The sequence below is a fragment of the Saccostrea echinata genome, unplaced genomic scaffold (assembly GCF_033153115.1).
Source record: "Saccostrea echinata isolate AGI-Se365-2 ecotype Australia unplaced genomic scaffold, CSIRO_AGI_Sech_v1 ptg000060l, whole genome shotgun sequence".
NCBI classification, from domain to species: Eukaryota; Metazoa; Mollusca; class Bivalvia; order Ostreida; family Ostreidae; genus Saccostrea; species Saccostrea echinata.
The window spans coordinates 5,200,863-5,272,951 of NW_026889809.1; the positions used below are offsets into that span (position 1 = coordinate 5,200,863).

Here is a 72,089-nt window from a genome sequence, read left to right on the forward strand (position 1 = left end):
AATCGAACGAAAAGTATTAATTTCGATGTGGCCACACCCCTCGAACAAAATAAAAATGTACTTTATTTATTCATATTTTAATCCTCTTTTCAATGGTATAAATTTTATTTTGTTCGAAGGGTGTGGCCACAGCAAAAATTTGAACCAAAGACGAAAAAAATGCTTTATTTTGATAAAAACTATCAAAGTGCACGTGTTTAGACGTTTTCTGTACAAATATGACGTCATCAAATAAAAAAGTTGGCATAAACTATAAAAATTTGATACCCAAGGATAATATTTCTATTGTTAATTTTCTTCTTCCCCTTAGTTTAATTAAAGGGCTCGACAAATCATTTCGCAATGAATAGATTGAGAAGTCCTCTCTCAAGTAGCCGAAAACATTTGGTGAAGGTTCTGTTCCTCTACGGTTTACAGTTTCGAAGGAGTATCGATGACAAGGTCTTCCGTACAAGGGGCAATAACTATGAAAAGGTCATAGGCTAAATAGTTGGTCACATATTTTTCGAAATAGTTTAAGTAGTCGAGTATCATGAACTATAAAGTTTCTCGATTAGTCTTTCGGTCAAAAAGTCGTAGCGGAAGAATAATAATAATCACGTGGTCTTTTTACAGAAAGTTGGAAAGACCTAATAAAATAAAATAAAATTTTAAAAAATAAAAGTATTTAAAAAGTACTTTCACAAATAAGCGTCCAAGAAAAGGGCAAGACTTTGAGAGCTTTGAAAGAGTGAAAAATTTCATTTCAAACTGCACTAATTTTAACGATTTGCGCTTCACCCTTACTCTCTCGCATTTTGGGGAGTACCTATTGCAAACCCTTTTTATTATCTTATAAATTAATAATTATCTGATAAGAAATAAAAATAAAATGAAACATAATGACAAGAATAAAGAGTAAGTTCAAAGCAAGTGTTTAAAAAGATTTTATTTGTAATTTTATAAATGTTATCATTATCGAATTATTTTACCGAAATATTGTCTCATATCCCCATGTGCACTTTCCAACACAACCATAAATAGATCAGCATCTTCTCGATAATTACTTAATTTTTACCATTTCTTCTATGAATTAGCACTTGTAGGAAGCTACCTATGTACTGTTTTTACCTCATCATGTATATGGCACATACCTGTTTGATAATTCGAGTAGAAAATAATTTTGCAACGCATTAAAAAGGCAACAAAGGAATTCTCGAATGAAACTATGCTGCAATTAGAACATGAATACAAAGAGGTTGTTCTCCCAAGTTTTGTGATTCTTTTCGTTCAATTAAAATCCAAAGATAAACGAAATTTCATATTATACATGACATGAATGAATCTGATTTTCCGCTAAAAGTATTTCTTTTAAAGCGTAAATTTTCAATTCGAGTCAGATGTCGTAATGGTTTATGTTTAACGGACGAAGATCAAAGTAATGATATGTGTAGAAGTGCAGCAAGAATTTCAGTATTATTGGATACATCATATATTTTAATTGCACAGAGGGTAATTAAGTATCTCATTTTTTTTCATAATGCCATGGAGTTTCAATCATTCTTAATTCTTTAGCATTTTTACAATAGAAAAAAAGGTTCATTATATCCTTCTGTTGATATTACACATGCCATTCTCAACTGCATGTTCGAACAACAGAAAAAGAAATAAATAAGAATAAAACATGCGTCATTTTTGAATGTAAATATACATATATTTACTGTAATCAATCAATAAGAACTTTTTCTCAAACTCAGTATTACCTAAGATATTATAAGAAAAAACTCTTCAGAAGCTGATGAGATTTATTTTATGTTTGGCATATCTGGTCGCGGTGTCATAATTTTAATAAAAACAAGCAATCATTGTAAAAGATACTAAATACAGGAAGCCCCGATCTTTCAATTTTAGACAGAACTTTATTTCCATCATGAATTCTGTCGAAGATTATGCCAAACGTTGGGCTTAATATGAAAAGGAAGACCTGAACACTTTGTTAGAATGGATTTAGTGTTTTACAAATAATTTAAAGATTCGTATTAGAAAATTAAAAGGCAAAATGAGAACCATCTACCCTTTCGTTTTTACTAAACCGGAAGTGATGAAAGAGCGACTACACGAAAAATATGTTATTGTTCCAGCAGACACGGCTGGTAACAACATCGTCTTTGTTTGTAAGGCTCATTACTATAACTGTACTTTGGAAGAACTTGGTTTTAATTCTACGTCTGGATACCCTACATATATTCACACTTCACTTTCCAGAAAAGAAATTCTTCAAATCATATTTCAGTGTCTAATACTTTTAATATACCAGTCAACCAAGGTGAGTTTGATCTACCCTACCTGTAGTAGATTCCTAAGCTACTAAAAATCCTTACAAACAAAGATACATTGCTGGGTCCAGCAAATGCTCTACCAAGCCCTTATCTTTACTCCTTACAAATTTATTAACTACTCTAAATGAGAAACTTCCGTCGTACTATGCTACAGCTTATTTTAAAAGTGGTGTAAATCAGATGTGGATCCTCAAATACTCGAAAGAACTTTTAAAAACTTTAAAATCACCAGATTTTTCAAAAGTCTATAACACCAAAACTTAAGACTTTTCTACACTTTATAGAACGATTCTTCACGATAAATTAAAATCTAGACGTTGATATCATAGACAATTGCTTCTTAAATAAAAACGGAGCTCGGAAATTTCTTGTGATCTTGTGATTGGTCATCAGCAAAATTTCTTCGTTAAAAACCACTCTGATTGACACACAAGTACTCTGAAGTTGATATTGAAAGGATGCTGTGGTTCCTCATTGACAACATTTATGTTGTCAATATCTTCGGAGACAAAGTTTTCCAATAAAATCTGTTGAAATCCGTGGGCACTAATTGTGTTCCTTTATTAGCTGACCTTTACTTTTATATTCTTATGAAGCAGAATTTATTCAAAAACATCTAAGAAGAGGAAGAGGAAAAGACTAGCTGTTGCCTTCGATTCGACATTCAGATATATCAATGATGTTTTAATTAACAATAGTTATTTTCATTCGTATGTCGACTCGATATATCCCAGTAAGCTTGAAATAAAAGACACCACAGAGTCTGACACATCTATTTATTAATATTTAGTTGTTTTTCTGACAATAGACGAAAAGCCAACTAACTACTAAATTTTATGACAAACGGGATGATTTTAGCTTTTCCTCGTTAACTTTCCTTGTTTATGATGTAATATTCAGCTATCACCTGCGTATGGTGTTTATATCTCCCAAATAATTCACTTCTCAAGAGTTTGCTCTGATTACGGTCAATTTTTAAAGCGAGGCAGGCTACTCACTGATAAGTTGATGTTAAAAGGATATCAACAGCCCCGTTTAAAGTGAGCATTTCGTAAATTTTATGGTCGTCATAATCCCTTGTAAGCAAATATAACCTACCATTGGGTCGCATCTTCGCTGTCTTAATTGTTTCATACCGATTGTTAGGCCTTTGTTTTTGTACTTAGATGACTACAGATAGTTCTGTCCACCTGATCAATACATAGGGTTCACGGCAGATGTGAGCGGTCAAGCGGGGATGTTCACTCCTCCTAAGCATCTGATCCAGCCTCTGGAATTTCCAAGGGTCTGTTGTCTGCCTTCTTCACATATTTGTATTGTTTATGGATTTTTTTAGATCGATCACTTTTAGTTATCTTTACCTTTTACATTATGACAAGTTTGGAAGTGGCCGCCGGGTCCTCTCCCCAACAATCAACAACAAAAGTGTCGAACTTGTGGTCTAAATTGTGCACTTGGTAAAGTTCACGATTGCACAACGCCACGCAATACAGGTAAAATGGGCCAATATCCCATTAGGAACGTTATCAATGTCAAATGAATGGGTCAATATCACAACAACAATGTTTTCAATGTCAAATCAATACAATGTGGTTCAATGGGCCATTGGTATCCCATAAACAATGTTAGCAGTATCAAATATAATATTGTTCAATGGGCCAATATTCCATTAACAATGTTTTCAATATCAGTAAGATATTGTTCAATGGGCCAATATCCTATCAACATATCCAGGGAATTTTAATGTTTGAATTCGATTTATGAATGTTTAAAATGAAATGAAATGCGCCAATAGCACCACAAGAATTATACGAGTTACCAACAGCACTCGTTCATATGAGGTGGGGTTGACGATTACGCCACATGCACGCAAGGGCATCTGCCACCAATGACTGTACCACATATTGGTGATGGCGTCACTACCCACCTCAGTCACCACTGACCAGCACCTTGTAGAATTAATCTGAATTATTACATTAACCACTTAGGTAGCTACATAGTCACGAGGAATGCTATCCTTTCAAAACTTACCTTGATTACTTTCCCTATCTATGAATTAACATAGCATTAATTCTTGCAAGCCAAAATGCTTATAATTATTGATATTGACCAAACATATTTGCTGCTGAATCTAGGCATACAGTGTTATTACTTCACATGACAGCCTTGATACCATGAAAGCATTTTGGATATTTCTCAAGATATTACATTGTATATTTCCACTGGAAAATTGTTGATATTTTACAAATCGAAAGACAATTGGACATACATGTACACCTACAATTTTCTTAACTGTTACTGCATCACCTCCATATGATTTGTACAAGCTGTAGATTTTTGCCCAAGAATTCACAGTAGGGGTAGCGTTAAGAATGTATATTAACTGAAATGAGTCACACCTTCTCAATTAAAAAAAAACAGGATTTTATATGGACAGCTTTTACTACCCCAAACATAATAAAAACCAAGTTCCGCATGATTTAAACACTTCGGATTACAGTAAATGCATATATTTAAAATAATGGATATTAAGTACATATGACCAATTGTTTCCAAAATAATACTGAATTTTGTAGCACAAAAAAGGGAAGCAATACTGCAAGTGTTAGAAATTCAACCCAGGCATGACAGTACAATGCTCTAAACAGGTGTGGCATCTACACTTTAAATTATCTGACTACTTGTCATGTATGTTTTACTAATATGTTTATATATAGTTCAATTCTTACAATCTTGCCAACTAAGAGAGTACTTGTATTATGCAATTACAATCGTAACTTTAGTTAGTCTAAGCATGCGGGTTCCATGGGCCATGAGCCAATGTGGTATGACTTCTAGCGAGAACCCTCTGTTGGGCCCAAAAACGTTACTGCCTAGTTGTAAAAGATGAAATTCATAATGCTTACTCTCTATAAACTAGAGCGTTTCAATGAACGCATGTGAAACTTCATTAAAGATGTAAATAAATATAAATGTAGTAAGCTATTATTTACTACTAGCATGATAGTTCATGCAGAAAAAAGCATCCACGCATAGTATAAGGCTGCGATAGAATCTGACAATCAAAGCAAATATGATTCCCAACCCTAAAATGAATAATTTAAATTGATTTTATTATAAATAATCATTTATCATTTTATGTATTAATACGTGTTTCAAAATCTTTACTTCAACTGCCAGCCTGCACGATCCATTACCGATCCCGATGTATTTTTTTAGTATTTAAATATCAGTTTGTGTGGTAACCGAATATCATACATGTACAGTTTCAAAAGTACAGTATTATGGGCTTATAAACATGTATAAATGCTAATTATCAACACCCCGCCTCTCAAAATTCAAAAGACTTAAATTAAACTATCTGGGGTATTATTTGCAAAGTAGGTCAAAGGTCAAGTGAATTATAACGCTGGTATTTTATTTTCATGATGTTTTATGACAATCAGTGCACTTACCCTTTAAATGTCAAAAATATGCTGTATATTGGAACTATTCACTGTTTTGTAAAGTAGGTCAAAGGTCACGGTCAAGGGTCGCGAGGTCGGTAACCATGACAAAAGCCATAGTGCATATCAATTAGGGATGGCCACGAATATTCGAATATTCGAATATTCATTCGATGAGTTGATATTCGAATATGAATTTAAGATTCGAATATTGGGTGTTTTTCAGATTTCATAAAAAGAAGTACTGTGATTATTAAATTTGATTAGAGCAGTGCTGGAATTATCCCTCTTTAATTTACTAGCGATCAATTTCGATCGCCTGATTTCTTTCACTTCTTTCTTATCTTATAGAATTACTAAATTACATGGATTTTGTTTTGAGTAAGGTGTTAAAGAATTGTACAATAATGTTTTATGTATAATACAAAACGTACTTTCCTAGTTTTTATTTCTTCAATGCGATTGGGTCTAGAATCGAAGACAACAAAATGAAAACCCTCTTAGAATGTCTAAAGGACGTGAAGGGTATACTTTAGTTATCAAAACAAATTTAATTGATCATTCAAATGAATGTCCACTGTAATTAATTTTGTAAAGGACTCAATTTCAGATTAAATGATTATATCTTTGGTTGTATATAATCCTGAATTTTATATTCATTATCGGGAAATTCATTAATTACCTAGGAAAATTGTCTATGGAAATATTTGTTTATATTTTAAAAACATTGTATCAAAGATTATTGTCATAGCTCTTATTAGGCAGATAATTGTAATTTATTACACGTATTGAAATCTGAACAGTATACCGTTACTACTATATCTTGCCTTTGGCAAGACGACTGATTCCTTAGTTGGAGCTACTATAAATACATATGTTTCATTTGATAAAAATATAAAATTTTATATCAAATGGAATTTCTTATTGTACAACTACAAAACTCTTCATACAATTTACTTCCAATATAAGTATACCTACGCTAAACCTTTCGTGAGAGTAGGATGATGCATGTTTAAAATAAAACAGATTTTATTTATTTTATCGAATATTCGAATATATTCGAATACTTTCATTGAATATTCGAATATGAATTATTGACAAAATTGACATGCCTAATATCAATATATGTGCAAAATATCAAGTTCATATCTCTTACAGTTCTTGAGATACAAGGTGTGACAGACGGACAGACAGACAGACGCCGGGTTAAGTGATCCCTTAGTGCCGCTCTGCTCTGCAGGCGACACAAATATGAAAAATGCTTTGTGTGTTGAATTTACTTGAAAATAGTATTTATGTAATTATCGATATTTATATATTGTTATAGATAGGGCATCTATTTAATGGTCAATGCATTGAAATTGGTATTTCCCAACCAATTAGGTTTTGAGTACCTAGTAAAACAGTTGGACTTGATAAAAAAACCAACTTTTAAATGAATCTTAAACAGGATGTGCTCTACTTGAATGATGTTTAAGTGAGCTATCCTTCAATAGGGATAGTTTCTTGAGTCCAAACAAGGTTGAATAATTGAGTCAGTTATCCTTATGAGGCCAGCTGTAACAAGATGCCAGTTGTCTTAAAATGTACTCTTTGATGTAATGTGTAGGATGTGATAGACGCATAAATATAGCTACCATAACAGCTTACTTTTTTCTTACCTCTATTATAAAGAATTAACTAGCTATCATATGGTCTCTTAAGTACCTTGTAACCTTCATACTTAAAGTCGGTCATAGATATAGGCCATCGGTGTGTGTTGCTTGGATTGAGGCACTTTATAATTGCTCTAAGAATACTGATCTGCTCATTCAGTGTTGGCTACAATAAGTTCATTTTTGGTCTTAACGAATTTCAAACCATTATACAAAATCATGACTACATACACCTCTCTATTAAAACTGTAAAAGTGCATTATAGGAAGAAGCTGGAATTACCTCATTATAGAGACATAACTTTCTGAGATGATGAAGAATGTTTATTTATAACCAGAGTTTAGTTATCAATATGCAAGATTCATTTTTGTTCTGTAGTGTTTCTGTCAAAACAGTGAAAGCCAGGATAATTGGTATTGATTGGCATTTATTCTAAAAATGTAATGTTTAGAAGAATTGGTGTTCCTACCCAACATTTTGGCCAATGAAGATGGGCCTACTGTCCCTTGAAATAGGAGTCGAATCCTAATGAATTAGCCCCGAACTGTCGGTGAAAACTGTATAGTTTCTTGAGGACTCCATTCATTATCTGGGAAATATATACCCCATTGAAGTTAGTTAGAAATTCCAGCCACATCTGTATGTCTGGTTTCATAACTTTAGTAATGTTGACATGGTTATCCGGTTTAAAATTGCTTAGATAGCATGATAGAAACGTCTGTTAAATACACGGCTATGCGGAATGGCCTTCATAAAGAAATTTAGCTAATCTACTAAACTCTGGAGGACTGTTATAGTAATTGTTCTTTTTGGATATGATGCTTTACGGTTTGAGAGATTTCTACAACTTTTGTGGCTGAGATTCGAATTTGCATTTTTATAGTGTCTATTTCTAAACCCAAGAATACTAAGCATGTGGTGGGCCCCTGGGTTTTATCAGGGTTTATGGGCATACCCATTTCAGTACACAGACTTTGAATTGTGTCCAAGATTTTGCATTGACTAGTGCCTTCCTTTCCTGCAAAAATAAAGTTGCCCAAATAGTAATGTGCTGTAGTTAAACCTGCTTGTTGACTATCCCACCATTCCATAAATGTAGAGAATATTTCAAAACTTTTGCATAATATGGAACAGCCAAATGGCAACATTTTGTCTATGAAGCAATTTCCCCTAAAAAGTCCTAGTAGCTCATAGTCCCCTGATTATACTGGTTTCAGCCTACATGCACTTTTAATGTCTGCTTTCGCCAAGAGGGTCCCCCTTCCCAACTTGTTTACACAAGTGGTATCCACAACTGTGTCAAGAGATGTGTAGCTAACTGTTGTGTCCCTGGGTCTATGTATGCGTTTATACTAGGTAGCGGTGGGTAGGACGTGTGTTTGATCATTCGCCAAACGTTTTAGAGTACCACCCCGATTGGGGATATATGAAGATCAGGCGTTGGTGGGTCTAAGAATGGCCCCAATGCTACTCTCATCTACCTCTTTCGTTATTTTAGCCTGCAAAAAATTTGAAAAAAAAAGTTCTTGGCCTACATAAAGCAACCTAAAAGTCTGTTTAAATCATTGTCCAATACTCTACCTGATTGTTCGTCTGTGTAGTCTTGAAATTACTATGAAACTACCTGAATTATAATTGGTGTGCTTCCCAGGAACCAAAGGTGTTTATTAGGAAATTGAATTGGCTGATGTTCAATTTCGTGCAGTGCTGTTGTGGTTATGCAAGTGTAAGATGGATGTATGTTATTACATTTCCTGCACCTGTGAGCATATGGGCAATTTATCCTGTAACATAAGCCTTTGTAATTAAATGATATATATGGAGATAACGAACAGTATTCAAGCTCAAAAGTCCATTAAACAGTACAAAATAGGAGCAGAGCAAACACGGACCTCCAAAACATCAGAGGTGGGATCAGGTGCCATGGAGGAGTGAGCATCCCCTGCCGACCGGTCACACCCGCCGTGTGCTCCTTGTCATGATCGAGAAACAAAACCCGGAAAGATCCGTCGACAATTCAGTGTGTAAATAATGACCTAACAATTATTATGAAAAACGTCAGTCAGCATTTGACTCAATGATAAATTGTATTTGCTGACAAGGTCATTGTATCGACCATAGAACTTACGAAATGATGAATTTAAACGAGACTGCTGATATTATTGTTTCATCAACTTATTTGTCAATAATTTACCTCGTTTTAGAAATTGTACATACGTAGAGCATGCTCTTGCGTATCGAATCAACTGAGAGATATAAACCCCGTACGTATGCAGGTGATATATAAACCCCGTATGCAGGTGATGTAAGTATATTGCTGCATAAGTAAGGGAAGTTGACGATTGAAAAGTTAAAGTCATCACGTTTATCATAAAGCTTGGCTGTTAGATTACCATTAACGTCCTTTTCAAGTAAAATATCCAAATATGAAACAGATATGTCAGACTCTGTGGTATCTTTTATCTCAAGCTCACCAGGATATATCGTATCGATATAAGAATGAAAATAACAATTGTTAATTGACAATACGTCGTCGATATATCTAAATGTCGTGTTGAAGGCCACAGCAAGTGTTTTCTTCTTTTCACGTATAAGATTTTGGACAAATTCTGCTTCATATGAATACAAAACAAAGGTCTGCTTATAAAGGGCGCAATTGGTACCCATGGGAATTCCAATAGATTGTTGGAAGACCTGATCTCCAAAAACCACACAGATATTGTCAATCAGAAACTCAAGCATCTTTTTAATGTCAACTTCAGAGAACTTGTGTTTACAATCAGACTGTTTTTTAACAAAATAATTTTGCAAATGACCAATGATAAGGTAAGTAAATTTACGAGTTTCATTTTTATTCAAAAAGCAGCTGTCAATGATTTCAAAAAGCCTCTACTTTAATTTATCGTGGGGAATGGTTGTGTATAAAGTTGAGAAGTCGTAAGTTTTTAAGCTGTTGATTTTGGTAAAATCTTGTGATTTCAAATTTTCCAAAAGTTCCTTGGAATTTTTAAGTATCCACATCTGATTTACACCACTTCTCGAATATATTGCTGCACAGTACTCTTAAAGCTTCTCCTTCACTACTGTTAATATCTTAGTGAGGAGTAAAGAAAGAGGCTTGGTTGAACATTTACTGGAACCTGCAATGTATCTCTGTTTCTAAGGATTTTTATGAAATTTCGGAATCCAATATAGAAATGGTAATTCTAATTCATTTTGGTTGTTTGGAATATTAAAAATGTTCAAAACTGATATATAATTTTGAAGAAAGGAAAATATGAGTATATTTTGGATTACCACTTGTAGAATTAAATCCAAGTTCCTCTAAAATACATTTAATAAAATGAGCCTTACAAACGAAGACAATGTTGTTACCTGCTTTGTCAGCAGGACTTTTAAAATCAGGACTTTTTTTTGGAAGGCAACTTATCCATGACCACCCTTCCTGACTTCGACTACAGGTTTGGCATTGTGCCCGATATTTGCATGCAAGTGTCACAAATTTTAATTAAAAATTATGTTTCAATTTATTTGTCGCTTTATATATCCAGTTTAACATCACAAAGCAAATATAAATGTAAATATGGCGAACGGCGTCAATTAAAATTAAAAAAAAAAATGCCAGTAAACATTTATTCCGTTGAAAATATGCGCAATTGAAATGAATGTTTAACTAAAAATAGCCAAACATGCACTGTATGAGAAGACACTGCCAGGATCAAAAACAATTTTTTTAAAAAATAACACAAAATTGAAAATGTTCTATCTCATGAACCAACCTACAAGTGTGTTCGTCTGCTAGATTAAAAGGAGGAAATCGTTTTGGACCATGGTATATATAGTCACTGTCATACACCATACAGTGTTAATTCTCCGGGACTACTTTCCATACGAGTGATGATATGGAGTTGTAGCATAGCGTAATACTGAGCTGTCTGGAGCTTGAGTCACTGTAACATATCTAATAAAGGAATCTGGTTTGTACAATTTGAATTATTCCGCGAGGCACATACGCAATATTAAAAATGGCTATGTACATGTATCACCGGATTAAATACCGTATTCCTAGATTTATATCTTTTAATTATAAAACTGTGACAACGGTTTCAAACATTGAAGATGAGGGCCCGGACTCATAAATACTCTAAGATATTTTTAAAAAGTTGTATATAAACTTAAAAATCCCCGATCCAAATATTTTCTCTCTTGTGATTTGAGTTCGACACGTGCTATACCTTACAACTGAGCATATTCGCTAGCCAAAGGTTTCTGATCCGCCACTCTCCTCATAAACTCTTGGTCTATTGTGCTGTCAACAAGTCGGGATTGTTCACGTCATGTGATCCCGAACAAAGATTTCATCATCAACAGAAATAAAAAAGAATATTAACAAAAAAAGGAATAAACAAGCAGATATAAGTATAGGTGTAGGATGCATATTTTTACTCGTAATAAAGATTCCTGGTGATAATTTTGCATATATGATTAAAGTTGGATGACGCCATAGCTATTCATAGAATGGCATGTTATCATACGGATCGTGGTTTACTTAGATATATTTACAAATTAGTCGAACAATATCAATTAACTTCAATCAAAACTCCAGAAAAAAATCCCGACTTTTGATAGTACCATAGGCCATAATAGAGTATTGTATTAAAAACCCTTGGCTAGCGAAGATAACAAAATAATATAAGTGTATTTATGTATATAAATGCATTTATGTGATCTAAATGCCTACAGGATTGTGGTATTTTTGTTTATTACTAATGTTGTATGACTGCATTGGTGTTGAGAGGCTTTTTCGGGTTATAGTTTCTAAGCGCCCTCTAGTTACTGCTATTAGCATCATCCCTATCAAATAACTTTTGGCTCCAAAAGATGTGGTTTAAAAGTTTTACCCGCCTCCACCCCCTCAAAGCTCCATACCCATTGTTTTATTGTTAGAAATTACTAGTTTTCTTTTGTTTAAGGTGTGGAATATTTTTTGGGCTGCACCTACTGCTGCATTTCAAATTTTTTAAAAACTGTTATTTCATTTTGCATTTGTAATAGATGCTCTACACACAAACATGAATAGCGGCAGAACAGAGCTGCAAATGTGCTTTAGATACACGTGAACCGAATTATTTATTATTGTCTGTATTTATGAGCACATAGATTTTAATAAAACAACTGTCTTTAAAATGATAAAAATCTCAAATTTAATAATAGTTACTGGGTAGTTGTAAGAGATTTTTTAAGGATCATGTTCAAGTTTTATGCCCTATTATGCCTCCAAAAAATTAATTGACTCCGTTTGAAACTGAATCGTCTGATTATAATTCTGCATCCTAATATTTGTTTCAACAATTGTTTCTTCCCTTAATATTCCTCTTAACACTGCCTTTTTATTTTGATAAAGAAAACTTAGTCTTTCTTATCTACTCAAGACTAACGGAAGCTTAGTATTTCTTATTTACTTAAAATTATGAAAACACTATTTTTTTTTAATCTACGTTAGACTAACGAAAAAAAATAGTATTTCTTATCTGCTTGAAACTATAGAAAACTTAATATTTCTTATCTATATAAAACTAAGGAAAACTTATTATTTATTATATACTTAAGACAAACGAAAACTTAGGATTTCTTATTTATTTGAGTCAATATTAAAGCACTACTAGTTTAGGTGCTATTTTTGACAGATTGTAGATAAAGGTAAAATTTGAAATAAAAGGAAAATTTCGAGCAATAACATTCCACAAAAAGGTTTCTAATATATCTATTTATTTTCAGATATTATTTTTTATATTATTTATAATAATATAATTATATATTATTTATTTATTTTAATATTTCAATTTACATTTTTCAAAGTTCCTGCAGCTTTGTGAGATATACAGTCTCAGATCGTAATAGATGACTTAGTAGTAGTCTTCGATAGAGCACACAGATGGGGCTTATCGACTTCATAGGCGTTTTGCAAAAGCTACACAAAGTTATAATTTCACCAATAAATATTAAGTTCCTCCAATGACGATCCACTGTCCATTTCTTTCGCCTTTACACCATGTTATGCGTGTATTTCTGTGGCATCAATAGACAACCATCTTCTTTTTTGTACCATTTTTTACATTCAATGTTAAAATAATTTTCTATTCCCAGTTTTAGAACAAAAAGTATAATCTTTTGCTTCATTCATAGGATTTGTAAATTCATCAAAAGTCTTCATCCTGTTGCTTATCACCAGTCTTGAAAGTTGGACTTCGTTGCGCATGGTGTCCTTATCCAAACCTGATGTGTTCTCTATAAATAGCACCATTTAAAAACACAGCCATTTGTGTATTGGATGACAGTGACGAATACTTATGTCCAATGACATGCACCTTTTGCTCTGTTCATTAAAATATTTTCTTCAGATGTAATTTGTTATTTAATTCGTTCATTTACAATATAATTTCACTTAAAGAAATTATATTAATAAAAATAGGAAAATATTAAATTGAATTATATTAAATCTTAATTCTTCTGATGATAAACACTTATTCAATGATAAAATTTCCGATTGTGCATGATTAAATATCTCTTATTGAATAATTGATAATTCAACTGAGACAAGCTGTTGACAAATAAGTCACAAATATTTCTAAAACCTCTCTGGAAGCTATCGTTGGGTGAAATTTTGATTGATATTTCCAGAGCATGCAACAATATGTGTAAGGTTAGTCAATTTATAGTAATTTTGACTACGGATCACTTCGTTTACCTAATCAAAACAGAGTGCTCACGGGGAGAGTGAATGACCAATCAGATGCTTATTCTTCCAAAGAACTGATCGTACCTCATGTTGTCCCCGGCGTCGGATCGGTGTTTTTACCCTAATTTACCCTAATCACGTTTTGTACTTTTCACGTTATCAATGAGACAGTTCGTTATCTTAATCTTTTACATCCTAACAATGTGCCGATACTTTAGAGAATACAGGAAACAGAAAAAAAAATTGAAATGAACTTTTTAAAAGTACATCTTTAATATCAAAACTTAAGATTTATTCAACTTTACTGATTAAAGGGATATACAAGAAAAAAGTGTTATTGTTTTATACTTAAAGCACAGAATGTAATTTTATCGCATTACACCATTTAAGATAAAAAAAAAAAGTTTCCATTTTTAATTAATATGCATCATAGTCTCCTATGTCAAGTGATAATTGTATCTTTAACATACCCCTAACACATATGCTAGTTAAAGCTCTAGTACTTCGGAACAGTATAAATTAAGATTTCTTTATAATGCTGATATGCTGAATGCTGATAAGTTGCCATCTTTATTTGATTTAAAAAGAAATTGTTGATATCCTAGCATTTATTATATGTTGGCATAGAATATCCTTGATATAAAGCTATTGAACATCAAGCATTTTATGATGTGATGTGCTAAAATGAAGGCCTCTGTGTCGGGTGCAATATGAACAATAATCAGTCCAAAGCAGAAAATAACAGAGAGGAAATGATCCAGATAAAGATTCACTGAAAATTGTGAGCAGAGTGAATACGGTTCTCTGAAAACGAAGTGGGATCAAGTGCCATAGTGGAGTAAGCATTCCTTGTCAGCCGGTCACACCCACCGTGGGTCATAATCGAGTAAACGAAAAAATTCGTAGACAATTTAATGTGAAAATAATGGCCGAATAATTTGTATGAAAGACAGTCAATATTTGACCTAAACTGATTGTATTTGAAAACAAGATCATTGTATGGACCGTACAATTTGTGAAATGTTGATTTAAAAAGAAATTGTTGATATCCTAGCAACTTCTTTGTCTTCTTTGTATCACTAAACTCTATAGCCTGTCTCGTTATAAAATTATTCATAGGTAGAACATGTTCCTGCATATCATATCAATTGGGAGACATGAACTCCATATGCAGGTGAAAATCGTATATAAGATAAGTTGACAATACTAAACTTGAAATGATCACGTTTCTCATAAAGTTATGTTGTTAGTTTGCCATCGATGACTTTCTCTGCAGTAAAATATCCAATGTTTAAGACTTTATGAAGTCTTTTATTTCGAGTACAATGGGATATAATAAAATACTCAGCCACACTTTTTGTATATAAACGTCTTAATATCCATGGGAATTCCAAGAGATGGTTGGAAGTCCTGGCCATTACACTAAGATGAGCCTACCTTTTCTCTTTGTCTCAGTTTTCAACTATTTATTTATTTATTTTTTTTTTTGTAAAAGTGAGACTTGAGATCAAATGTGAGCTCGTCTAAGGTTTGTGGCCTCGTAACCTTGCCATCAAAAACAACATATACAGACACTGTCAATGAGAAACTCAGACATCTTTTTAACATCAATCTTGGGGTACTTGTGTGTAAAATCCAAATGTTTTTAACAAAATAAGTTTGCACTTGATCAATGACAAGGTATGCAAATTTAGAATTTCTACTTTCTTTAAAAAGCAGTTGTCTATAATGTCTAAAGACCTGTTTATGAAAATGTTTATCTGCTTTGTTTCATTCTTTTAAAGGACTTTGCATTTACATTGATATATATTTGAATAGTGTTCTCTGCGTTTTTTTCTGATAAACAAAATTTAATATCTCATGTTTAAATAATTAAAGATCACCTACTACATTGCTGCAAAAAGATTTTTTCAGAAGAAAATGAGTGATTTTTTTACCTTCGGCTAAATCAGATATATACACATATACAAATGTAGAAATAATGCACGTTTAATAGTTTTGAACCTTAAGTTAGAAGATAACTAAATATGTCAAGTGTATGATTGTCGTCTTTTTTCATCAAAACTGATTACATTAGTTGCGTGTTGATTGACTACTTGTAAAGAAAAAAATGATTAAAGGATTAATAAACGAATTGGTCAATACAGAACAACAAAGAAGACAAATTGTCCCAAAGATAAAAATCTTTTTAATGTTTTAAAACAGTTTATTTTCTAATGTCCTTGAATCTTTTAACGTACATGTATTTCTTGAATAAAGTGACGAAATAAACCTAAAACATTCTATTCATGCATCGCTCTAATCTCATAGCGTTAATCTTCAAATATCAGAGACTCAATTATACTTAAAGGGCAAGCAAAAGGTTTTTCCTTAAAGGATGACTGCACTTAAGGATATGCGAAATTTGCGACAAAATAAACTTTCAAAACAAGCATTTTTCTATTCATTGCAAGAATGGTCAACATCCAATCTACAACTTTATGTAATTACGTTTAATAAAAGTGTGTATTTACGAAGTTTGAATCTGTTTTAAAAGGCAGGAGTCATCACAATTTCTTGAATCTCCGTTCGATAATGAGGACGTCCACTTTTTTACTGACTTCATACATAGCGCATGTTTGTCTATTGTTCTATGTTTAACAGTAGTTGTATATTTGCATAAATAATAATGTGTCAAAAAGAGATTAATAGACAAATATGCGCTCATGGTTAAAAAGAGAAAAAACTGCTTCTTCTTACATTCGCTCTCTGTGTTGTAACCAAGGATTGTGACATGATGAATATTATAATTCACCACGTGATTTCGTACCTCACGTAACTTTGTGAATACTAAATTCCGTCACGTGACTTGTAAGGTGGCATGTTTTGTGCTAACTAGGACATTGTGTTCGAATACGTTAAGTCATCTGGCATTGATATAAAATCTGCTTTAAGTACATTGACGTGCTCCTATTGTTAATTTCGTTTTGAAACCTTTGTCAGTAGTGTATTTGTGCCATACAGAATGGAGAGGGTGATTAGAAAGAGGGATCACGTTATTTTTTCAAACAAGTCATTGTTATTTAGCAAGTCTAATTTTAGACCTATTCTTACAATGTTAGCTCCACCTCTCGTGCATATCTTATGATCAATCAAGGGCAGGTAAGTGTAAATTCTCTATATTTGGAAAGCAGTAAGGACAAAAAACATTGAATCATTTTATTGTAACACAGTCTAAAATCATTTTAAGATTTAAATTTGGTTCCAAATTGACAGGATTCTTTCATTAACATACAAAAGTACGATGGCCGATATGGGCCGGACAAAAAGTAACCACGAGTTGTGTTTGATTTGCCGGCAATTCTTAGATGCCGGCAAATCTTAGATACCAGCAATTCTTATATATAATATTTAATTAAAATGCCGAGGATATCGAGGTCACAGAAGTCTAGTTAACTTAACAGGACAAAAGGTTTGACAAAACACAGAGTACTGAGATAAGTGAGGAGGAAAACCGCATACAGACAATGTTTAAGGGGTTTCCAGACCTGTGCACTCCACATAAACGTGTATTAATATCTTTTAAATTCATTACCAACCCATATTTTATTTGATCTTCAATAGTTGTGTTATTGATTTTAATATCAAAGCCAGTGTTTCCTCAAATACCAAATACGCTGTGCACTCTGCCTGTTGATTGACGGCCCAGCTACATGTAGTCAACTGATTATATGTTTTAAAAAACTTGCCTGGTTATTAAACTACCATAAACAATTAGGAGGGTGATAATGAGAATACAGAAAACTTCTGAATTTGTGTTGTCCATTTTAATCTAGGCCCTGCCATATCTTAATGAAATATTATGAAAAACCGGAAAACAAAACCTCTGTTACCCTGAGGATGAAGAGCAGTTTACACTTGGCGATTTGCGTATGTATATCTGCAGGACCTCATATATAAAAGAGGCCCGATATACATTACCCAAGAAATGTTTTTTTTCTAATATACTTGATTTTCAAACATTTTGTAAAAAGACAATGAATGTAACCCAGACCAGTGTTAAATAGCCCCCCCCCCCCACCTGACTTTTTTTTTAATTTTCGGGGAGGGGGATGCTGCTTTCTAGCCATTTAAATAGCTTGACTTCGTTTTGATATGTCATAAATAATGCCACGTATCGAGTGAAACTGTTGTCTTTGTCAAACCGTTTTCCCAATTAAGATAACTTGACTTTTGAGACCTCTATATCCTCTAGTATTTTAATTAAATATTTAAAATAAGAATTGCCGGTATCTAAGATTTGCCGGCATCTAAGAATTGCCGGCAAATCAAACACAACTCGTGGTTACTTTTTCCAGTATCTAAGAATTGCCGGCAAATCGAACACAACTCGTGGTTACTTTTTGTCCGCCCCATATCGGCCATCGTACAAAAGTGAAATAAGGTTTAAATATAAAAGCAACAGAAGCAACTGAAAAAAAACCCAAAAACCGGCGTTAAGTGCAGTCATCCTTTTCATGATAGTCATACAAATAATTATGTCGCATGTACTACATATGCAAAATTACCTCAATAGATAATATACAGATGCGTAAAATGAAAGAAAAAGCGTATGTCACATTTTTTATCTAGAAAATAAGATCATGAACAACACTGCTTACCTTGATTACAGGTATAAGAGCGTACAAAATCTATTCATTCTGCCAAAGGAAAAATTTGAAGAGATGTTTAAGTACCAAACGTAAAGTTTTGAAGCGATTTTAAATTACCAAACTAAAAGTAGCAATGTTAGATTACCAAAAAAAAAAAATGTTAAAAGTTCTACGCACACGTACGTAGACATTTTTAGTGAGAGCCTAATTTAAATGCTGCAAAAGAACTTGGGTTTTAGTGCTAACGAAGAGCCTACCGTTACATTTACCCCACAGTGGGACAAAGTGACTCGTATTTGGATGTTTCCTCACTGCTCAACGGCCATTAGGGTCGAGTAAAGGGCAAAATTCACAGCCTTTCCTCGGCAAGTGGTGACGTCCAAAAATATGTGAAATTTTCAAGAAAGAGAGTAAAGTTCTAAACTGCCAACCAATCAACTGTTACATAAACAATAGCTGGAAGTGGTCGTCTATTTATGCGTGAGACAAATTAGGTAAAATTCAGGGTAATTTATGGTCAGAATTGCCAATTAGAAGAAACAAGCTCCATATCGGTATTGTAAAAGTAATTATTTATTCTGACTGCATTTAAGGTCAAGATCTAGTAAATGAATTTAGACTGCCTTTTTTATGCTAGATCCATTATTTATATAGAGGAAAAAAATACAACATGATTTTAAATACGTTTATTATGATATTGGCGATTGTTGGTCGTGGCATTTTTAAAAGCAGCAAGGGGTCGCCAAGCATAAAGGGCGACCCCAAATTACAACAAGCAGCAGCAGCAGCAAACAACATGAAAGCATATACATATACTATTAATAAGCATAAATATGGCCGTTCCGGGTATACCGCGAACGGTAATTAACTTTACAATTATATTTTATGTTTTTTACATAAACTGTACATGTTTGTAGAGTTATATCGTTCCGGGTTAACCGCGAACGTTACTCAACATAATTATTTTACCAATCAAAGCAATGCATGAATTTGTTGAAAGCAGTACACATTTTGCACAGTAACTGAGTTTGTTTTAAGCAAGCAAAGCAGATCAGTTCATGAATTTGTTGAAAGCAGCACAAATTTTCAACGTAAATAAGTTTGTTTTAAGCAGCAGCAGCACAATGAATTATAGCATCAGTTGAATGGGTCGGCGCAAACAGAAACATGAGATGACACAACGGAAAAAACAAAACACCCATTTAATGGAATGCCATGTTGGAATTCTTTACGGAAGGATGAACACAATTAAAAGTTACAGCATAAAAAGTCAGGCCAATGGAATGCCATGCTGGAATTCTTCACGCAAGGCTGAACACAATTAAAAGTCACAGCATACAAAGTCAGGCCAATGGAATGCCACGACGGAAAAGTTCAAGTGAAGTGAATCCTCTAGTCAAAACCTGAAATGATAGAGAAAACCCACAGCAGACAAAAATTCTTAAAATTTTTGTTTAACTCATGATACAAAATTCAACCTTTACTCTTTACCTTTGGGAATGGGATGGGTTGGGATTAAAGAAAAACTGTGATTGAAAGTATATTTTTCTTAAAATTCTGTCTGCTACAAAATTCGTGTACCTTTCGTTTTTGGATCCAGGGCAAACAGGAGGAATTTGAGATATTCCCATCCCGATCTAATTATTTTCTAGCAAACCCAACACAAATAGCAGAAACTAAGCTTTCCTCATAAAATAAGCGTATCTATTCTTTAAATTAAAAGATGCTATTATTTATATAGAGGAAAAAAATACAACACGATTTTAAATACGTTTATTATGATATTGGCGATTGTTGGTCGTGGCATTTTTAAAAGCAGCAAGGGGTCGCCAAGCATAAAGGGCGACCCCAAATTACAACAAGCAGCAGCAAACAACATGAAAGCATATACATATACTATTAATAAGCATAAATATGGCCGTTCCGGGTATACCGCGAACGGTAATTAACTTAACAATTATATTTTATGTTTTTTACATAAACTGTACATGTATGTAGAGTTATATCGTTCCGGGTTAACCGCGAACGTTACTCAACATAATTATTTTAGCAATCAAAGCAATGCATGAATTTGTTGAAAGCAGTACACATTTTGCACAGTAACTGAGTTTGTTTTAAGCAAGCAAAGCAGATCAGTTCATGAATTTGTTGAAAGCAGCACAAATTTTCAACGTAAATAAGTTTGTTTTAAGCAGCAGCAGCACAATGAATTATAACATCAGTTGAATGGGTCGGCGCAAACGCCACATGGCCGAAACCTTTGGAAACCACAGGTTTCGGTCACCCCATAAAATGGGGAAGCCGCATTCAACTGACCCACGACCAACAGCCCTTAATATATCCTATTTACTGGGTAAAACTTTAATACTTAAACACTTGCTCCTGATCCCCCCCCCCTTTTTTTTTAAATTTAAAGATATTTAATAGACAAAAAATATGTGCCGTTTCCTTACTGATGTTTTAATATGCAAGTTTTACGAGGAATTATTAAGAAACAGATTTTATATTAGCTTATCCCTGGTTTAATTTACAGCAAATATATATATATATATTATATATAAATATAATTGAATAACTAAGGTATTAAGATGCATTACATCTGGAGCAAACTACTGCCCTGTCATTATGAAATGACTGGTTCTAGTACACCCCTCATTTCAACAGCAGCACAAGTATCAATTTATTCAAGCTGATTTAAAGCAACCTTGTTCTGGGGGCAAACCATGTTACTGATACTGGAATCATTGATACTGTTATCATTGGAAATCTTTGCTATTGAATAAATCATGTTATTGTATTTTGTAAAACGTCAGCTATTAGGGAATAAAGTCCCACTTATAGTGCTTACATACGTATGTTTCATATCCAATGTTTTTTTTTTTTTTTTTTTTTTTTAATATCCCCAAAGTGAATAAAATGAAATGTTGAAATTTTCAATACTTGGTATGCCAAATAAAAATCTTTCTTATTTAGGATTAAATGAATACTTAAAAGCAAAATAACCTTGTCACCATACTTGAATTCTATTTTTATAGGTTCTAACTCTATTCAAATTGCTTTTCCAACCAAAATAATCTTTATAATTGAGGAGCCTACACACTATCAACTTGATCCTTCCAGTTACTGAACGACATGTACAAGGATTATACATGTGTAACTTGTAAAATTTAACTTCTAATGTGTCTTATAGACTCACAAGTTATACAGAATGCCTTCACTACCTAGAAACAGGGCAGACATGGTCACTAATAAATGACTAATAAATACAGCAACCCCCTTCCCCTATCTTACTGGATTGCAAGAACATTTTACTTCATCCTATTTATAACAAATATGAATTATTGTGTAGACATTGCCAGACAGTGCATTATACTCACAATCCTCAAGGTAAAGAGACCAGGGCCAGAAAATAATTATTTTTGTTTACTGGTCACTCAGGCTATTGCCTTAAATTTTTACTGGTCAGCTTAGTACTTTCACTGTCCCAATTGGCCAGTAGATTCTAAAAAGACTGGACAAGAACAAAACCATAATAATAAATTAAAGTAATATTTATATATATATATATATATATATATATATTGTGATACTTAGAAGTACAACTTAACAAAACAAGAAACAGTAGAAGTTGGGACACACAGTCCTGTCAAGTTAACTAGCCCTACCGTGAATGAATTTTATTATGCATAAAAAAAAAATGCTGAGATTGAAAATCCACTGGCCCCAGACCAGCGGACCATCAATTATTTCGAGCCCTGATAGAGACTAATATAATTTTAACAAAATTTCCTCAATTTAGACAAAAATTGAAAATAATATGATGGGAAGAAGACACATTCTGCTTAATAAAGGCTTAATCCATACCTTGAACAGGTTTGCAGCTAAAAAGTACTGTTAAAATATATGTGACGAAACCATGTGAACTTTTGTCATGCATTAAATCTTATAGCTGACAAACAAAATTTTGCTGTTGATTCTGCATGAATGACCTGTTCAAAGGGTAGGAACCTAACTTAACTGGAAATAATTTGACAAATACTTTAATTCCTAGTCCATAAACAATAGCTTTGTATTTTCCTAAAATTATGCTTGTAACAGCTTAAGTGGCTAAAGATGTAGCTATTAGGTGAAATTCAAATGGGCTGGATTGAGAATGTTTCTGCCCCTGGATCTTATATACCTGAGTGTAGTTGAAAAAATTTAAGTCCTTTGATTAATTGCCTTCTGGTTTCATCAATTAATTAGCTACTTGTAAAAAAGGAAACAAAAATTATGCCTTCAGTCTTACCTTCAAAATTCCCATGCTACCTGTACATGAATCAGTTTGAAGTTGTATTACTTATGTGTACTTGAAGTGACCTACACTAGACCTTGAAATTTATAAATCTCACTGAATCTTTGAAGAAATACAGATACTCACAATCCTGGTAATTCTACTGTCATGATGGGCTCAAAAGGAGCATTCCTTGCATAGTACACTTTTCTATTGAAAACCCTATCCCCAAAGAATTATCATTTCAACTTGAGAGTCAGATACTAATTATCTTACAACAAAATTGATTTTATTCCACAAATTTTGAATGAGTTGCTTATGTCCAAAGTTGCAGTAATATTTTAAACCCAAGCACGCGTTTTAGTCTTCTTATCTGTTGTAAATTGTTCCATGAACTTCTTAAGTCCTACTTTTCAAAAAAAAGGAAATTACTATTTGAATTATTTTTAGTAAACCATTAAAATATTGCAAAAGTTTTAACTGAAAACAATCACTGACAAACCTGACAAGTCAAATGTCTAAACAAGAAGATAAAATTTCCAGTAAACACAAGTATTAAACCTGATTGAACTTTTTACCAACAGAACTTTGTTATTGGGCATGTAAATCATCTTTTGAAGCTTTATTTAAGTAACTTTGTCAGAAGCAGAGAATTGGAGTATTGATGAATATACACATTCAAATGGTTTACATTTCTGGGTCACACAGAACACCCATAAACTTTTAATACCTACCCACACCTAAAAGAATAAAATTTGTTAATCAGCTGGTCTTAGTAATATAGCAAAGATATGTTCATGAACATGAACCCTTGCTCTAATTGATCAATGATTTGTCAGTTTCCTTAATTAACAAATCTATCTCCCTAATTTCCCCAACCCCCAAATATATTGGAAAATTCTTATTTACTAGTGTAGTGTAAATAGGTGGAGTGCAAGTGCAAGACTTAAGAGTACAAATGATTAGGTGAAACAATATGGGGCATAACCTAGGTCCTTAAAAATGCTCAAGTAAAATACCCTTGCCCTTGATTCAGTTTGAACAGTGTCAAATTTATTGTATGACATACACTAAGGAAAATTATTAGCTCTAACGAGCAAATGAGCTACCTTTCATAGCAATTGAATTTGATAATGCTTACTAAGTGTGCGTAGGAACCAAGGGGCAACTACACACTTAAGAAGCTCTTAATATAATTTTCAGTTTACATTTGAGGTTAAAATATGCAAGAAATAAAGCATTGCCTTGTCCGGTTGGTTAATTGTGTGTTGTTTAATGTGGAAGACAATGTTTAAGACCTGAACAGTTACACAAGTCATAAATTTATGCATGAATAACACATAAGCCTAATTTATGGTAAAAATTATCCCTTAGGCTACAATATTGAATTTTCCATACTTTGCTTCCACCCCCACCCCCCCCCCCCTTTCAACATTTTTAGTTGCTCTAATTTGAGAAAATATTTTTATTTTATTTTATTTATTTATTTTTTTTTTTTATTTTTTTTTTTAAATTCCCTTGTGTAAACCAAGAACATTCAATTTTATCAATGCTATGAAACATGACAAACGATCATTAGGCCTATAATGTTTTGATGCCTCTATACCCCCCCCCCCCTTTTACCACATTTTTTTTTAAAAATATATATATATATATATATATATATATATATATATATATATATATATAACTCTGATTTAAGGACTAGGGAGACCAGAACATTATATATGGCTTAAGGAGACAATATACAGATTTTTTAAATTTGCTTTTTTCTAAAAAGAAATACCAGATCAATGTTCTATAGAACACCATTTAGTCGACTCTTGCTTTATTTTTTCATTATAAATGCCTCCTAAAAATATATGAAAAAAATGGTCTCCCTAATATTTTATGTTTCTCTCATATGACTTAAGGAGACCAGTGTATACTTTTATACATATAACTTGTGGTTTAAGTAGACCATTTTTCTTTCATGGTAATTTCACTGATTATGGATTAATTAACATATTGTTTCCAACCAGAATAGTTGCGGATGGTCATTGGTCAAGCTCAGCAGAAAGATATTTGTGTTAATGTGACTCAACATGATCAGTACAAAATCTTGGATATAAAACTAAAGTCATTGCACAAGTGACTTATATAGAGAGTAGTTGCCCCCCTGGCGCAGTGGTTAGAGCGTCTGCTCTAGAGTAGAGAAGTAAGGAGTTGATCCTTACATCGCAGGTTCAAATCCCACAGTTGGCTGGGGAGACCGATCCTTCGGATGAGACCGCATAAATCGAGGTCCCGTGTCACAGTAGGTGCTGGCACGAAAAAATCCCTTCACTGCTCAATGGCTGTAAGTGCTGAGTATAGGACAAAATTTGCAGCTTTCCACTGGCATGTGGTGGCGTCTCTATATGAGTGAAAAAATCCCGAGAGGGACGCTAAACAACATACAATCAATCAATCAATCAATATATAGAGAGTATAAGCCCAGAGTAGCTTGTTCTGATATCCACAATTAACTCTCAATGCTGTCGCCCACATGTTGCAGTGGTAAGAGCCTATGCTCTAGAGTTGCCGTGTTAGGAGTTGATCCTTATGTCACATGTTTGAATCCCACTGTGGGACGTGGAGACCGGTCCTTCGTACAAACCAAGGTCCAGTGTCACAGTAGATACTGGCATGAAAAAGATCCTTCACTGCTCATTGGCCCTGTGTGCCGAGCATAGGTCATTTGCAGCTCTCCACCGGCAAGTGATGGCGTCTCCATATGAGTGAAAAATTCTCGAGAGGGACGTTAAACAACAAACAAACTCTCAATGTCCAATACAGTTTAACCTGAAAGTGAATGCAGACATAGACATGCAGACATAGATTAGACTTATTCTTTAGACCAAGTATAGTATACTCCATATTGTTTTGTTGAGGACACAAAGTTCACAGTGGAAATCAAGTAGTTTTTCCTGCTATTTATACCCAGCTTCTTTTAAACCATATAGTCATTGAGTGCATTCACTTTCCAACTAATTGATGAAGTTCTGAATCATACCTATATTTGTTTAAATTCTTTGTGATTTAAGAATATGTTTGACCAGTTGAAACCAAGAGTACATGTACTACATAAAATTTCAATGTTGTGATTAAGATCCAGTATAGCAATATGTAGATGCCATGTTCAATATACATATTTGCTATCATTAAACTTGCAGAGACCATGAATCAAAATAATTCAAATGCTTCAAAATCATTTTATTTTTACTGCTAGTCAAAATACAGTCACTCAAGCATATCCTTTGTTAATTTGAAAAAAAAAAATGATAGTTTAACATTTATTATTAATACCATACCAAAGCACAAGATAGTGCACTTCTTACATAATCCAATGATTCATGCTGTGATTTGACATATTTAGATGTTTCTCATTTACAGTTCAATATACATGATATACAAGTACAGTGTGACACTAACCTAGTATCAGTTGAATGGATCATTACTATTCTGTTTTTAAGAAGTTTGCAGGGTAAAAAGTATAATAAAATAAAAATGTTGATACATTTATTGATTGCATATGCTAAAAACTTTGATAAAATATCAAACTTTGTATCATAACAGCTTTTACAAATTAATTCAATACATTCAAAGGTACAAAAATCAAATTATTTTCATCCACAGTTTTATCATATTCAGTTGAACAACAGCTACATCTATTATATAAAATGTATGGTAGTTGGCACTGATGGTATAATCAAAGAATACAAAGCTCACTTCTATAAATGTTATCCACTAGTAAGGCAAAGTCTCACTCAACAAACACTCTGGTAATGTATATCACCTGAATCCAAAATCTATGCAAGTTGTTCTGGGTTAGATTTAACTGCTCAATAACCCTGAAAATGTATGTTACATCCAGCATCAGAAGCAGGATGCATCATCTATGTTTACTGATCACCAAAGAGTATATTGTTACTTTGAATGAACCTTCTCTAAAAAACTGGTCATTAATCCAGAAAATCTAAGTCAAATCAAGGATTGGTACCCTGAAACATTAACATACATCATCTTTGCAGGTTTGTTCAACATACAGTTTATAATTACATGAGAATAGGACTGCTCAAAACACTTACTCTTGTGGAGTCCCCCATGTGGCGCAAAGGCTAGAGTGTGTAATCTAGAGTCGCAAGTAAGGATTTAATCCTTAAGTCTCAGGTTCAGATCCACTGGGGATGTGGGGACCAGTCCTTCAGATTCGACCGTATAAACCGAGGTCCCACCTCGCAGTTGATGTGGGCACAAAAAAGATCCCTTATTGCTCAATGACCCTGAGTGCTAAGTATAGGTCAAATTTTGCAGCTCTCCACCAGTAAGTAGTGGCATCTCCATATGGATGAAAAATTCTTGAGAGGGATGTTAAACAACAAACAAACAAAAACAAAAAACACATGAAGAAAATGTTGATCAGGTCAAGCATCTGAAGTAAATCTGTTAATGTGCTTTAATCCATGCAAGTTTGTCCAGTTAGAGCTTAGGAATAAACCTTGCTCCTTAAATTTTAACTGGGATGACAATGCTAGGTATATAGCAAGAACTCATCTAGACTGTCCAGAAAAGCTTAAGAATATTTAGCAATATCTTACTTGCATGATTTAAAAAAATCTGCAATCTAACATTATTCTAAAACAATTTCAACAAAGTTTCTAATTTTCAACAAATTCAATGCACTATGAGATGAATTACATTTCTAAACCACATACACTCTACTTAAAGTGCAATATACATGCATTATACTGTATGTTAAATCTTTACAGTTCTCTTCAAGTACTCTAATAGTATATAAAATATGAAGATTACCAAAAGTGATCAAGCTTTAAAGTCCATTGAAACAATACAAAATTGGAGCAGAGCAAACACAGACCTCTAAAAACACCAAGTGCTATGGAGGAGAAAGCATTTTCTGCCATGTGCTCCTTGACATGATTGGGCAAATGGAAAAATCCACAAACAATTCAGTGTAAACAATTTTGATGAAAAACATTAGTCAACATTCAACTTAATGATAGATTAAATTTGCTATAACAATTAATTTACATGTAAGTGTACACACATGTATGCATACCCAATTTTACTAAATGAATTATTTCACAATATCCAAAATTGGACAATAATATATAGTTTCTAATCTAGCCAGACAACAGGAAATTTTCATTATCACTTAAATTACATGAAACTATTGATGTCTGTGAGCTACAAATTATATCTAAAAATTATATACATTTTAACAAGTGTTTACAGTTTAGTGTATTTATTATACACAAATGATGACTTAATTAATAAGACATACCAGTAAAGTCCACAGATTGACTTCCAGATTTCAGCTCAAAGGCTTGAAGATTTTTAGTGGCTTTTTCTCTCATAATTTTTTTTTCACTGAATATTTTCATTTTTTTTTCAAGACACTGTTTTTGTTGAGGTCTTTTAGCAGTTTGATGCAATCCAAGAACTCTGAGGGCAATTTAAGAACTCCTGAATTTCTTTCTTACCTGGCAAAAATAAAAATTTAAAAGTTTGAAATATATTCAACTTACATGAAGAAAACTAGTAAAACTAGCGATAATGTAATAGACCTTTCAGATGTTCCAAAGCAGCTACATATACCTTATTAAAAAATATAAAGTTTGAAGTATTTAGAGTCACCTGTATTCTGAACAAGGGATATGTGTATTTGACAGACAGATGAATGAATAGACTGATCACTATAGAGCACCTTAGTCTTTTTTCAATAATCATTATATTAGTGAAAATAAAATAGGAACTAGAGTGCTTCAAGGAATGTATATGTCGCCTGCTAGGTATCTTCATTAAAGAGGTAAATAAATCTAAGAGTGGTCAGCTATTAATTTAATATTAGCATGGAGGTTCATGCATTTGCCTGCAAGGAAAAAAAAGGATCCAAAAGTAAAAGACTGGGATAGAATCTGGCAATCAAAAATATAGTTCCCCAGTCCTCAAATGAATAATTAAATTGAAATTATGATGAATAACTATTTATCATTTTATTAATACACATGCAGGTGCTTCCAACAATCCTCGGAGGAAAGAGATTTCAGACTGTCTTTACTTTGTCACTTTGTCAGTCAACACGATTCATTGTAGAATACTGATCCCAATGTATTTTCATAGTATTTAAATAAGTTTGTGGTAACTGAATTTCATACAGTTTCAAAGTATAGTATCATGAGCTCAAAAACATATATAAATGCTAATTATCAAAACCCTGCCTCTAAAAATTTTGGAGATATAAGGTGTGACAGACGGACAGACAGACACCAGGTAAAGTGATCTCTAAGTGTCGTTCTGCTCTGCAGTTGACACAAAAATGAAACTTAGTCAATTTTTGAGCATGCATATCACTTCAGTGATGAAAGGAATGCTGAAGTGGTAAGTCTATCCTAATTATTTGAAAATACGGCAACCCCATTGGTCAGAATATAATACATATGCTGTCCAGCCTTAATTTCATTGGCATAAAGCAGCACAAAACAAGATTTGATTGGATGGTGCAACTTGTTTTTCTAGGGGGCGCTGTTGCAACCCTGGAAAAGAAAATAGGACTGGGGCTTGCCCTTTGGGGGCACTTACTGACCGAAAGTAAACAACAGAAATAGCAAATTACACTAGAAATATGTCCATAGGCCATGAATGCCCCGCCGAGTGTATAGTAATGCAACATGAAATTTTGTGTTAGTATATGAAGTTTGATGAGAATATCTTGAAAAGTTTCTTTAAAATTGAAATAAAAATTTTAAAAAAAAATGAATAGATGATAAGTTCTCACCAAATTATGTATAGATGCATAGCCTTAGATAACAATATCTTAAATGGTTTAAAACCATGCAAGATGCAAATTAAAGAAAAGTGAGGTCAAGGTCACAGGAAAGGTCAAAAATTTTTGAAATAGTTGAATAGGTCTTACTAATCTTACAGCATATTAAGTTTGATAAAAAATATCTTGAATGATTTCTTTAAAACTGAGCTAGTCACAAGCGTGGCGCCATGGTTAAAGCATCTGCTCTAGAGTCACGAAGTAAGGAATTGATCCTTACATCACAGGTTTGAATCCCACTGTGGGATGTGGACACCAGTCCTTCGGATGAGACCTTATAAACTGAGGTCCCATGTCGCAGTAGGTGCTGGCAGGAAAAAGGACCCTCACTGCTCAATGGCTGTGAGTGCAGAGTATAGGACAGAATTTGCAGCTTTCCACTGGCAAGTGGTGGCGTCTCCATATGAGTGTAAAATTCCCAATAGGGGCTGCAGATTACCTGTTATGATTGACCAAAATCCCTACTAGGCTTTAAACTCTTCATTCTTGACCTGTATATCGTCAAATGAGATTTGTCCAGTTAATTAAGGTAAAAATTACTAATTGATAAAACTGTAAATGATTTTTTTTTTACCTGAGTCAGATTTTTACTTTTCTTAAAGGTGTCTGGATTTGACTGTTGGTTCCACCTATCTCAAGGAAATGATCTGTAACAGTAAATGTTAGAAATCATAATCTGTTCTCTATCTCCTATAATCACGAGAAAAGGTGTTAAAAATTAACAGATGGAGATAAAATCAGCAGTCATATTAAAGGCTTTTTTCAATCATCAATTTATTAGTGAAAATCATAAAAGTATTAGGCAAAAATGAAAAATAAATGTTGTCATTAATTAACCTTGCATATCTCTACAATTTTCTGATAAGAAAATTTATACCCGATAGATGCAATATAATCACCCTTTGCCTGCCCCTAAATTAAATTATGAAATTTTGATAGATTTTGATTTAAGCAATTATTTAAAACAAGGTTTTTTTAGGGGCACGTACCCCTGCTTTAGATTTATATAAAAAAAAAAAAACTACAAAAAACGTGAAAACCTATTTCTATCTTACTGGTTTATATTTATTACAAATGTCCTCATAGTCAGCATAGCCCAGAATGGTAGACCGCAGACTCTCACCATGAACATTTTTTTTTTTTTTTTTTTAATTCATAGATTTTATTTGTGCTTTCACATATACAGACTATACAATATATTAGTTAACATTCAATACATTCTTTCATTTCTACTGCCTGATACTTCATATTAAATATAATTTCTTTGTAGTAAATATATGTTGCATTTCAAAATCACATTAAAATTGTATATGACATATTGTACATTTTAATGAATATTCACTGTGAAAGCTTTATATACAGAGATAAAATTAAAGAGAGGAAAAAGGGGGTGAAAGGGTGCAAAAAAGTGAGGTGGGGGGAACAGTATTAAGTATTTTAACATACTTGTACATTTGTATATAAACTTGAGAAAAATAAATACATTATATCATATCACAAATAGTTTTCCAATATTTTTCATATTCTGAAAATTTAGTTTCTTAAAAGTATAACTTTTTCGACTAATATTCTATCCACAATATTTTTTTCTAGCATTGAGATGCTTAGTTTAGGTACATTTTTAAACCTACTAGCAAAAATAAATTGCTTAACAGTAAGTATTAATATATTGTGTAGTCTAAACATGTTTTTGTTGTTGAATTTGCCAAAAAGTATATCCTTTCTATCAAAATTAATGGTAAAATGAAACTTATTTATAAACCATTCCTCAATGTGACACCATATTTTTTTAACGCAGAAACACTCAAAAAATAAGTGTTCAATCGTTTCGACATCTTGTTTACAAAAGGAACATACAGGTGAATCAATTAGTTTGAGATTGTAAAGGTATTTATTTGTTGCAATAATCCTATGCAGAATTTGAAATTGCATCCACTGAAATTTTGCTTCTTTTGTTACTTTAAAAGGAAGTTCAAATATTTTATTCCAGTCTATATCGCCAAAAAATATTCCATTATTTTCCCACTTTTCTAGTGCCTTAATTGCTTCCTTTTTCTTCTTAATGAGTAAACTATACATGTCTTTACAGCCTTTTGTACTTTTATAAAAAATATAAAGTGAATTAGGGATAAAAGGTCCAGTTTCTCTTTTTTCAATATCAATACTTTTCAATGTTTTTAAAACAGCTACTTTTAAACCTGCATATTCTACAAAATTTGTTTTTACGTTAAGATTTGTGAGGTACTCAAGGCTTACAAATTTTCCTTCAGAGTCAAACAGATCTCTTACAAAAACAAAGCCTGCATCAAAATAACTTTTCAAAAATATGGATGAGTTGTTCATTTTAATTCTTGAATTAAACCATATATGTTCATGAAGAATTTGCATATTATTTTGACCAGAGTCAATGATCTTTACCCAATTAAGTAAAACCTCTTTCCAAAACTTGTTACTTATTTTATTACACATATTAACAGTAAAGTCTAAACCTCTTACCCATAGAGATTCAACTTTTATTCCTAATTCTGATTCAAGAAGTTTTAGCCATTTTGTATCTGAGTTAATTAGTCTTCAGATCCATGTTGATTTTAATGCACATAGAAAATCTACATATTCAATCATTTTCAACCCCCCATTTCTATAATCTTGAATCATAACATTTTTCTTAACCTTATGAATTTTACTTCCCCATAAAAAGTAGTACAGGTCTTTCTCAAATTCGTCTAGGAGTTCCTTATAAGGGTTCGGAATAGTCAATATCAAATGGTTCATTTTTGGTATAATCAGGGATTTAATCACTGCTAATCTACCAACTGGAGTAAGTTTTCTTAACTGCCATTGTTTTATCAACTGCTTTATTTCATTTAATTTTGAGGGGTAATTCAGATCAACCATTTCATCTAAATTAATAGAAAATTTTACACCAAGAAGATCAAAAGTAGAATTATTCCAATCTAACTTCCATCTCGAGTGATGAAAAACTTCTTTGGAAAATTTTTTACTGCCAATCCAAACCATTTTAGTTTTAGTGAAATTAATTTTCAGACCAGATATAAGTGCAAAATAGTCAAGTTCTCTTAATATACCATCCATAGACTGTGGTGATCCATCAGATATAATTGAAGTATCATCAGCATATTGTGAAAGTTTATATTCCTCCCCATCAATTATAATTCCTTTTATGTCTTTATTATTTCGAATCAGAATCCCAAGAACTTCAGCACAAATTAGAAAAAGATATGGGGAAATTGGGTCCCCCTGTCTACATCCCCTCTGAGGGAACAGGTAGTCAGAAGAAATTCCATTCTGTATTACACATGATTTAATTCCATTATAAAAAGTTTGAATCCAATTTTTAATTGACTTCCCAAAATTAAAAAAGTCTAATGTTTGGTATATAAACTTCCATGATATAGTGTCAAAAGCTTTTTCAAAATCAATTAACATTAATAAGCCTGGAATCTGCTTTTGTTCTGTGTAATGCATTAAATCATAAACCAGTCTAATATTTTCACCTATGAATCTTCCCTTTAAAAAGCCAGTTTGGTCCTTATTTATTATTTTATTCAATACGGTTTTCAATCGTTCAGCAATACAGCCTGAGGCTATTTTATAAATCACATTCAACAAACTGATTGGGCGCCAGTTTTTTAAGAATTGTTTTTGTTTTCCTGGTTTTGGTAGGCAAGTTATTATACCTAACTTATTTGATTCAGTAAAGTGTGATAATTCATATGAGTTGTTTATTGCTCTTGTAATAAAGGCACCTATATCCTGCCAAAAGAATTTGAAGAATTCACAAGTAAAACCATCTGGTCCGGGACTTTTCTCATTATTCATATTTTTCAAATAATTAAGGACTTCAGAATTGGTCAATGGGCCTTCAAGACTTTCTGATTCTTTTTTATTTAATTTTGGGACATCATATATTTTTAATTTGTCATGAATACTTCCAGAATCCACATTCTCCCTACTTTTAAAAAGATTTTCATAGAACATTTTAACTTCATTCAAAATATCAAATTGGTTAAAAATAATTGTTCTATCCTCCTTTTCAATTTTAGGTATAACTTTACTCTGATAGTTTCTTGACTCTAGACTGGTAAAATATTTTGAAGGTTTTTCTCCTTCTTCTATCCATTTTACTTTTGACCTAATACATTGACCCATGAACATTTTTAGTGTCCTGGTTCGAATCCATTTGTTGGCACATTTTTATTTTTTCAAACTTTTTACCTGTATAAACACTAAAGAACGAGTGCACTTATGAGCCCCGGTAAAATGTGAAATAATGAAGAATCAAATTAAGCTTAATTTTCCATCTCAGATCATTAATTGATATCTAAACCCTAAATTCAACAAATTTTATTGCTGAAATTCATGAATATACAAAGAGCAAAGCCACGTTTTGTATCATTATATCAAAGTCATGCCGCATAGAGAAGTTTGTATGTACATGTATTTGGTTTTAGGAAAACGGGAGGGTTAGGAACACAGAAGGGTTAAGAGAGTTTAGTGTCGTTAAAATGTCATCATAAATAAAAGTGTCAAACATTTTTAACATTCAAGCAAGACAATGGTACCAGTATTGAAAGCCACCCAAATACACCTTTTTTCATTTTAAAATATAAAGGAACTAATGTTAATACTTATTGCATTATTTCAAATGCAAGCATACCAATTTCATAGTTTGATCACTATGGATACAGGCATCTATACAACTTCATTCAATTTTTTTCTCGGGTAAAATAGCGCAAGAAGTATCATTCGGCAAATGTGCCTGTCAATGATCCACCATCAGATTGTTCAAGTGTCTGATTTAAGATTTAAATGCCTCCTCCCCTTGATTTAAATAAACGATTGAAACTCAAAATGGGTTTGATATGACTTTCCAGATCTATAGGCATTTAAAAAACTTCATTTGTTTCAAATCCATGCTGATTGATGTTTTAGCGTGATTTTAATTAGAAATGTCCACTTGTGTTTAACTATTACTAAAAGAGAACAATTTGGTAATATATTCTAAAGTAATACAGCACTGAAAAAGGGCCCATTAAGCATTCCTTAAGTGCACTTGTCCTTGCACTTTGATTTTTTTATACAGGCTTTTGCATTTTACTTATATTTTCTTCCTTAAATGCATGTTTGGTGTTGATATAAAAGACATCTACAGAAATGCAGATCATAAATTCTCTTTAACTAAATGCAATCAACCGGAACTATACCTCATTGTAAGCACACTTTGTTCGAGGACACTAATCATTCACTTTGTGTTACTCGATACTGCAGGTGTCAGGAAAAAGAATCTTGCTGAGCAATAACTGCTGTGTTTTCCTTTCAAGAACATAATGACATGTAATAGTACTGTTGTGCCAGTGGGAGAGATACTGTTCTATGCAGAGTAGATGCAGTTCATTCCTTGGGAAAAATGTGTGCATTGGCGATATGTTATGCTAAAAATGCATGAGGGTTTTCAGATTAGAAAAGAATGTGGTAAGGTCAGTTAAGGTTTTATGTCCCATTGCCATTACTCAGTCAGACATCAAGAATGACCCTCATACAAAGGATGTATAATTCTGTAAATACTGAGGTAGGATCATATGAACACACAGTTGACTAGAATGAAATATATCGAGATAACAAACAGTATTCAAGCTCAAAAGCCCATCAAAAAATACAAAATAGGAGCAGAGCAAACACGGACCTCCAAAACATCAGAGGTGGGATCAGGTGCCATGGAGGAGTAAGCATCCCCTGCAGACCGGTCACACACGCCATGTGCTCCTTGTCACAACTGGGAAACAATGGAAAAATCCATCGATAATTCAGTGTGTAAATAATGGCCTAACAATAAGTATGAAAAACGTCACTCAGCATTTGACTTAATGATAAATTGTATTTGCTGACAAAGTCATTGTATCGACCATAGAATTTACAAAATGATAACTTTAAACAAGACTGCTGATATTCTTGTTTCAGCAACTTATTTGTCAATAACTTACCTCGTTTTAAAAAAATTTCAAACATAGAGGATGCTCTTTCGTATCAAATCAACTGAGAGATATAAACCCTGTATGCAGGTGATGAAGGTATATTGCTAAATAAGTAAGGGAAGTTGACAATTGAAAAGTTAAAGCCATCTCATTTGTCATAAAGCTTGGTTGTTAGATTACCATTAACGTAGAACTAAAGCAATACATGAGAAACAAGAAACTACACACATGTGGCCTAAAGTCAGTGATCGGAACATACATCGATAAGCTTTTTCTAAAGACTGAAACCAATATTGGTCCTAAGGTCAACTCAAATTTTTAACTAGAAGTGTTCCTTTGATATACTATATTTTACTTATTTTCTATAGACTTACTATACCCTGAAAAAAAAAATGGAAAACAGGAACTAGCTGTTTAAATGACCTCGACCACCGAGGTTAATCTAAAGTTTGTCCCTGCCTACCTGAAAAACAGACTACCTCGGGCAGTCAGTAATTTCCAACTCTGGTTATGAGATGCTAAATGTTCAATATTTACAATCAAATGCTTATATTTACATTTTTAAATTCAGGATAGATTGAGAAAGTCAATAAAATCACTTCTATATTATGTCTGTATACTTCAACTGAGAAATTAGTTGAAACTGGTTCCAGAAAAGAAGCTGAAAATGTTCAATAGTTTACAGACAACACTTGAAACATGATGACTGAACAAACACAGATAGCAATAAGTAATTTAAATGACTCAGGTGAATTATAACCTGTTCAATCTAATAGATCCATCTTTTTTCTAATACGACGGTTGATCCAAAAGTTTGTGAAATTTAATTATCTCTAAAATTTTATTGTGATTTGATGAAAGCAAACAATAGGCATATTTATAATATGGAGTCTTTATGCAACAATACTGGATATTTTCACCATGTTCCAATTACCAATAAGGTCACACGAGCTTTCTGAACATTGATAGTTGTAAAATCAGGGGGAGACTTCTACGTAACGTCAAGTTAAGTATGTCATGTCACATTATAGGAGCGTTATAGGAGCATCTCACCCTCATGTTCAATTCGACTAAGTAATTCTACAGAATATTCTGCCTTTTTCTCCTTTTCTCTCTCAAGAAAAGCCTTGGTATCCTCTCACACGGATCAACTTATCTTAATATTACACTCATATTTCAAAAATACTCCCCATCTTTGCATATGGTGTTCCAATTTCAGAAGCAAAGTCAAGCACAGTACGTCAGCGGTCAACGTCCATCAACGCTTTTAAAATTTGTCTATGAGAAAAACAGACCCTCCAAAAGGCGGCCACACCTTTAATCAACCTCCATGGAAGATCTGTTTTTCTTAAATTTCTAATGCCACTGGTAAATCAGTTGCTTAATGCATTTTTCTCCAGCCTGTATCAGTAGTATACCCCTTTAAGTCAGAGTGTTCCCAAGATTTTAACAAAACTTATAACTTGACCAAAATGTGATGTTCTCTAACAATTAAAATATGAACAAGAAATCATCAACTAATAATCTAAATATCAAGTTAAATCAGTAAAACTCTCACAGAAAGGTATATTAGTGGTCAAGCAATCGTAATTATGACAAAATTTTCGTTTTATTTGCCACTTAGTGCAGGATTTTTCTTATTTCACGTATTAAGAATTAAAATGATAATGAACGAGTAAATGTCTCCCCTGCATTTTCAAACATCCTTTGCTATGGCAACTGCCATAGAGTTACTATCATAAATATTTAAAATATTGTTTATTAAAAAAATTCAACAAGTGTCTATATAATTCTTATTTGTAATTTTCAACCACTTACACTAATAAATAAATAAAAAATGAAGAAATTCCATGAACTTTCGAATCAACCCTCGTACATGTCAGTCATTAAATTTATATTAATATACAGTATGCATAAGGGAGACCAAATGTATTATTACTGCATTAAGGAGACCAACTACTATCCACATGTAAATCAGTATTTAACCACTTTCACTAATAAATAAATAAAATATGAAGAAATTCAACAAACTTTTGGATCAACCCTCATACATGTCAGTCATTAAATTTATATAATATGCAGTATGCATAAGGAAGACCAAATGTATTATTACTGCATTAAGGAGACCAACTACTCTCCACATGTAAATCAGTATTCAACCAATTTCACTAATAAATAAATACAAGAGGCCCAAGGGCCTTAACGGTCATCTGATTATAATACAACAATTAAGAGGATCCACAGAGTATAAAATGAACTGAAAGGTGAAGCTTTGTTGCCCAAAAGCAAGAAAAATAGGGTGATCAGGATCAACAAAATAATTAGTCTAGTGTTCATGAACAGTTCATAAATTAGGTTCTAATCTGTTCCCCATTTATCACTATCACCATACAGTTATTAACAAACTATTAGTGCTTCTGTACTACCCGGTATTTTAATTCCTTGTTGAAAATCTCTTACATTGGACTCTTTTGGTCTTTGATGAACATTGAATAAGACAAGTTATTTTTGTCTCAATTTTATTCATCTATTACTTACAAGTCTACCTGATCATTAAAACTATGAAAGTACTTTTTGTATTATACGATAAAAAACCTTGCATAATTCTCTTATACTATTAACCTTTCAAGTACATTATTTACAGTGATTCTCACGTCTGAGATTTTTCTCAAACATGCGTGCCACCAACGTTTTTCCCGACTCAGCTGAGAAAAAATTCTGAGATTTCTCAGAAAATCTTGAGATTGATGTATACCAGTCTCAAACAAAATCTCACAATTTTTTTTTTATGGTACAATGATCGCAAATGTTGTGACAGTGCACATTTTAATCAATAAATACACGAAATTAACATACAAGCACAGAAAGGATGTTAATTTCTCCCAAAACTTGATTATCCTGTGAAGGGGGGGGGTTAATTACGCGCATGTAAGTATTCTTATTATATTAATATTGTCCACGCATGGAATCAAGCACTTTAAACTTTACCAAAAGAAAAAAATAAATAAAGAAAAAAATAAAGAATAGAATATTCTAGTGGCACGTTCGTACATAACATTTATATCTTCATTCGTACAGGAATTAATATAATTAATTTAATTCATATTTAAATGAGCTATTTGTGACAAGACATTTTTATTACATGTAATTCACAATGTTCATGTATATCAGAAAAGGAAATATGATTAGATAAAATATCAAAACTCCTCGGTCCCGTATTTTTTTTCTCAGGAAGTTATATTTTACTATTTATTAAGGTAAATATTATACGAAATATTAAAAGAAATCTGTCTAGAATTTCCTGTACAAATTCTTCTGTTCTTTCGAAATAATATGTAAATCACCATTTATTTATTACAGATGATAGCAGTCTGTCTAATTTGGTTCTTAATTAAATCTATAAAATTCTTGATTGAGAATTTGGATCGACTTTATACTCACAATGTATTGTGCGTACTTAAATCCTTGACCATTTATATTATTTATAAGAATAAACTTGACTTATGACCATTCTGAAATACATGTATAAATCACAAGAAGGACTGCATCTATTCAAATGTACTTGCTAGCTATAGTACTTGCAAGAATAGATTCTTTTTTAACAAACAGTATTTTTTAGTACGACAACTTACATTTTGAAGCAAAAAAGTATGATCCGTAGGTTCTTTTTTTTTTTAAAAATTACATCATTACGCAGTGAAACTTTTATTTACGATACAATTAGAAATTAATCAGTTTCTCATTACTCAATGAGCGTATGCGAGATTGATTTGGGTTTTCAATGTAACGATGATTATTTGTCAAGTGGTGCTATATTCATTGTTTATTATTAATCTAAAAAAAAAAAAGAAGACTTTCCGAGACATTTTGTCACAGGGGATCATAGAAAAATGCGATGTGTTAGTTTGCCGCTTCCCTATACATGCCCTTAGTTCAAATTTCAGCCGGTTTTTCTTCCTTCTGGGGGGATATGAGCTGAAATTCACCGACAATTAAACAGTTCCTCGAGAAATTTCCTTGATAAATTAAATCCTGTAAAACTAAGCATGCGTATGTTACCTGCTCCTGGATATGTTTGCTGTTTTTCCACAATTATGGTATACTCGCGAAATTTATTACAGCATGTGAGAAATTTACATGATATAGGCCTACTGAGCATTTTTTTTTTTGTGGATCTGCTAGAAAAAAAATTCACTCAGGTTTATTCTAAATTTAAATAGTCCCTATGACTCATATTTTTTTTTTTTTTTGCTATGGAGAATTAAGAATTATACAGATATATCTAACATATATAACAAACAAAGAAAAATGATTTCTTTTAATCAGTCTGGGGAATATAGTCTTGATCCGCCTACCTGCTACATGTAACGTCACAATGGTGGAAGTGACGCCTCGGTGTATGTTTTTGTGTGTTTATGTCGACAGACGAACCAAGACTACAAAGTTTAGATATGTTTTTGTGTTATTCTTCTGTAGGGATTTTTTACGGGGGGTTCAATGAAAATTGTCGCAAATGTCGAAATGGAATCCTCTTTGTTGAATGACTTGAAACAACAAATAAAAGACGAAGGAAGTGTGGGATGTGTTTTTTCGTGATATTCACTAAAATATTGCATAAATAACTGACTAAAAGGTAAATTCAATCATTGATTCAACAAATTCATGCATTTTCAGAAAAAAAGGTTGTATATAACAACGAGAATAAGTCCAAGATTTTTCTCAAATCTCAGCTTACGTGAGATGATCGAATCTCAGAAATGTTGGTGGCATGATGTTTTAGGAAAATCTCAGCTGAGGCAGAAATCTAAGATTTGAGGTTGAGATTTGAGCTGAGATTTTATACGTTGGTGGCCCCGAAGCCAGATGTTCAAAAATCTTTATGAAAACTTTTACTTGTTTTGCCTCTGATATGCCCAGGTGCAGAGAAGATTTTCAAAGAAATAATGCATTTTTTACTACAGATTCACTATATTATCAATAGAGCCCCCCCCCCCCCCCCACACCTAGAAACACCAGAGCCTCTCACCCTGGGACCAGAAGTTTGCTCATCATACATGTAAGTAATCACTTTGTTTATCTGATTAACACTAAGGAGCAGACAGGATTATTTAACAGAATTAATGCATTTTCACTATATCATCAAGAGCCCCACCATTACACCAGCACATCTGACCCAGGGGTCATGCAATTCACTACTCTGGAAGAAGCAATCATGCTCATCATAACTATATGCTTAGCTTCTTTGCTTTTTAACCAGAAGCAGAAAAGAGTATTTTCAAAGAAATTTTGCTTTTTCACTATATAATCAATAGAGCCCTTCCCCCTTTTTCACCATAACCCTTGACCCTGGGGCTATGAAATTCACAATTTTGGAAGAGGCAATCTTGAATATCAAAAACAATGTACTTAGTTTGTTTAAATAATACCCAGGGGCAGAGAAGAAGATTTTCAAAGAATTAATGCATTTTCACTATATAATCAATAGAGCCCCGCCCTAACACCAGAACCCCTGACCCTGGGGCCATGAAATTCACAATTTTGGAAGAGGCAGTCTTGCTTTTCATAACTATGTACTTAGTTACTTTATTTAATACCCAGGAGCAGAGAATAAGATTTTCAAAGAAATAATGCACTTTCACTATATGATCTATATTGCCCCATCCTAGCACCAGAACCCCTGATCCTGGGGCCATGAATTTCAAAATTTTGGTAGAGGGCTCAATGCTTATTACAATGATGCGAACAGTTTGACTGCTTGATGTCCAGGAGTAAAGAAGAAGATTTTTAAAGATTGCATTATTTTTGGTGGTTTTAGCCCCGCCCCTCAGGCCCCAGGGGGACAGGGACCATGAAATTCACATGCAAGTCTAAACTCGACGTAATGAAGATTTAGATTTGCAAACAAGGTCATTACACTGACCATAAATTTCTCGACATGTAAAATTCTAAACAAGGCAGTAGAAAGCTCTGTATCATGGACTTAGTTGTCAGTAGGATGTCTTGGTTCAAAACAGTTACTACATAGAAGATACTCTTGCCGTTGCAAAATTAGTTGAAAGACGTAGACACCATCTGCAATTGATAATATAATGTGATTTTGTTTTCTTGCAGGACATGGCAATACTTTTATTCTTCTCATGTAGAAGTTTGCACATGAATTCTCCTTCATTAGAACATACAATAATAGGTCGGCAAATTAATGATCACAGTTTTTGGAAATGCGAATTATGTAAAACACATTGTTTGAAGGCTTTCATACCATCTGATGGTTTTGGGGTAAGAATCGTGATTTCTAATTTTCTTTAAATTTTCTACAGGTTTTTTAGAAACAAGATTTCATTAAAATCACTTCTTTAATATGGTAATTGTAGCACAGTGCTTCTTCACAGCATTTAGATATTTATCTCATGCACATTTAGAGCAATTTTTGAAATTTAAATATGGTATTCTTAAACATTTGTTACACCATTATACAATTACACAGGTATTTATATTTACTTCGAATTTTAACATGAAATTTGATTTGAGTAACATTTTTGTGGACATCCATGGGTTTTAACAGGTCTGGACGATTTTAATATTAATTGCCATAAATGCACAGAATAAACAACATGCTAAGGCAATCTTTAAAATAATGTTTGTTTGCCCTCTCCCTTCACCCAAAGATGCTATATACCAAATTTGGTTGAAATTGGTTGAGCGGTTTCAGAGAAGAAGCTAAAAATGTTCAAATGTTAATGTACGTCGCACGACGACGGACGAAAACGGATAGCAATAGGTCACCTGAGTTACTCAGGTGACCTAAAAATATGAAGAAATTCCTCAAACTTTTGGATCAACCCTCGTACATGTCAGTCATTAAATTTATATAATATACAGTATGCATAAGGAAGACCAAATGTATTATTACTGCATTAAGGAGACCAACTACTATCCACATCTAAATCAGTATTCAACCTCTTTCACTAATAAATAAATAAAATATGAAGAAATTCAACAAACTTTTGGATCAACCCTCATACATGTCAGCCATTAAATTTATATAAAAATAAATATGCAGTATGCATAAGGAAGATCAAATGTATTATTACTGCATTAAGGAGACCAACTACTCTCCACATGTAAATCAGTACATGTATTCAAAACGAGAGATTTTAATACCCTAGTAATTTACATGTTTAGTTACATGAACTAAATCTATTTACCTTTGTCATCACGCAAGAACTGTTTTACATTCATCCAACTTTAACAACATTATACATGCATACAGTGTATGCCATACATTAGGAAGACCAGATGCATTATTACAACATTAAAGAGACCAACTACAATGGAACAATGAGACAGTATTCCAAAATGTTCATCCCAATACCATAGTAATTTCCCTTAATTTGTTTGTATTTAGATGACCTAAATCAATTTATCTCAGCCAGAATTGGAACAAAAAAGCTAGTCACACAAGTGGCCAAACACATGAACAGACAGATGGACATGATGATTCCTATGCATATATACAACCATGCTTATATACACCCAAAGTTGCCAAAGTAGAGCAGATGCAGTGGTTAGAGCGTCTACTCTAGAGTCGCGGAGAAAGAAGCTGATCCTTACATAGCGAGTTTGAATCCCACTGTGGAATGTGGAGACCCGTTCTTCAGATGAGACAGACGTATTAACTGAGGTCCCGTGTCACAGTAGGTGCTGGCTCGATAAAGATCCCTCAATGCTCAATGGCCGTAAGTGCTGAGTATAGGACAAAAATTTGCAGCTCTCCACCAGCAAGTGGTGGCGTCTCCATATGAGTGAAAAATTCTCAAGAGGGACGTTAAGCAACAAGCAATATACACCCAAAACTTTGTTTGCAGAAGATTTTGTGATACATGCTTTACAAGTATACATATTGTTCATAAGGGAATAAAAATGCTATAATATATCATTAAGGAAAGCAACTGAAATTAAATGTGCACTTCTAATTGAACTAAACAAAATTACCCTTTGTCAGAATGTAGATTTATAAACAGGAAGGCTGTTTTTCTTCATTTTTTCCATGTCAGATTCAGACTGTTCTTCAAAAAATTCTGGCATACACCCTGTAAAAGTGAACAGTGCAGATAATAAAGAGCTTCTAAATAAACTGCATAATATTTAAAAGATCCACTTAAAAGGGATAACAAATGCATATAACTGCATCAAGGAGACCAACTGATATCCATATATATATAAATCAGTACATGTATTTTAATTGTGATATTTTAATATCCTAGTAATTTACATGTTTAGTTTCATGAAATAAATCTATTTACCTTTGTCCAATGACCAATGAGCACAAGCACTGATTTTTCCTCTTTTTTCTTAACGGAATCACCAGGGCCAGTCTGTGGTCCATATGATTCTGGCATATGTACACTCTGTAAAATGCATATTTGTACCATGTACAGGCATATGAACAATATTTCTATACTACATACATGCATCATTAAACTTAATAATCTTTTTTTCCAAAATTCATTATTCATAGTGTTTTGCTGTTAGCAAAATTCAACAAAAACTATACTGTATATGCTCGCCTATAAGGTGGTCTGCCTATAAATCAGTTGTATTTTTTGAGGTTATTTTGGAGGGATTTGCTATTGACCCGCTTATAAATCGATACAACTTTTTGCCAGAATCAATTGACAATTTCAAATCAATGCTCTGATGTTTTAACCTGGTTTCAAAATACTAATCTTTTTATGACTCACCTATAAGTTGGACATAGAGTATATACAGTACCTGCATTATACATGCATTAGGAAGACCAAATGCATTATTGCAATATTAAAGAGACCATTGCGGCAAATGAAATCAATGTATGAATTGTATTCAAAACTACGGGTGTACTAATTTGTCTGAAGTATATCGTGATATAATGTGATACACAAAGACTTGAACAGGATATGTACATATACCCACATTCCTAAATGTAACAACAGTTTAAAAATCAATAATTTTTTTTTTTTTTTTGCAAATTTCACTGTCTAATTTATGAAATATAAAATATTATTTAAAACCATAAAGCATAAAATGGTTGAAAGCTCATTTAATACAATAACTGACATAAATAGGATGTTTAATCTACATTTATTAATATTGTGGGTCATCACCCCATTTTTTGTGAAGGAATCGTGAAAGGCATTGTAATTCCAACTTGCTCACAGAGCAAGTTTTACACAGAGGACCAACTCTTTATTCAAAATTTAGTTTACATACTTAATTTTTTAACAAGTTTAATGGGTTTATAAAACTTTAAACTAAGTCAAAATATTTTGCTTTCTAAATATGGACAAGAAATGTTTTTTGCTTAAAATCACCTTAACTTCAGATAAAAAAAATGCACTGTGCTCATCCTCTTCAAATGCCTTGTTTGTAAATAACTGATAAAGGGTACATCTCACAAATGCTTCATTATTACAAATGTCTTACAGTAAATATAGGCATCACCACAACTTATTTCATTAGTAAGAATAAACCCTTAAGCAATGAATATAAATGCTGAAAAGTGGTGCATTGTTAGGAGTTGATCTTACTACACAAGTTTCGAGATTATCTCCATTGCACTCGGCACACCTCGGCCGATTCGTACCTCATCAAACGTTTGATGAAGGTGACGGAATCAGCCGAGGTTTGCCGAATGATCTCCATTGGTGCACTCTTTTGTTATGGAGGGAAGTTTTGTTTCCACATTAGCAGGCAGGTGGGACAGTTATTTATATATTGCATACATTACGTCATTGATATACTGTGAAACCTGTCTTATCCAACATGTTGAAGGGGAATAAAATCAATGTCAGATTAGACAGTGTGTCGGATTACCCAGTGTTGAATATTTCTGAGCATTATGATAAATGTCAGGTGACTTCATACAGAAAAAAAAAACATTTTTCGTTAGGTTAAGAGTACATGTGTATTTAATTGTCAAAGTGTGTGTGTGTGTGTGTTTCTTTGTTGTATAAAATATACCTTCGGCTGATTAACATTTCTTTGAGACACATCATTTGTTACAGCACTAGTAAACTCTGTAGTAATATACGATAATTTCTTTTAAACGTGCAAAACAGATGGAACTGCCAATCACTTCGAGTTGTTGCAATTTAATTTTTAGCATTTTACTTACTAACAGTAGATATTAAATATTTTGTCTACCTTCTGTAAACAGTGGTTTTATTTTTTTTTCTACACTACATTTCTCTCCGATTTTTTCTGCATTGTTAACTTCTCAAGATAGACTGTGCTATTAATACCCTCTCGTGACTTTTCAAACAAATGGGACGTACCTCTAAAACATTGTTATTGCGATTTAATTTTTATCAAACAACATTAACATTTTAAAATTTAATGGGTCTACTTAAAGTGGAAGTTTTTTGCTTCCTGCAAATCTTTTATGTGCACAGTCTCACTTAATTCAGTGTATATTAACCCGGAAATGAAACATTTTCTATTAGACGAGATGCTGTTTTCAAATTGTGTGTTGTCTACATGTTATACAGTAGTTTGCTGTACTCATTTTTTAGGGAGACATGACTTTAAAGGACTCTGACTGCATGTTTGATTTCAATTTCAAGCAAAAAATCTTATTTATTCTGTTAGGTAAAGGCAATCTAAATATCAGGTACTCCTTTTTATTTTCTATCGCGTGGATGCTATTTTGTCAATGCGAGAATAAAATTGATAACAACGAAGAGTACTGATTGCCTAATTTTTAAATTCAAACACAGTTCATTTATTGTTTATATAAACACCATCAAACTAATACATGTAATTAACTACTAAGTAGACCAAGCTTGTGCCCAAATGGAACTAGCGACTAATTATGGTACAAATGTATAATTATGTCGAATTACCCAGGTAAAATCATAAGGTAATTATCTAGTCTTGTCGACAAAAAGCACCAGAATTCGGAATGTACAGTGGTCGGAATATACAGTGTTTTATTCTATATATATTATAAAGAAATTTTTGGGAATAAAATATTTAAGTTTTAATGGTCGGAAAGTCCAGTGTGCTGGATTGCACAGTTGTCGGATTGGACAGTGGACACTGTAACATCATAACTGATTGTCGGGATGCACTCTTCAACTTGAAAATTAAGGAATTAAAGAAAAGGCGTCAATTTTTTTCAATGAACAAAAAATCAGAACAAAAGAAACTAAGAATCAGAACAAAAGAAATATCAGTGGATAAGGCCACAATTAAAAAATTGTTGGTTTGGCATTGCCGATTGAGTCTTTAAACACTTGGGTCAGTAGGTAGGGAAAATATTTTTTTTTTTTTTTTTGCTGATACAAAAATTAATGCTATTAAATCAATTGTGTTGTATTATTGCATTTTGTTATACAAATTAACAACTATGTCAAAACAGATATGAAATTTCACACGTCATACAGATTTCTAATACAGTTTCAGGTCTTGAGTGACAATTATGAAGCAAGAACTTCTGCTTTCTGCTTTCTGAGCAGGAAAGGGCATATACAAAACAAATCAAACAACACTAACAAATAAATGCTGAAATGATACATCGTGATATGTAGGTATATTGGGTTTGGATAATACACAGACATTATGATACGATACATCTCTCAAAACAATTTTATGATTCAATACATGAATCTAGACATTATTTAAGTTATAAAATTTTAATAAAATTACTTTCTTATTAATTTTTTTCTAAGGATAAATTAACCATAAATGTACAAACAAACAAACAAAAAAAAATCAAAAATCAAATCACTTGAATTGAAATTTACAGCAAGGTATTGCTGTAAAAATTATCATTAATATATTTGTCTAGGGAGGAATTGATGGGAATTGCTTTAATTTGTCTTTAAAAATTTCAAAATGATTTATAAATCATGATTGTCAAATGTCAATAAATAACACAATAAAGTAGATTCATCATTTAGTGTAATGGCTAAGCATTCAGATTTGTTGTGTTTCTCATATATATACTGAAACTTTGAATGACACAGTTTATAAACAAGCTGTCTTCTCTGTAGTAGCGGCACTAGTGAAGAATCCAACATGTTTCAAAACTTGTAAGAATGGCCTGATTTGAATGTGTAAGATACAGTTGCAATGCCAACCATGCCAACATTTGGCATTTGTTTATTTTTTAGTTATTTATGAACCAGCAATAATTAGGGCTGCACCAAATATATTGATACATATCTAGATTAATGAATATATCGTATCCAAAAAATAACTTAATTCCAATACATTTTGGGCAGGCAGTTTTTTTATGTAATTCTGTGAAAAAGTTGGGAATTTCAATCACCAAAGATTATATTTAACTGTTTTGAATTAAAACTGATCAAAAATGATATAATCATTAAGGAGGTAGCACATCTTAGATGATTATTACAAAATCATAAAAATACATAGACAACTTTACTTAGCATGTTGATTTTACAGTCAAGAAAAGTTTGAATTTGAAGTGTAATTTTTAAAGACAGTGAGACAAAAAATTAAAAATGAGTTGCAAAACAATTATTATTTTTATAAAATTCATGCATAATGATTTATAAGACTTTTTTGACAGAATTGTTAAAGAATCCAATATATTGCATATCGCATTAAAAAATGTCTTCTTCTTTTTTTTTGCTCAATACACAGCCCTAGCAAAAATGATATACAACAAGGACTTTGATTGGATTATTAAGGCCAACATTTTTTTATTTTCTGTTTTACGGGAATTTTTTTCAAAAATTTGAGTCGGGGGGTCGAAATAAAAATAAAAATAAAAGCTCGGAATTTAAGCAGTCGGTCAGAAAAATAAAAATAAAATGAAAAAATGCAATAAAATTTTTTATTTTTAATTAAGGTTGGAATTTTATTTGTATGACCTTAATTTGTTAGAAAAACAGTGCTATTTGAAAAACTTATGTACACAAAACACAGAATTGGTACTGTTAATGGATCAATGAACTATTTTAAATTTAACTTTCTCTTAGATATTTGGAGCAGGGGTGCATTTCTAGTATAAAGCTTGCAGTTTCTAACATTAATGCAAATCAAACATACAAATCTATAGTCTTCTCTCAAATGTCAAATATCATATTGTCACCACAGTAAACCTATAGGACTTCTGTCACACCCCTCATAAACTTTTCAGAATCTTTTATTTTTCGGTATTCAGCAAATTACAAGATCTGAGGATTTTGGACTAGTTCTGGCAAAGTTATGTAGAAAATACAGTGAGACATTCAATGGATCAGCTAAAATAAATTAATTCACAGAAGTGCACATGAGACATGAAAAAAAGAAAAGTTGAATAATATTTTTTTTTTCAACGCACTTCCAATTAATATATACGTAGGTTGAAAAAACGTACCACAATATCTCTATTGAAAACATATTCAAACTTCCTCAATCTGTAGTATATATATCTTTTTATCCTTATGTTTTCTTTCTGAGCATGCTAACTTTCAATATAATTGTAGAAAATACACATCTTTCCCATAGTATACACATGTAAAATACACATGACAATATTCTGTTTACTGCAGAATTTAAAAATTTAATTGTTGAAAATGGTTCTAATCCACAACTGTTGAATGAAAAAAGAAACCAGGTCTTGAATTGAAATAATATTTGTAAGGGCGTATCATTTACAACAATACTTTTCCCTAGTGGTAAAAAAAAAGTTGTTTTACTAAACAAGAGCTATACATATACACTACATCAGCTGATATGAATACGCTGAACAATCAATGTACATTAATTTGTTACATAGCACGCAAAATTCCATAAAGCAATAAAAAAGGAGATAATGTCTTGTATCAATCAAGCATCAAGCATATATACTGATATATCTTCGTAGGTAATTCTGAATTCCAATATTTGTCATAAAACGAGTGAAAGTTGTGACTCGAATTTCCTCAGTCACGCCACTTTCTACCAGTTCTACATAGTTCTAGTGTTCTGTCGTTACTTGTAAAAGAAAACATTTCTGTCTTAAAATTAAGTTTAAAAAATCTTCAAGACGTATTTCAATGTATTGAAGCAATTGTCAAAGATAATACGTACTCAGAACCTTTCAAAACAAGCGGTTGACAGAACCTCGATTTCCACGTGGCCCTCCGCATGACATTTGATCAAGATCACTGATTCGTCTATTTCATTCAATCTTTCATTAAAATTTATACTTTTTCTAATATATAACATTGACACGTCACTTTTTAAACTGACTATTTAAAAACACGTGAAACCCTCCGATTCTGACATTTTGGCGCTATGCTGTGCAGTGACTCTTCACGCAACGAATACTGTGATTGGATGAATCTATTTACCTCAGCCAATGACAAATCGCATTTTGAAAGGCTTGTAAAAAGGTTATTTATATTTCTTTTATTTTTTCAGAGACTATAAATAAACTATCGGCGGGAGAAATAAAAATAAAACTTGAATTGGGGACTTTTATTTTTATTTCATTTTAGCCCAAATTAGGGTCGGCGCTCCCGTAAAACAGAATATAAAAAAAAGTTGGCCTAACATTCATTCAATTGATCATAATTATTAACTGTTATTGCACTTTCATTTTCAAAATGTTGTTAGGTATGTTGTTTGTTCATTCTTTTGCATTGATATTATATAAATAGTGCACGTTTTTGAGGGTAACAGTTGAAATTGACACCCCAAGGAAAACCATTGTCAACCGACGCGTCAGCGGAGGTTGACAATGGTTTTCCGAGGGGTGTCAATTTCAACTGTTACCCTCAAAAATGTGCACTATTTATTTTATTATACTGAATGTCTTATTGATTTCGGATGTCATTAAAAAATTCGGAGATCGTCGTTAAGTTCACGCTTAGAAAGCTTTCAAACTCCCCGCGTCTATTTTTCTCAATAAAAAAGCTTCGGAAAAGATTTACCAACCTCTTTATTGTTTGTTTGCTACTCAAAAAGTCCTTTATCATCTAAAGTTAGCACTCGCAAGGATGTTTCGTCTGTCGTTTGTCTTTTTCAAGTAAGCCACATCGGACGCAAGCTTTTATTGACGTCGTTTACTCGGTTTCTTTCAAACGCACAACCGACGTTTTGAGAATTCTACGGTGAACCGTACGCGCATGATTTGAACGCATGTGATATTTTCGTAATGTTACCCGTTGTCAAGTGTGTTGCTAACGCTGAGGGTAATATTACGGATTGTTAAATGTGTCTTAACCAATCAGATTTTAGTATTTAACATGAAAGTATAATAATATAATTTATAAAAGAGTATTTTAGCAGAAAAAAATTATCAATTTACCTTTCTTGGAATAAAGACATGTTGACCCTTGAGCTGAGATTTTCTCTCTTTCCATAGATGTGTTGCACTGGGGTCCACATGATTCTAGCAGAGACCCTGTAAAAAAGGACTTAACTATGGAAAAACATGAAGAATATATGCCTATTATACATATCTTAAATTCTAATAAAAACAATGTTTTTTAATTAAGATCCATATATTTCTAATGATTGACATAATACAAATTCAAAATAAAATATGCATGTCTATATTATACCTTAAGCAGACCAATTGCATTAATACATCCTTCAGGAGACCAACTTAAATCAATATTTGAGAAATATTTGTGAAAACAATAAATTTGTCTACTTTACAGTACTAAATGTACATGGAATCTATTGGATCATGTTACTTTAATTGACCTGCCTTAGTTCAACACAGTAATCTAACAAAGAAATTGAGCCAAAACAACATTTTAAGACTTTTTGAACAGTGCATGTTCCTATCATTTCAAAACCATTACCAGTAAAAAGCTAATATAGGAAAATGATGACAATTAATTAATATTGTACTTTCAGGTATATTAAATGAATCAATCTGATTCGTCAAGAAACATTTGTTAAAAAGCACTATTACCCACTGAATAATGAAGCCACGCCCTCCAGTGTCGCAACAGTCAACATTGCTTGACGACGGGTGATATTCCAAAAAATAGTGACTGCGCAGATTTATGCGCTCAAGGTTCACTATTATTTGTATTTGTATAAAACATTCAGTATAATATAATAAATGTTGCATGTAGTTGAGTGTAACATTGAAAATTTTCACCCCTTGAAAACCAAATACGTCAAAAAGGGGATAGGTTTCTTTTCCAACTTCTATATAGTTTCGCCCCTGCAAAAACTGGTATAGACCTAGGAAATGTTTAAACGGGCTAAGAGAAATCAAATGCATCGAGAGTACTTTAATTGTTTTTACCCAAGTTACATGCCAAAAAAGATTCAGAAAGACGTCACATAAAGTTAACGTTGATTTGAACTGAAGTTAGGGTGTCAAAAGTCATTCACGTCCAAAAGTGACATTGATCATGTGTGGTAGATAATAAACTCCTACGAGCAAAATATGCTGGCATAATCAAGTGAGGATCTTTCCCTAATCCTATATATAAATCCATTTAATACAATATTATATGCACTTAAGCAGCTGTTTATGACATTGTAAAATTATATAAACAAGACCAGTTTATATAATTTATAACAAGACCGGTTTATACAATTTATATACCAGGGTAATTAATAATATAATTTATATAATTTTATCAAGATAAGTGTATGGGGTAGAGGGAGCAGACATTGAGAAACAATGTTGTCGGACCTCATGAAACTAAACTAACAGTCTTCCAAATAACCCGGGAGTCCAATGCCAGGGACCTGTTAAATTTGCAGCTGGGCATGTAAAAATTGTCAAATTACATGTCCGAAGAGGGCATATGTGAATCTTCTTTCATTGTACGATCTTTACTTGCCATTTATTCTGTCCTACCCCCATTATTCCCGTAAACGTTGCTATATGTAATGTCTTAGATGGATTGCCTGTCTACATTCTCGATACGACCTGTCAAATGATTGTCAATCTAATCATTGAAGTGTTTAGTTTAACCTATTTGTTTTCTCGAAGTTTCTTGCTAAATTACGAGACGTTCATCGATGCCACATACTGTGGCACTACAGTCATGATCCCATTTCTGAAATTCAGTTCAGCTAAACCTGCCAACAAATGACCAGCATGCAACTCAAAAGTTATTAATGAACAAAAACGCTTTAGAAAATGGCAATCACGGTGAATAAACACACGTGGTACAGTCACGGAGAAATACAATGCTGAAAAAATTAATATAAAACCTTTATACCTAATTTTTTTTTTTGTAGCACAATACTGGTAAATGTAAGAATTTTGAGTAGGGCATGTACAAATTTGAATGCGCTGGGTAAAAATGATAGGTCTACATGCCCGAAGGGCATGTGCTGAAAAAGAATTGTTGTGAAGACTGAACTAAAGTGACAGCGCCGGGTGATCATATAAAGTCCCTTTTATTACATAATAATTTGGCAAATTATCAACATATCACGCTAAAATTTCCAACATATCTTAACGGTGAGAATTTTTATTTTTTAAGTTGAAACCCTGTGACCTGTGAAAAAAATGAAATTTGTATCATCTAAAGTCTTAAGATGTATCAAGGTAATTTTCAAAACAAATTTGCGGTTAGGGTTATAAATGAAGGATAAAACCAGAGACCTCGGAATGGAATACTTGGAAGTCTCTGGTTTTATTCTACCCCAACTGGAAGTTGTATCCCATCTAAAGTCTTAAATTTAACAATGTATCGAGGTAATTTTCGAGGAATAAATGAGTGCTCTACAATAAAGAGTCTCGACCAGAGACGTCTGAAACGATCTATTTGACAAGAAAAAAGTCTCATGAAGCGAACAATGTCATTTTAAAGTAGGTTAATGATTGATATATGAACAAAATACGAGCTTGAAGCAGGGTGCCTAAAATTGAGTTAGATACCTTGTGGTAAAAATAAGTAGGGGTGCACCGTATATGAAACAAGTGCCTGTGATTGATAGTCTGAAATTTCTCTTCACATAAATATTAAAAGCTTGCAGTGATCGCTATAAATCTATACAACAGTCAAGTTACATATGGTAAACTAACATAAAAACAAGATTACAACAGTCATGATTACAGAAGGTATATTTTGTCAGTAGGTGAATGTAAACAGGTAAACACACGTGGGACAGTCACCGCAAATAAATGAACCACAAAACGACTTATAACATTAAAATGTAAATATTCATCTGCACACAGAGTTTTGCATAATAATTTTAAAAAAGTGTAAATTAAAATATAAAATAAACAAACCTCAAACCTTGTAACAAGGCTTGTTTCCCTGCATTCTTATACCTGGTTCTCTGTCACTGAAAATGCAGGGAACCCAGGGTGCGTTATTAACTCGTACACAGATTTGTTGATACGAATAAACCTATAAACATATATATACGAAATACAATATTATCTTAAAAAATGAAGAATTTCAAATTGCTTGAAAAATTATCTTTATGTAGTTTATAATAAATGGTTGTAATTGTATATTAATTTCTATCTATCCATTAAAATTTGATATTTATATCAGCTTATGTATCCGTCTGAACAATTATTGTTTTTACACTCCCTGTCACATCTTCATAGTTAAGCCTGTAAGCATGGTAAGTAGGAATCAATTTCAGTTGAAGGGGACCAAAACCAAACATTTTTTAGTTTCATTTGGTGGGGGGGGGGGGGGGGGTATAAACCCCAAATGATCATTTTATCTCCGTCACTGAACTGCTGAAAATAATGAAGGGAACTAGGCTGCGATAATGATTTGTAAAGAATTTCCAATTGCTTGGAAAAAAAAAAGCTTTTCGTGTATGTGGTTTACAATAATGGTTGTACTTGTATATTTTCTATATATCCATTAAAATTTCATAGTATCAGTATTTCACTATTTGTAAACATTAACTGTTACAATAATATTAAATAAATGTTACACTCACTGTGTAACATTTAGTTACTGTCACATCTTCATAATTAAACGAGAATATTCCCTTCCGTAAATATTGCTATATATCTGAACTGTTACCAATTAATCTTTCTTTGGTGAAAGAAAACCTCAGGGATGGAGAATAGGCCCGTACGTAATTTAGTTGGAGAGGGGGGGGGGGGGGGTGAGCACAACCAAACAACATTTTTCAGTTTCAGGTTGGGGGAGGCTACAAACTAAAAATTTCTTAATAAGCAAAAGAAAAATACATTACCAGAGGTTATTATTTAGGGGGGCCAAAAGCAAAAGTAAAAAATAGATCATCAGAGGTTATTATTGAGGGGGTCCAAACATAAAGGAGCAATGTTTTCTATAGTATACCTAAATTTCATTTCGTACGTTCCTTCAGCCATGTATTGTATCAAATCTGCTTCACCCTTTTTTTACTGCATATGTATTTTAACAGCAGAGGACCACATTATATTAATAAATAATTATTAAATTACAGCTATTTTTTTCTTACAGGGTCTGTTTCATTTATACTATATCATGATGATCATGTCCTGCATGATGTTTACAGAAAGTTTAATTTAAATTTTTAAGCTCGACATAGCTGCGTCAACTTGCGAGACTATTTTTTTCTACGTTCGGCCTAATCTTTAAATATTTTCTGCAATTTGTTTGTGGACTTGCATAAAAGAATTAAAAATATAGGGGCCTATCATTTAACTTTATTTCGAATTTCCTTCAGGATTTTATATACCGAACTATAGTCTAATGATTATTTAAAATCATACTTTTTCTCTTAAAAGCTAAATTACTAGGCAAAAAAACAAAACAAAAACAAAAACAAAAAAAAACACGAATGTTTGTCTTGCGTATTCTTAATTACAACTTATTACTGTATCATTTTAGTTACTTACCCAAATTTCTCAACATTCATGGTGTTCAGAGGTCATTTTCTGAAAACTGAAGAGGCATTCCGATGGCATTCGGAACAAATGACGGAAAGCACTTGCTAAGAATTCAAAACATGGTCCATAAATTTACAATATTTTTCCTTTTTAGGTTTTTAACATAAAAAGTGGAAAACTAAGTTAAAGAAACACTCATTTGAACATATCAAAAGCGGAAAAAATATATATGCTAGATTTTTTGTTTAATTGCATGTTTTTCATGGTCTCCAAAATGCAGAAAAATTATCCTTTGAAATTATACGTAGGTTATACATTCTTTTCTTTTTTAGGGAAGATGATAGGAATTAGACAACTTTTGAATGTTAAATAACAGAGTTAAAGATTAATAATATTTAATGGCAGACTGTTTATTTATCTATAAAAAGACATTTGCAATACTGATGAGGTCAAAATAATAGGGAGACCGAAAAAGGTCGCCTTAATCCAGTGGTCTCCCTAAGCCAGAAAATATATCCTCCTTGGTCTCCTAAAGCCATATGTCATATATATATATATATATATATATATATATATATATATATATATATATATATATAATATTTATTATAAATATGATGCTCGATCTAAAAATGTGAAAACACGAATTCATAAATATTCCTGAAATATGTTTGCATGTAAAACAACAAAGTTTCAATGAAGATCACGTCACATGCTAACATGGGAACTTTTCAATCCAAGCCAATCGTGCATTACCCCGTAAAAGAATAATCCATCGATGCGTTTAATCATTAAATCTGATATTTATCGATGATATTTTATGAAATTATTTAAGAAAAACTGTGATTGAAAGTATATTTTTCTTAAAATTCTGTCTGCTACAAAATTCGTGTACCTTTCGTTTTTGGATCCAGGGCAAAGAGGAGGAATTTGAGATATTCCGATCCCGATCTTATTATTTTCTAGCAAACCCAACACAAATAGCAGAAACTAAGCTTTCCTCATAAAATAAGCGCATCTATTCTTTAAATTAAAAGATGCTATTATGACGTCATAATCAAATTAAACTTTCTTTTTTCCCGTACTTTACGGCTGTAATAGAATTATGTAGAAAATAAAGTATTTTTCTGGAATTCAATTTGAAATCATGTGAAAAGTAATCCCGAAACCTATATTCAATTTAGTATTATTTTAAAGAAAAAGCTAAGAACATACATATTACCGTTTTCTGAGAGACTGTAGGCAATCTGGATACATTTAATTTGTCTGATATGGAAAAAAACTCCCATATTCATGACTGGTTTTCTTAATTTTTCATTGAAAATGACAGTTTAAAATATGATTTTTCGTCTTGTTTACCTACAAATTATACCCCGAAACACCTTATTTTACCAAGCTATACTTATAAAGCTTCATTAAAGGAATTTATTTCTTAAATTTGAGGAATCTGTAGGCTCCTTTTATTTACTAGATCTTGACCTTAAAGTAATAATTCACAATTTCTATAATCGATATAGTGACGTTGTTTAAAAATACAAGCTGTTTTAAGATCGAATGTTGACTGACGTTTTTCATAAAAATTGTTAGGATATTATTTTCTTACTGAATTGTCTTCAAAATTCGCCGTTGATTTACCCGATCACGACAAGGAGCTCACTGCGGGTATGACTGGTTGACAAGGATGCTTAATCCTCCATGTCATCTGATCCCATGTCTGATATTTTCAGCCGTGTTTGCTCTCAATTTGTAATGTTCTTTACAGTTCATGTTTTAACTTGTCTCTTAGAATATGCTTAAAAGTCCTTATACGTTGTTATTAGATGCTAAAATAGACCAATTTGTTTATGCAAGATGTTCATAAAGAAAAAATGTGGCTAAATACTTATCTAAAGCAGTGGATCAGAGTATGATTACATATCCTATATCTTTTGAACAAGAAAACACATAAAAAATTAGATTGTTTCTTTGTTATGAATGTAAGAGTGTAAATTCATCCCTGGTAAGAGTTAGACTGACAGATTGTACCAATCTTAAAATATGAGCCAAACTGAAAAAATAAAATTTTAACCTGACATTTTATATTTTATAAACAAACAAGTCAATTTTATAATTACCTATTCCCTGTCAATTCGAATCCCCACATGACTCCTTACTTTTAAAAAAAAGGTTTAGAAACAATACAGAAGTAGCACAGCACTTACATCGTTTTAGTAAAAAAATAGTTTTGCTCGATACGAGTATTCATCTATACATCCAAATTAATCTCATATATGTAAGTATATATATATTCTTACATTTTATTACTTTCTCATTGATCATAGCTTCAACTTAATTTTGAATATCAAATTATCCTGCCGTTATTCTGAAGATTAGTAGAAAATGCCATATTGATTTACATTTTGTTTCTTGGGAGGTGTTCGATCAATAATAATTTAGAACGAGGATTATATGAGATTTTCTCCTGAAGATCAAAAAAAAAAAAAAAAAAAAAAAGGCTGCAGTTTCAGAATACCAATATTTTTTCACGAATCCAAACCCATCTTTAAAGTGCTTTACAAAACGGAAAATAACTTTTTTGAACAATTTTTTTGTTAACAAGACATGCATTTTTTATGTTTGATATAAATAATATAGGCTGCAGCACTTGCTAAAACTACTTATGCTTTCAACACAAGACAAAGTTGATTATTAAGTTCTATCATTGTGTGTGCATGAGAATTTGATTTCGTGAAAGAAGAAGTCTTGAGCTGTTGTATATACGAAATTTGGCATTTCTTGAAAGGACATGGATTCCTGTTTCTCTTCATGCCACGGAAACATCGAAAAATTACATCCCGCGAAAATTAGTGATTTCACAGTATTTCACGGTATTTTGTTTTGCAGTGCTTTTAAGTATAATTGGTCTCTACTCTTTGTTTTAAAAATACCATAATTGAATGAGACATTCATAATTACAAAGCATTTGGTCACTATCTCTAGAACCACAAAAATTTTAACAGATTGTGAAATAAGTTGTTATAGATGTATGTTATCACGTTTAATCCTTCAGATGTGAGATAAATAAATCTATCCTCATAAACACTACCATAATTGCAGCTTAATTTAACTGAGATTGCAAAATAGCTAAAACAACATAACAGGAAGTCTAAGGGACATAACGCTTACCGGACTTATCTTGGACCTCTGTTCTTCCTCAGAAGATTTTTAAAAGTATTTCTTCTTTATTCCCATAAAAAACTTTGATTTCATATTATTATCACAACCTAGTCCCAAGGGGTCATTACTAAACCAAACTTGAGTCCACACAACATGGATTTTTGTAAAATTTGACCACAAATTTAAATCACGATCTAATCCAAGGTTGATAAATTAAAATAAAACAAACTTGAAATGAAAGATTATGAGAGTATTTGATATGAACATGATTTTGTGGCCTCGCTACTGTTGAACAGATTGTTGCCAATTCCTAACATATTCTCATGAAAAACTTTGGAGTCTCTATTTTATCACTACTCAAGACCCAGGGGCCATGATTTAAATAAATTTGAATTTGCACTTGGATGGAATGCTTGCAAACTTAAAGAGAAAGCGTGGCCTAGTGGTTCTAAAGAATTTAAAAGACTTTTTATATTCTACTGTAAAGTACTGATTCTTAATTTTAGCCCCACCCTAGCCCCCGAGGCCATGATTCAAATTAACTTGAACTGTGGCCCACCCTGTACCTGGAGACTATAATTTAAACTAACTTGAATCTGCACTATCTGAGGATGCATTCACACAAGCATTCATCTGTTCTAGCTCAGTGGTTTTGAGAAAAAAATTAAATGACTACATGTACACCAAACCAGACTTTCACTTTTTCTTCTTAAATATATCCGCTTGCAAAAAGGGCACACCTCTTTATTTTGAATAGACTATAATTCCCTTAAACAAGAATGCCTTGCGGAAAGTTTGGTTGAAATGGGTAGTTTAAGAGAAGAAGTCAACAATATGAAAAAGTTTAGAGCCAGTCGGACGTAAAGGGACGAACAGAGAGACGAGGGAAGGCAAGTGATCAGAACAACTCACTTGAACCTCTGTTTCTGGTGAGCCAAAATGTTTTATATTGTTCAAGAAGAGTCCTTTCTTTATCTTTCATTTCAGGTATAGGACATATTTTGCACATCTATTTAAAAATTATCTGTTTTCTTTGAAACGTCTTTTTTTGGAGGATGTAAGTTTAAGAGACATGTACAATTGGGCACATGGACATTTGCATAAAAGTCGAAGGAGTAGATGCTTATAATCCTTAAGGAATATTGAAAAGGTCATACCATCTGTAAGATGTGTATTGACGATGAGTGCATGATCTTTTTTTTATAACTTTAAATGTAAGTATAAGAAATAATCGTCCAGAATTAAGGATTCCTTGAATAAAATAAGCAGTGAGGCACATTGGAATTTATGATTCGCTATTTGTTCGAATTTATTTTACTTACATACTTTTTAAAATTACAAAACGCATGTGTTCGTACGTAAATAGATTAACCATAAACCCTTCAAAGCTAAGGCAGCAATTTCTTATATTTTTACATTTTTACCAATTAGAAGTATTTCTCGTGCTAACATTTACTCAAACACTGTGAACTAGATAATTTCAGTATGCACTCGAAAACGATATATATGTTGTTGAATCTTTAAGTAGCATTTGGGAATCACATGTTTGTCATTTAAAACCATTACAAAGTTAAATATTACGAAGAAATTATTATTTTCAATTAAAACATCCCTTGAATGAGTACTAGACAATCCTGCAAAGATCCTACTTTCTCCAATTTCTATATATATAACTTTCTTTCTTTACTTATGTACTCTTAGTATTCATGCCTCTAGTTTACTTTAAAGACCCGACAACAAAGGAGTTAGGAGGAGATAGACCAAATAACAGATTCATCACCATTGGATATTAAATGTCTCATAAGTTGTATTGACGCATAATATATTTTTTCTTCACAAAAATTTATTCCCCTGCGAAATAAATCACTGCAACAAACTTTTCGCCGCTATCTTGATTTTTTTCTAGAACAGACACATCAATTTTATCCCAAGTAGTCGGTGATAATAATTCCCTGCTACCATATCCATTTTGCTGTCAGACTTCGAGGTCTTGGGTGACAGACAGAAACTGAAAAGCACATTATGCGTGCCAATAAAAACATCCTCTTCAAACTCTATCTACTCATTCAGAAATCCGAGATACCACTAAAAGGGTCCGGAAGTTTACATTCAATACTCAAATTTAAGAAACGGCTCCTCTAACATTGTAGGAATATTTATCCAAATGCGTTGATTATATTTGTTTTAATAACCAGGTTAACAGAGTATAGTCCAAAAAATAAGTTTAGCACAGAACTACATGTATCATAATACAATGTCGTATAAGGATATCCATGCTTGAATTATAATTATAATGTCAAAGATTGACCAGATATTTTTTTTCACTTATTTATTTTATTATTTTTTTTCTTAATGTATCCTTACAAACTTACAAACAAAAGATACATAGCAGGTTCCCGTAAATGTTCTATCAAGCCTCCTTCTTAACTCTTCGCTAAAATATTAACAGCAGTGAAAGAGGAATTTCAGGAGTACAGTAGAACAATATATTCGAAAAGTAGTGTAAATAGGATGTGGATACTTAAAAACTCCCAAGAAACTTTTAGAAAATTTGAAATAACAAAATTTTATCAAAATCAATAACATCAAAACGACTTAAACACTTTATACAACCATTGCCCACGTTAAATTAAACTTCTTCTTCTTTTATTAAAAAATAAGTGAAAGTCGTAAATATACCTTGTCATTGGTCATTTGCAAAATAACTTTGTTAAAGAACATTTCTGATTGCACACACAAGTATTCTAAGTGGATATTAAAATGAGGCTTGAGTTTCTTTTTCAGAATATCTATGTAGTTTTTGGATATCAGGTTTTCTCATGGGCACTAATTGCTCCCCTTTATTAACAGAACTATTTTTGTATTCATATAACAATCTATCATTAAGTGGATTGCTGACTGACGTTTTCCATTAGGATATCGTTTAAACACTACAGTATATTTTCCGTTTGCCTGATCTTGACATGGCGGGCATGACCGGTCGACAGGGGATGCTTGCTTCTCCATGTTAATTTTGCATTTGTAATTTTAAATTTTTTTTTGCAAAGAATAGTACATTATCCAGTAGATTAAATCGTTATGCCTTAATGAATATAAAAACATTTCATTGTGGATAGTTAATCTGTCTCTAGTAATACTCCATAAATCTACAATATTTCAAGATGTTTGAATGTTTATGATATCTTTATCAAAATTCACAAATCCATGCTAGAACTGTGAATCAACTCCACATGTAATTAACTTCATAAAAACAACAAAAAACTGCTTAAGCTTGAATTGTTTAACGTTTAAAGTTTTAACATTTAATATATTAGTTTGTAGGTTTTACACAAACGATGACCTATCATCGTTTTAGAAATTAAAGTCTCCTAGAACATAAGGTATTCTGTAAAACAAAAGAAACGTAAAAAAGCATATAAAACGCCCTTGGGTTGCTGATATTGAAAGGAATTGGATTTTCATTGTTGATGCATTAAACAAATCAGGATATTTTTACATTATTTGAAGTGAATATATTGTCCTTGTAATGAATATTTTTACAATGAACATATTAGGTTACACTGCACAAGTACCAGACATTGGGATTGGCAAATAATTCTTTACTGTCATGGAAAACTCTTTTATGCGATTTTTTTTTCAAGAGACCCCCAAGAAAACATTTCTTTTTTTTTTTTTTTACTATTTTTCCCAAGGGGTGTCAAGGTTTTATATAATGGTCTTAATATATATGCAGTGTTCTTTTCTCACATTGCGGAAAAAGTCAGCTGTTAGAGTTAATGTTCTATTTAATCTTTCAAACAAGGTGTGGTGTGACAGTTTATTTTTGTTCATTATTCTTTACCAATTAAGAATATTTTTCCCTTAGGGGATAAGGTTTGTGTTATATAGGTTGATAGTTTAAGATAAACTCACAGAGTCCTACTTCTCTGCTTTATACACTAAAAAAACCTTAACTTCTTCTGTGAAAACGACATGAATTTGGTCATTTTTTTTTCCTACAGAACGAATAAATAAACACGATCAACACATCAATGACAAGTTTTTTATAGAGGACCTACCAGTTGTAACTATTCTTATTGATAATATTGCATTTATAGTTCACCAGTCTATTGGCATCTGTCATGAAAATAAAGAAGAAAGCAAGAAAAATAATGCAATGATGAAATTGTCTTAGCTTTGTTCCACATTTCAGCAGGTTCATTTTCTTCTGTGTTTTTCATCATCTTGTTATGTCTTTGTGAAATGCACAAATGTTTTGAACTATTCAGAATGAGAGTTTTAGGAGAGTGTTAAACTTGTTCCTTGCCATTAAAAGGCATTCGATTAAAATTATCCCTGTTTTTTCTCTTAGCTTTAAACAAATGTGGGCTCTATTGAGAAAGTTTTTTTTATTATTATTTTTTTCAATCAGCCACTTTTGTGATTTGAAAATGCGAAGCTAGAGTATACTTTGTTTGATTCAAAAAATGAGGACAGAATTGACGCATGTATCATTTTTGATTATGAAAAGTTAGTAATTATTGCAAGTAGCTTCCGTCGATTATTAGAAACAGGAGAAAGTATATTTTTATCAAACTTCGTGAATAGTTACGACGGCAATTTCATGCATCAGTGTGACCTACTTATTGTTTTAAAAACGGTATCAAGAGTTGCCAACTATTAATCACACAAAATTCTACCCAGATAATTATGACCGTGGCTTGAAGAAAAACAAAATGACCCGGGTTACAGGTTTTAATACCAAAATTAAAAGAAATGAAATTCCGTGTTTATGCAGGATCTCACGTGGTATCAATCTCATGAATAAACTGTACACCATTTTTTCATGTGGAACCGTGCGTCTTAAAACCAGTGAATTTTTTTTTCTTTTTAATGTCAAGAAATTTATTTCTCTTTCATGGATACTCCTCTAAATACCAATGTTCATAGCACAGTGCAATACTGTGTAAAATGAATACTTTGTATGTTTCAAATGCAAAGATTATGTATATATTACCATGTATGATATATTTTCTGCAATCATAACATTTCGGTGGGGGGGGGGGGGGGAGGGGGGTATCTCGAACTAGAAATGTGTTATAATCTTTTCTGATTACCCCATGTTTGGGATAGAAGTGATGGAAGCACATTCATCTTTCTTTTTTTCATGTGATAAAGTTTATGATTTTCTAATCAATGAAGAGATCTCCGAGAGCATGATTCCTGGAGAGGGATAATTAAGCATTTGCCTTGATGAAATAATAAATTTTAATTATTAAATAAGAAATTTTAGATATTGTTACTCAATGTTTAAGTGTTAGATGAAATATACCTAAAAGATACATCAAACGGCGATTTTTCAATTGCGATTAATACCATTGTCAAAAATATATTTTTTCGTGAATTTTTCATGATGCAAGTTTTTGACAGAAATAACAGGCACTGAGCTCACGAAAGCTGATCAATTGTTATTCTATAATTACAGTCTTAAGTTTGGCCTGCTTAAGGACTGCATGCAACAATTAAACATATTATTTACAAAAGTAAATTAAATACAAACTTCGTTTTCTAGATCAGTAACCATGCTCAGAAGTTCAATTAAACATTATACAAATTGTGAATAGAGCAAATACGGACCTCTGAGAAAACAGAAGAGGGATCAGCTCTATAAAAGCTTTACAAAAAGCTTTATAAGGAGGAAACTTAAAACGCTTGTTTTTTTGAGTGAGGATAAAGAACTAATTTTTCTTTCGCATCGCATTTCCTTTCCTTTTTATTTAATTATTTTTATTATTAGTATTTTTTTTTTGCTTGCATTTCCACAAATAACATGTTTGATGCCGCTGTGTTTGATTCAAGCAGAACTTGAAAGCGAGAGTTCGTGATAGTGTATATGTAGGAGGATGAAATAGGCCTGACATATTCATTGATGACCTTCCCTTACACATGTCCATCATTCAAACATTGATATGTTTGCTGATGATGCAAGTCTGCATGCTAATGAGACGTGTATTAAAACAGCTCTAAATTCTTACTTAGATAATTATGAAAAATGTATGCTGAAGGGAACTCAACAAAGAAAATCGTAATCAAATAATCCAAAGCTGAGTTTGCATGTTTCTGACAAACATCTTGACAGTGTTGAAAGGAAAACACTACTTGGGTTTCACATAGATCAAACATTAAATTTTGATAGACTCAGTCTGCAAATCTTTAGCATATAAATTGAATTAAAAATCAAGAAATTTCTTCCTCTGAAAACCAAAAAAATAAAAGCTGCTTTACAATGCCTTTATACTCCCTTCTATTCTATCTGGGGTTATGCACCAGGTAGTTTCGTGGAGAGACCCCATAAGTTCCAAATCAAGCATTAGAATCTACATGTACCCGATGCACCCTCAAAGATTGTCTTTCCCCCCCCCCCTTTTTTTTTTAATAAGGCTTGCTTTCTGTTTTGAATTTAGCAAGTTTACACAAATGCATGAATTGTACAAAACATTTTACAATCAGAACCCTGCTTACCTGCATAATTTATTTTTTTTTCAAACTTCTAATTCTTATGATTTAGGTTCAGAATCTAATTTTGACCTTTGACTATCAAAGCACCGAACACATTTGTTAAAAAATGAGTCGAATCAGAATAAGATTTCCTCAGGTTATGTGCACTGTTATTAAATTACTTTTTAACATTATTGTTGGGATTTGATTTATTCCTGTTATTCCAGTCCTAACCTATATTTGATTTTTGCCTAGCGAGAAAGCAATCTTTTGATATTTAGGGATAAGATATTGCTCAAGTTGACAGTGTTTAGGAATATGATTTAGAATGTGCTCGAGGCCTGTTGGCTATGAATGCTTTGTAAAGTTTGATATGATTTGAAGAAATGAATTCGGATTCTTTTAATTTGTCTTTTACCATAATGTACTTTCAGTAGTTACTCAATGTCCGAGACACGATGTAGTTACGATATCGACAGATTGCTTTTTTATAGTTTGCTAAAATATTTCTTTTTACGTGTGTGCATATTAGAATACTTTCTGTTTCACAAAGTTTTCCATACTGTCAATATCGTATCGATATCGAATCATGATTGTTCATTGCATTATGGTTACCTCCCTTAATATTGTGTTTTTAACATGTGAGTTACTTGAAAACTATCACCTTATGAAGTTTTCCCTGTAGTGTCGATGTCGATATCGACGATATCGTATCGATATCGAATAATTTTCTTCATCAATCTTGTGGCTGTATCACTATATATAATACTGTGGGTATGCACTTTCTGATTATTAAGATTGCCCTACCGTCGATACTGTCGATATCGACGATATCATATCGATATCGAAACATGATTGTCACCAACTTTCACCCTAACCCAAAACCTTGATTTAACCCTTACCGCTGACGATAACAAACCTAACCTTTTGCTTGTCATCCATTAATTAACATATTTATGCCAATAATAAAGCAATATAGACATCGCTTTTGGCCTTGTATAATTTTGTTAAAAATAAAATATTTTTTACAAATCAGGATCGATATCGATACGATATCATAATGATATGGTCGATATCGACGACATAGACATAGCACTAAGTCTTATATGTCGTATCCAGTATTTCCAATATCATAGTACTGATAAGGATCGATATCGATACGAGATCGACAAAATATTATCGATATCTACATCGAATTCGTTCCTGGACATGTATGTTGAAGCAGATTGGAAAAATATATATGTAAGTCAGAAGAAAAAGATCAAGCTAAAAAAATCCAACTAAACGTTAAAAACTGAAAGCAGGAGACATACATGCCATCTGGAAACACCAGAGGATGGATCAATTTTTAATTTCAAATAGTGACAAATCTTTATTTCTATGATTTTCCAAAATCAGTAACATCGAAACATATAATTAACCATTGCTCATGTTAAATTAAAGACAAGGCGTTTTAGCATCACAAACACTGTTTCTTTAATTAAAAAAAATGGAAATCGAAAAAAAAAATCATATCTTTTGATTGGTCAGCATTACAAACACTGTTTGTTTATTAAAAAATGGAACTCGAAAAAATTCATATCTTTTGATTGGTCATCAACAAAATAACTGTGTTGAAAGCATTCTGATTCTATACACAAGTACGCTGAAGTTAACTTTAGAAAGTCTCCAAAGTTCTTCATTGATATTTATGTAGTCTTTGTACACTAGGTTTTCCAATAATGTACTAATATACCGTAGCGAGCCAATTATGATAATTTGTTTGCCGTCCTGTTTAAAAAAATAATTTGATGAAGGAAAATTTATTAAAAGAAAATCTCAATGAAACGAAAACTCTTGCCGTGGCCTTCAAATCGATTGTTAAATATATCAACGACGTTTTATCAGGAAGTAATAGTGATTTTCATTCTGACATATGAAATTTGAAACATCGAGGTGTTTGATATATTTGTTTTCTAATTGAGTGATTTAACGACTGAAGGCGTTAAGGGCAAATTACAATAAATATATATGACAAAGTAGATGACTTGGCCATCTAACAACTACACTAAATAACAAACAGCTACACTATGTGGCAAACTTGATGACAAGCTTTTCCATCTTTAATATTCCTATTTATGTGGTAATATTCCACTATCAACTGTCTGTGTAGCAACTGATATAATACCGAAGAACATGTTCTGGGTACGATCAATTTTATTTCTTAAACTGATATAAGTTATAATGATGTATAATTCCATGTTTCCTCGATTCGATAGCCATTTTACAGTGATCGGGATCGAAATCTAAAAATTACTACGACTTCCTTCTGCGTATCTGCTGGCTTCACTTATGAGCAGACCTTTTTAAAATCTTATTTCCAGTATGTATTTCCATATACATTTTACATGTTTTTCCGCTTGCCGTTTGGTTTGTCAAAAGCGCCCAGTGTACGATTGCTTACGATTGTAACCTGTAAATAACTGTAATTGCCGATATTTAAAAAAATTAGTTCTGCCATGGCCACTGAACAATAAAAGTGTAGATCTTTGTACTTTTTCTCTAATAAAAATAGTTATCATGTGATTGGCTACAAAAAATTATCCTTAGAGTTAAGGATAGTGACCTTGATCTGACCTTGACGTCAAACTCTGATCTTACTTATAAATTAGGGATATTGTCTTTTTGAACCTGGGAAAATTTCATTAATTCTTAAATACAATTAATTTGAAAGGAAATCATCCTTGAATTGTTCTTTATTAATTTTTATGATAATTCATCCAGAAAAGGAGTTTCAAAGCTCTATAACTTCTCCGGAACACATGGTCACACCAGATAAATGAATGCTCTCTGTCATACTTGGCTTATATTTTATACGTTATACATCACTGGAAAGATGGACGAATTATACAATAGTTAATACACAGACTTTACAAAGACTTATTTCTCCTACCATGTTAACAATCGCTCTAGTTCAGTCATTAATTAATTCACTGATACTTCTGTTCTTGTCTTAAGTCATACCTGACCTTAATAAATATTACGAATTTCCACTTGCAGAATCAAGAGAGACTTCTTTCATATTTAGGTCTAAAGGAAACAACGATACCATCAGCCAAACTTCCAATGAAAAAAGCGCCTCAGTTTTTATTCTTTAGACTAATCTACCTACGATACTCATTAAAAATATACTTGTTGGTACACATGTAAATATTATACGGTATCGATTTTGATGCACCAGGTGCGATGTACTACCTAATTGCATTTCATATAAATCCTAAATGTTGTTTTTCATTAAATTCTCAAACCGCTAGTAAATACCTGTATGCATAGGAACTGCATACAACCAGGCATTTTGTAAGATGTTAATTTTCCCGTCAAAACTGAAATGAGATCCGTATTAAATATCAATAAGACTCGAAATTCTTTCGTCTTAGAAGATGATTTCCCTTTTCTTCCGCTCTACCGTTATATTTGTATGACATGATATAAAACCAATTATTCAGTTCGCTTAATTAAAAGGAAGTTTAGAATAATCGGAGAATCTCAAAACAAAAAGGAAATGCTACATGTATGAACGGCAAATGTATAGATTCTTTTTTAATAAGTGATATTGATTTAACAAAAACTTTGTCTGCGTTTTTCTTTCCTAGCTTAAAACCTTGTGTCATAAATTCGCCTAAAACATAGAATGTGCATTACTCTTGAGCGTTTTATTGCTAAAAACTGCAATTTACCACATAAATAAAGAGTTAACAATTACTAGCTTGAGAATCATGATGTAAAGTTTTAGGTTTCAAGGTTTCATAACAAACCAATATTGTTTTTTTTTTAGTTTAACTAAACAACTTTAAATGTTAACATAGACATATACATGTATACGATGGTTGTCCCAGAAAAACACAAACTTCTCAATATTTTTTTTTGGTTGTTTCACTTTTCACCATTTGTTTTAAAGTGCATCAGCATCGACATGGTTTTGAATACTATATAGAAATTTCAACGAAATATTTTAATGAATAAGATTTTCCTCTTAGTTAAACGTAGGCCAATGTAAATAAAATCTTTGTTTTACGTCCCCGGGTAGGTTTTCAGTAAGTTTCAGTAAAAAACGAACACAAAAACAAAATTTAGTCGTTTTTTCAACCGAATTTCCCTTTCTATTCGATTTTCAGACGACTTTATTCTTAATCATTGAGGGAAAAAAAATCCGAAGTAATAAAAAAAGCAAAACTGTATAGAACTTAATGTGCGTGCCATCATATTTATGGTTAGGAATCCTCATTGTGTGCAATTACAGTTTTTCATTCGATTTAAGCAATTGAAAGAAGAGAATACAATATATAACAGCTACCTTTCTCATTTATAAGTCAATATTTTGCTAATCATTGAATGTGTTTTTTTTTAAATGTGCTTTTTGTCGGACTGAAGGGTACCATTTAGAAAAATTCAAGGACGTGAAAAAAGATATCACTTACATGGCTTAATTCGTGGCGTTTGTAAATTTGTTTAGAAATTATGTCCCTTTTCTTTGGAATTTTAAAGATTGACACAGAGATTTGACACTATATTTGATTTTTAGTTGATAAGGAAATTTACCATCTTGGACATACAGTACCATAGGCATCGAAAGATCACGAAAATAAATTCTTTGAATAAGGAACTTCCCAACCCCGAACTAGAACTTCTCGAGAAATTAAACAGCCATCTCCACGTATGACGGTCAGCTTCTGACTTTTCAGTTTGTCATTTTTGGGGATCTACCAACCACCTCTTCCATTGCTTCCATCTCTTTTCCTGTATGAGCAGGAGTCATACTCCACTCAGTACAGTACTGAACGATAATTTGGTACGCTGACTAACTTCCGATGTCGCCATTTTTGACAATATCTAACGGAAAATGTCTGTACATATAATGTCATATACTTGTCATTTATGGTGTTATATTCATTTTCACGAATTTGTACTCCAGATCATTGTTTTTATCGAAGTAAATTTTGTCACTATATATTTTCGTACAATCTGGTAATAAAACAAAACATACTTTTTTCCCTATTTTTACGAGAAATGACTTGGATTTTGGATATTTGTTACAACCTTGTTACCTAGATTTTGGATATTTGTTACAACCTTGTTACCTAGATTTTGGATATTTGTTACAACCTTGTTACCTAGATTTGAATATTTCTCATGACGCTAGTTACCTGGATTTTGGATATCTGTTAAAGCTCTTTAAAATCTTTTTTTTTTAAAGTTTAAAAACTTGCCCAGACCTAAAAACCTTTTTCGATGGGGGTGGGTTGTGAAAGACAATCTTCTTCAGACACATGTTTCTTTTTACTATTTTTATGAGGAGTCTGTGTTTCCTGGTTGGTGGGAGGCAAGGTCATGATTTTGTTACCTTTACACAGAAATTTAGTAACTGAAAATCTCTGGAGTGGACCCTTAATTAGATCAGCACATGTTTATGGAATGCAAACCGGGATACACATTTATGTTTGACTTGTTAGTAGTATAGTAATCCTAAAGTACAGAGAGAGAGAGAGAGAGAGAGAGAGAGAGAGAGAGTTCGAGAGTTCATATTATTTGAATATGATTTCAAAAACAGACAAGCACAATAAAAAAAACCATTTCCCTATTTCAATTTTGGCCAAAGGGTTTACTACAGAGCATTCATTAAGTACATACATGTATGTTAATCAACTCTACAAAAGGAATGCTTTCTTTGCTTATATTGAAATCCTAAGGAAGCAATACTACTATTACAAAATTCCAGAACAATCGTATATATTTTATTAGGTTTACCTCAAAATCTGTTCGATTTTTCCCTGAGGCACAAACTTTCCTCAAATCTCATTAAAACTCATGTATCTTTAAAGAATTTTACGAAACACAATAAAAATCACAACGTCCTTGCAGCTTTATGAGATTAATCGCTGTTCTCTGTTCACCTTCTCAATTTGTACTTTTTTAAATCCAAAGTAAGGTTTTTATTAAAAAAAAAAGATTTTGAAAAGGAAATTAAAATACATTCCGATTTGGTGTCAAGAATTTCATCTCGCATTATTCTAGCGTTTTATTATTTGTAATGTATTCTTAGTATAATGCCATTTTATGGAATTTTAGTGGTTCCACGATCGTATTATTTTAAAATGTCTGAGTAACACTTTCGCTCACCTGACTTAAGTCAAACTCATTTTAAAGGGTGATTGTAAAATGTCAAAATTTGTTTGAAAGGAAATCATGCCTTTGTTATCTAAGTCGTTATGCATTTAAACGAAAGACGATGGAGGAACAAGGTGTGCAGAATGCCTATAGCTTCAGAAATATAAAAATCAAATTCAATGTATGAATTTAGTCTTTAGAAAAGTTCTTATTATCAAAATTTATGAAATCATGACCCTAAAAACTTTTCTTGGCAAAATTATTCTTATGGTTTCGAACCCTTAGCAATAAAAATCTTGAGTATCATTTTCCTTTGAGACTAACACGCTCACCACTACACTACAAGCTTCAGACAAATCATGTCATTTAAATCATGTTTGTAATTAGACCGTTGACTAAATGGACTTTAAGTAATTTTCAGAAATATACGAATGCAGTTTCATAAAAGTGTATTTTTAAGTTAAAGTGGTTCTTTGCTCCATGTTTTTGTTAAATGAAACAGGTATATTTTTTCGCATAATTTGAGGACAAACTTTCAAAAAAAAAAAAAAAAAAAAAAAAAAAAAAAACAAATATAGAACGAAGAGCGACTCATCAATTTTTTTTTTAATATGAGAAAATGGTCCT

The 72,089-nt window shown here is 32.3% G+C and overlaps 1 long non-coding RNA gene across 1 annotated transcript; it reads right to left on the bottom strand.

Moving 5' to 3' along the window:
* Positions 1–26,297: 26,297 nt before the first annotated feature.
* LOC133175067 (uncharacterized) lies at positions 26,298–54,255 on the bottom strand. The gene is made up of 6 exons (XR_009719222.1): positions 54,111–54,255; positions 51,204–51,299; positions 44,224–44,328; positions 43,913–44,010; positions 30,502–30,574; positions 26,298–28,584 (listed from the first exon to the last, which is right to left on the bottom strand). It is a non-coding gene; the product is annotated as an uncharacterized LOC133175067 (long non-coding RNA).
* Between the last annotated feature and the right edge of the window lie 17,834 nt (positions 54,256–72,089).